General features: G+C 39.9%; 1 protein-coding gene and 2 pseudogenes across 3 annotated transcripts; all 3 read left to right on the plus strand.

Annotated features, from left to right (window-relative positions):
• The first annotated feature begins 25,696 nt into the window (after nt 1–25,696).
• On the plus strand, nt 25,697–26,645 carry LOC100428055 (mas-related G-protein coupled receptor member X3-like; annotated as a pseudogene).
• An 8,982-nt stretch (nt 26,646–35,627) lies between these two features.
• Nucleotides 35,628–40,010, plus strand: LOC100426236 (mas-related G-protein coupled receptor member X1-like; annotated as a pseudogene).
• Nucleotides 40,011–56,545: 16,535 nt separating this feature from the next.
• MRGPRX1 (MAS-related GPR, member X1) lies at nt 56,546–63,720 on the plus strand. Of its 3 annotated transcripts, XM_077960360.1 has the most exons (3): nt 56,546–56,999; nt 57,074–57,166; nt 61,389–63,720. In XM_077960360.1, the coding sequence occupies exon 3, from the start codon at nt 61,414–61,416 to the stop codon at nt 62,380–62,382; it is 969 nt and encodes a 322-aa protein (XP_077816486.1). In that variant the 5' UTR covers nt 56,546–56,999; nt 57,074–57,166; nt 61,389–61,413; the 3' UTR covers nt 62,383–63,720. The 3 variants fall into 3 exon arrangements, with proteins under 3 accessions (XP_077816486.1, XP_077816487.1, NP_001035707.1); XM_077960361.1 differs by lacking the exon at nt 57,074–57,166; NM_001040617.1 differs by lacking the exons at nt 56,546–56,999; nt 57,074–57,166 and having other exon boundaries at nt 61,414–62,382.
• The last annotated feature ends 8,369 nt before the right edge of the window (nt 63,721–72,089 follow it).

The following is a 72,089-nucleotide window of genomic DNA, read 5'->3' on the forward strand; positions in this document are numbered from 1 at the left end:
TGGTTTTTTAAAAAGTTAAACAAAATTCCAAAAACTTTAGCCAGACTAAGAAAAAAAAAGTGAGAAGATCCCAATAAATAAAATCAAACATGAAAAGAGACACTAAACTGATACTGCAGAAATTCAAATAATCACTAGTGGCTACTATGAACAACAATAGCCCAACAGAAAAAATCCTAGATACATACAACCTACCAAGATTGAACCAGGAAGAAATCCAAAACCTGAAAAGATCAACAAGAAATAAGATCTAAGGTGTAACAAAAAGTCTCCCAGAAAAAAAAAAAAAAAAAAAAAAAAAGACCAGGACTCTATGGCTTCACTGCTGAATTCTACCAAATATTTAAAGAATTAATCCTACTCACATTATTCAGAAAAATAGCAGAGACAGGAATACTTCCAAATTCATTCTACAAGGTTAGTATTACCTTGATACCAAAACCAGGCAAAGAAACATTAAAAATAGAATACTACAGGCCAATATCGCTGATAAATATTGATGCAAAAAGCCTCAACAAAATATCAGCTATCCCAATTTAACAATAAATTAGCAAGATCATTCATCAAGACCAAGTGGGATTTATCACTGGGATGCAAGAATGGTTCAATATATGCAAATCAATCAACGTGATACATCATATCAACAGAATGAAGGACAAAAAAAAAAAAAAAAAAAAGACCATTTCAACTGTCACTGAAAAAGAATTTGATAAATGTAAGTTTCCCTTCAGGATAAAAAGAAAAAATAATCTCCAAAAACTGGATATAGAGGAAACATACCTTAAAGTAAAAGTCATATAAGACAGACCCACAATTAGTATCATACTAAATGGGAGAAAACAAAGTCTTCCCTCAAGAACTGGAACACAACAAGGATGTCCACTGTCACCACTGTTATTCAGCATAGTACTGGAAGTCCTAGCTACAGCAAGAAGACAAGAGAAAGGTATAAGGGGCATCCAAATTTGAAAGGATAAAGTCAGATTATCCTTGTTTGCTAATAAAAATCTTATATTTGGAAAAACCTAAAGATTCCACAAGGAAACTATTAGAACTGATAAACAAATTCAGTGAAGTTATAGGATAAAAAAATCAACATACAAAAATTAGTAGCATTTTTATATGCCCACAGTTAAAAACCAGAAAAAGAAAAAGGTAATCCCATTTACAATAGCCACACATAAAATTAAATACCTAGAAATTAACTGAATCAACGAAGTGAAATATCTATAATGAAAACTATAAAACACTGATAAAGGAAATGAAAGAGGACAGAAAAAAATGTAAAGACATTTCAGTTTATGTACTGGAAAAATCAACATCATTGGTGAAAATTTCCAGGACATTGGTCTGGGCAAGGATTTCTTGAAAAATACTCCACAAGCACTGGCAACCAAAGCAAAAATAAACAAATGGGATTACATCAAGTTTAAAAGCTGCACAGCAAAGAAAGCAATCAACAAAATGAAGACACAGCCCACAGAACAGGTGAATATATTTGCAAACTACCCATCTGACAAGGGATTAATAACTAGAATATACAAGGAGCTAAAACAAGTCTACGGGGGGAAAAAATCCAATAATCTGATTAAAAATGGGTAAAAGATTTGAATAGACATTTCTCAAAAGAAGACATAAATGGCAAAGAGGTATATGAAAAGGTGCTCAACCTCACTGAACATCATAGAAATACAAATCGAAACTACAATGAGATGTCATCTCATCCCAGTTAAAATAGTTTATATCCAAAAGACAAGAAATAACAAATGCTGGTGAAGATGTGAAGAAAAGGGAACCCTTGTACACTGTTGGTAAGAATATGTTAATAAATTAGTAGGACCACTATGGAGAACAGTTTGAAGGTTCCTCAAAACACTAAAAATAGAGCTATTAGATGATCCAGCTAATCGTACTGCTGGGTATACACAAAAGAAAGGAAATTCATATGTCAAAGGGCTATCTGCACTCTTATGTTTGTTGCAACACTGTTTACAATAGCCAAGATTTAAAAGCAGCCTAAGTGTCCATCAACAGATGAATGGATAAAGAGAATGTGGTACATATACACAATGGAGTATTATTCAGCCATAAAGAAGAATGAGATCCAATCATTTATAACAGCATGGATAAAACTTGAGATCATTATCTTAAGTGAAATAAGCTAGGCACAGAAAGACAAACATCACACTTTCTCACTTGTTTGTGGAATGTAAAAATCAAAACAATTGAACTCATGGACATTCAGAGTAGAAGGATGGTTACCAGAGGCTGGGATGGGAACAGGCTCTGAAATTGAGGCAATAATAATAGCCTACGAACCAAAAAAGGTCCAGGACCAGATTCAGAGCCAAATTCTACCAGAGGTACAAAGAAGAGCTGGTACCATTCCTTCTCAAACTATTCCAATCAATAGAAAAAGAGGGAATCCTCCCTAATTCATTTTACGAGGCCAACATCATCCTGATACCAAAACCTGGCAGAGACACAACAAAAAAAAGAATTTTAGACCAATATCCCTGATGAACATCAATGTGAAAATCCTCAATAAAATACTGGCAAACAGAATCCAGCAGCACATCAAAAAGCTTATCCACCACGATCAGGTCGGCTTCATCTCTGGGATGCAAGGCTGGCTCAACATACGCAAATCAATAAACATAATCCATCACATAAACAGAACCAACCACAAAAAACATATAACTATCAATAGATGCAGAAAAGGCCTTCAACAAAATTCAACAGCTCTTCATGCTAAAAATTCTCAAACTAGGTATTGATGGAACGTATCTCAAAATAGTAAGAGCTATTTATGATAAACCCACAACCAATATCATACTGAATGGGCAAACACTGGAAGCATTCCTTTTGAAAACTGGCACAAGACAGGGATGCCCTCTCTCACCACTCCTATTCAACACAGTGTTGGAAGTTGTGGCTAGGGCAATCAGGCAAGAGAAAGAAATAAAGCTTATTCAAATAGGAAGAGAGGAAGCCAAATTGTCTCTATCTGCAGATGACATGATTGTATATTTAGAAAACCCCATGATCTCAGCCCAAAATCTCCTTAAGCTGATAAGCAACTTCAGCAAAGTCTCAGGATACAAAATCAATGTGCAAAAATCACAAACATTCCTATACACCATAAACAGACAAACAGAGAGCCAAGTCATGAGTGAATTCCTATTCACAATTGCTACGAAGAGAAGAAAATACCTATGAATCCAACTTACAAGGGATGTGAAGGATGTCTTCAAGAACTACAAACCACTGCTCAATGAAATAGAAGAGTACACAAACAAATGGAAGAACATTCCATGCTGAAGGATAGGAAGAATCAATATCATGAAAATAACCATACTGCCCAAGGTAATTTATAGATTCAATACCATACCCATCAAGCTACCAATGACTTTCTTCACAGATTTGGAAAAAGCTACTTTAAAGTTCATATGGAACCAAGAAAGAGTCCGCATTGCCAAGACAATCCTAAGCAAAAAGAGCAAAGCTGGAGGCATCATGCTACCTGACTTCAAACTATACTACAAGGCTCCAGTAACCAAAAGAGCATTGTACTGGTACCAAAACAGAGATATAGACCAATGGAACAGAACAGAGACCTCAGAAATAACACTACACATCTACAATCATCTGAACTTAGACAAACCTGACAAAAACAAGAAATGGGGAAAGAAATCCCTATTAAATAAATGGTGCCAGGAAAACTGGCTAGCCATATGTAGAAAGCTGAAACTGGATCCCTTCCTTACACCTTATACAAAAATTAATTCAAGATGGATTAAAGACTTAAATGTTAGACCTAAAACCACAAAAACCCTAGAAGAAAACCTTGGTAATACCATTCAGGACATAGATATGAGCAAGGACTTCATGACTAAAACACCAAAAGCAATGGCAACGAAAGCCAAAATAGACAAATGGGTTATAATTAAAGAGTTTCTGCATGACAAAAGAAACTACCATCAGAGTGAACAGGTAACCTACAGAATGGGAGAAAATTTTTGCATTCTACCCATCTGACAAAGGGCTAATATCCAGAATCTACAAAGAACTCAAGCAAATTTACAAGAAAAAAAAAAACAAACAATCCCATCAAAAAGTGGGCAAAGGATATGAACAGACATTTCTCAAAAGAAGACATTCATACAGCCAACAGACACATGAAAAAATGCTCATCATCACTGGTCATCAGACAAATGCAAATCAAAACCACAATGAGATACCATCTCACACCAGTTAGAATGGCAATCATTAAAAAGTCAGGAAACAACAGGTGCTGGAAAGGATGTAGAGAAATAGGAACACCTTTACACTATTGGTGGGAATGCAAATTAGTTCAACCATTGTGGAAGACAGTGTGGCAATCCCTCAAGGATCTAGAACTAGAAATACCATTTGACCTAGCCATCCCATTACTGGATATATACCCAAAGGATTATAAATCATGCTACTATAAAGACACATATGTTGGGAAAAAGTCCCCCAAAATCTGGCCATAAACAAAATCTCTGCTGGCCATAAACAAAATCTCTGCAGCACTGTGACATGTTCATGTTGGCCATAACGCCCATGGTGGAAAGTTATGGGTTTACGGAATAAGGGCAAGGAACACCTGGCCCACCCAGGGCTGAAAACAGCTTAACAGCATTCTTAAGCCACAAACAATAGCATAAGTGATCTGTGCCTTAAGGACATACTCCTGCTGCAGTTAACTAGCCCAACCTATTCCTTTAATTCAGCCCATCCCTTCATTTCCCATAAGGGATACTTTTAGTTATTTTAATATCTATGGAAACGATGCTAATAACTGGCTTGCTGTTAATAAATATGTGGGTAAATCTCTGTTCGAGGCTCTCAACTCTGAAGGCTGTGAGACCCCTGATTTCCCACTTCACACCTCTATATTTCTGTGTGTTTGTCTTTAATTCCTCTAGTGCCTCTGGGTTAGGGTCTCCCCGACCAAGCTGGTCTCGGTACACATGCACACATGTTTCTTGTGGCACTATTCACAATAGCAAGGACTTGGAATCAACCCAAATGTCCATCAATGATAGACTGGATTAAGAAAATGTGGCACATACGCACCAAGGAATACTATGCAGACATAAAAAATGATGAGTTTATATCCTTTGCAGAGACATGGATGAAGCTGGAAGCCATCATTCTCAGGAAACTATCACAAGGACAGAAAACCAAATATCACATGTTCTCACTTATATGTGGGAATTGAACAATGAGATCACTTAGACACAGGGCAGGGAACATCACACACTGGGACTTGTTTCAGGGTTGGGGGGCTGGGGGAGGGATAGCATTAGGAGAAATACCTAATGTAAATGACGAGTTGATGGGTGCAACAAACCAACATGGCATATGTATACCTATTTATCAAACCTGCATGTTGTACACATGTACCCTAGAACTTAAAAAAGCTAAAAAAAGAAAAGAAAAAATGAATAAGACCTACTATTGATAGCACAATAGTGCTGCTATAGTGAATAATAACTGAATCATATATTTTTAAGTAACAAAGAATGTAATTGGATTGTTTGTAACTCAAAGGATAAATTATTGAAGGATGGATACACCATTCTTCATGATATGATTATTTCACATGGCATGCCTACATCAAAACATCTCATGTATCCCGTAAATATATACAACTACTATGTACCCACAAACATTTATAAAAATAAAGAATTATAAATCAAATAAGAGAGATATGACTGTACTACATTTCCATATGCATTTGTGTTAGTTTTACAACTTTTTCATTGATTAGCTTTTCTATATATGAATGACTACTACAATATTGTGTTTACTCAGGCTTTACACTATGTTTTAATCATCCTCATTACCCTTCTTTTTCAGAAGATGTGGTTGGGTTCATTTTCTCTTGTTTCTTCCTACTGCTTGTTTTGTATATAGAAACACTGTTGGTTGTTATACAATAACATGGCATGCAGTCACCTACATGAACTGTCTTGCCGTGGTGTTTCAGTTCACATCAGGAGTGTCCAGGAAATCCATTACACCATTTGCCATTCTCTTGCACACCTGCTCTGCTTAGTTTTCAGGCCACTGTTTCTCTGTAACCACTTTGACAACATTGGCAATGACTCATAGCTCAGCCAAAGGTTAATCTTGCAACCATGTAGCCACTACTGACACGGTTTACTCATCAATGATTCCATGGCTTGGAATTCTGCACCATCATAATCTCCTTGTTTTCTTCTTCCCCTGCCCCGAGTTTCTCCTTTTCATGTTTTGCCGATGTCAGATATGAGTTCTGAATTTCTTTTCAAAGAATCAATGTCAGTATGTTCAATTCTTTGCCTTCAACTTTTAAACTTAACTTTCTTGTAAAGCAACCTTTCTCGCTTACCTGCTCCACCCTGACTCATTCCGATTACCTGCTCTGTCATAGCCATTTTTCCCACCAAACCACTCACCCCATCATTCTTTAAATTAACCAGTCAGAATTAGTTTAGCCTGTGCAGTCTAACTCTAGCCAATAGGGGAACAACACAGCAGCAGGGGCCACGTGTGTCAGGGATAAGAACCCGTTTCCCTCCCTTGTCCAACTGTGCGCTCACCATTGCTCCACCTGTAAGGGTGCACCTTTCTATAGAAGTAACTTGCCTTGCTGAGAATTAAAAAGAAAATTTTATATTCGAGTGCTATTTCTTTTGTGGCACTGAAACATTATTTATAACAGAGGGATGCCAGCAAAATTGGGGAAAGACCACAGGGAGAAGGAAACTTCCAGCTGAACTTTGTGATAATTTCAATTGAGCATGAATTCTCCAGGAGAGAATTTGGGGGTGGGAGGCAAACAGGAAGTGCCAATAAAAGCACCGAAGCTGCAGCAGGGAGGGGCAATACCTGAAAGCCCTGCTTGCTTTCTCAGCAGGTGGGCTTTTCTCTGGCAAGTTCTCAGCCCCTGGATATAAAGTCCGTTCTGTTGGGGGAGCACAGGAGGAATGAGACTGGCCTTTCTGGCTGCATGGGAGCTGGGTGAGGCCCATCACTGCCAGCTTTCCCCCCACTTCCCTGAAGGCCTGTATGATGCAGCAGAAGTAGCCATAATAGCCCTGGGAATGTAACTCCATTAGCCTGAGAAACACACCCCCTTCTCCCACAGCAGCCACAGCAAGCCCCGCCCAAGGATAGTCTGAGCTCAGACATACCTAACCCTACCCCCAACTGATGTTCTTTCTCTGCCTACCCTGGAAGCCAAAGACAAAAGACGTAATCTCTTGGAAGCTCTATGGCCCCACTCACCACCTGAGAAACCTGAATACTTATCCAGGTGACTTCAGGGAAAACTTGTACCCTCCCTAAACTACTGCAGCTGATGATCTGTTGAAAGCCTCACCTCCTGGCTGGAGGCCAACCACACAACCATTACGGCATCTCACAAAACAACAACCCTGCCTGAAGAAAGGAGAAAATAGCAGATAACTCCACAGCCTGTAACATCCTGGCTAACCAGAGGTCCTGAATCTGCCCATGTGACAACTTTACTGCCAGCACAACCAGCATTTGAAAAAACCAATACACTAAACAAAACTACAACCAAGGTCCCACACAGGGTCCACCTCACTCCCCTACTACCTCCACCAGAGCAGGTCCTGGTATTCACGACTGAGAGACCTGAACATGGATCACATCACAGGACCCTTTACAGACATTCCCCAGTATCAGCCCAGAGACTAATAGCTCTCCTAAATGGCTACACTCAAGTGAGAAATAACAGTCACCGAAGTCTGGCTTTCAGGAAGTCCCATCCCTAGGAGAAAAGGGAGAGGACCACTTCAAGGGATCACCCCATGATACAAAATCTGAACAGCAGCCCTTGAGCCCCAGATCTTCCTTCTGACATACTCTACCTAAGGGAGGAGACCACCTCTCTCATATAGACTTATGCCCAATTTCTGCCTCCAAAGAAGTAAAAACTAAAAGGCAGAAATGAAATCCACAGGCAGACGGCCTGGTGCCACACCCTGGGCCTGGTAGTTAAAGACTGACCCCTGACATAGTCATGTTATCTATAGATTACAGATATTGTATAGAAAAACACTGTGAAAATCCCTATCCCATTTTGTTCCGATCTAATTACTGGTGAATGCAGCCCCCAGTCATGAACCCCCTACTTGCTCAATCACAACCCCCTCACATGCACCCCCTTAGAGCTGTGAGCCCTTAAAATGGACAAAAATTGCTCACTTGGGGAGCTCAGCTCTTAAAACAGGAGTCTTGCCAATGCCCTGGCTGAATAAACCCCTTCCTTCTTTAACTTGGTGTCTGAGGAGTTTTGTCTGTGGCTCTTCCTGCTGCATTTCTTGGTTCCCTGACAAGGAAGTGAGGTGATTGGTGGACTGTCAAGGCAGCTCCTTAGGCGACTTAAGCCTGCCCTGTGGAACATCCCTGCGGGGGACTCCGACCAGCCCGAGTGACGCGGATCCTGAGAGTGCTCCTGGGTAGGCATTTGTTCCAGTGGGACGCCTCGCCAGAGCAGTGTGTGGCAAGTCCCCTCTGTGGAGGATCAAAGCAGTGGATGAACACCAGGAAGGAATGGGCACTTGGAGTCTGGACATCTAAAACTTGGTAAGACTAGTCTTTGAAACTTGCCCACTCCATTTGAGTGGAAGCGTGGCCTGATCACCCACGGCGTGCCTTTATCAGCACTTAGTTTTGGTTTTGACTTGGTTTGAATTGCTTGACAGGATTGGTCTTGGGAACTTGCCTACTCCATTTGAGTGGAAGCATGGCCTGATCACCCAGGGTGTGCCTGTACCAGCACTTTGGTTTTTGTTTTTGACTTGACTTGGCTTGCTTGATACTTTGGTTTTGGTTTTGACCTGGCTTGGATTTCTGGATACTCTGATTTTGGTTTTGATTTTGGTTTGGTGCAAACTGCAAAAGTGTGTGTGTGCCCTTTTTACCCATTCTTTGTTTTGTGGTGTGCATGTGATGTAAGTGTGTGTCTTACATCAGGCACAAATAAGACCACCCTACTAGGAACTATGTTGTAAAATTTCAAAAAATAATTTAAAGGAGACTATGGAGTACTATGACACTAGGAAAACTTAAAACTTCATGTAAGATAGACTGGCCAGCATTAGAGGTAGGTTGGCCATTAGAAGGAAGCCTGGGCCGGGTGCGGTGGCTCATGCCTGTAATCTCAGCACTCTGGGAGGCTGAGGCGGGTGGATCACAAGGTCAGGAGGTCGAGACCATCCTGGATAACACGGTGAAACCCCGTCTCTACTAAAAATTCAAAAACATTACCTGGGCGCAATGGCAGGCACCTGTGGTACAAGCTACTGGGGAGGCTGAAGCAGGAGAATGGCGTGAACCTGGGAGGTAGAGCTTGCAGTGAGCCAAGATGGCGCCACTGTACTCCAGCCTGGGCCACAGAGCAAGACTCCTCTCAAAAAAAAAAAAAAAAAAAAGAAGGAGGAAGCCTGGACAGGTCCCTTGTTTCAAAGGTATGGCACAAGGTAACATGTAAGCCAGGGAACCCAGACCAGTTCCTATACATAGACACTTGGTTACAGCTGGTTTTAGACCCCCCACCCCCAACACACAGTGGTTGAGAGAACCGGAGCATAAGCAGCAGCATAAGCAGCTGGCAGAGGCAAGAAAAGACCAGCAGAGAGAAAGGAAAGAGACAGAGAAGAAAAGAGGCAAAGAGAGAGAGGAAGAGACAAAGAGGGAGTCAAGGAGGGAGGGAGGGGGGGGCAGAGAGAGAGAGAGGAAGAGACAGAGGCAAAAGGAAAGTCAAAGAGAGACAAAGTCAAAGAGAGAAAGAGAGATATACAAGTAGTTAAGAAAAATAAAAAGGTGTACCCTATTCCTTTAAAAACCAAGGTAAATTTAAAACCTATAATTGATAATTGAAGGTATTCTCCATAACCCTATAACACTCCAATACCACTTTGTTGTCAGTGTAAACAAGGGCATATCCCCAAAGCACTGAGGCCTTCCTATCAAAAATCCTTAACCCAGTAACCCGCGGATAGCCCAAATGCATTCAATCTATAGTAGCAACTACTACTTTGCTAACAAATAAATAAATAAATAACTTTTAGAGGAAGCCTCAAAGTGAGCACACCTCACCAGTTCAGAAGTCCTAAGAAAAGAAAAAAAAGAAAAAAAGGGGGGCAGAATTTATATAAAAAGAGTATTATATGGTAAATTCGTGTCCTGAAATAAATTAACTGGCTGTTAAAAGAAAGAAATATTTGTAATAAGTCAGAAAGTTGAGGCATGTCAAAGAATTGCCTGCAAAAGTCATGAAAAAGAAAAATGTTATAAAAAAGAATTTATGCAAAAAATGTTGTATAATTTAAAAATTACTAGACCTCCTGAATGTAAAACTATTTAAAAAAAAAAAAAAACAGTTTATGTGCAAGGTGTATAAGAAAAGTAAAATATACATTTGGTAAAAGGATTATAAGGAGGCATAAGAATGTACATTTTTACCTACATTAAAAAGTTAAAAAAACATTATTGTTTTGAAAGTTTAAGCAAGTTTTAAAACGTTAATTGTAAAGAAAATTCTGTGTGTAAACATATTAGCTAAAGTTAAAGAAGTATCATCCAGTTTTTCTGTGTACTGAACATTAAAGTAAAAGCATGATAGGTTTTTCTTAAAGCACCAATCTGCTCTTTAGCAAAAATTATAGAAGGTTAAAAACAGTCTATAAAATCCTACCTTATGGTCAAACATTAAAAATTAAATAAATATGTCTACAAGGTTTTATTAAAATTAGGTTTAACATTAATAATACACTAATATAAAGATAAAATTTAGCTTATCTGGCATAAAAATCATATGAGAAGCATTGTGAAATGTAAAATGGTATTTGGCTTTCTTTGATTTAAAAACTAATAAAAATAGGTGCTAAAGGAAATTTCTCAGTAAAAAGGCACTAAGGACTATAAAGTCCACTGCCAAGGTCCCCACATTTAAAACAAAAGGTCAATTTCTTAAAAATTATATAGTTGATTTATCTTCCACTTTCCTTTCTTGCAAAAAAAAAAAAAAAAAAAAAAAAAAAAAAAAAAAACCTAAAAGTCTTTTAACACATGTACCACCCCTAGAATTTCCAGTAAACCAACACCAGCCTGAAGATCATGTTCTCATCAAAGGGTGGAAAGAAGAAAAACATGAGCCAGCCTGGGAAGGACCCTACCTTATGCTGCTAACCACGGAGACTGCCATTTGTATAGCACAAAAAAAAAAAAAAAGAAAAAGAAAAAGAAAAAAAAAGATGAACTCATCACACCTGAGTCAAGAAAGTGCCACCCTCTCCAGAGTCGTGGGCCATAGTCCCAGGGGAAAACCCTACCAAACCAAAGCTAAGAAAAATTTAACTCTTTTCATCCATTCTATTACTCTTTCTTGTTTCCTCATTCTATTGCAGACCATCTAGTTATTAACATAACCAAGTCAATTTCGCCTCAACCTATTGCATTTAATGCTTGCCTTGTTATACCCTGTGAGGACTTGCCCAGTCAAAGACAGCTTTCTACTTCAGAAAAGTACTTCTGTCCCTCTGGACTCTCCTCAGACTAGGCATTAGTAAACTAGGACCATTTAATCTGGGGAGATTTCAATAAAGACCCCAGTGCCAACCTTGATTCTTGCCCCCCAATATAGAGCTTTCATGCCATAGTTGGTCTAATGTTCTGTGCACCACTACAGAGCAAGGATGGACTGCCCCAACCAGTTTTTGTAATTTCCTAAAACTATACATTCATTTTACTAGAGGATCATAGAAGTTAAAGACTTAAAACAAACTTTAGCAATTAAGGCATGATACCAAGATGCAAATGCCTGGTTAAAATGGATCAAATATTCCATCTGCACGTTAAACAAAAGCAATTGTTATGCTTGTGCACCTGGCAGGCCAGAGGCCCAGATTGTCCCCTTTCCACTAAGGTGGTCCTACAATCGACCAGGTGTGGGATGCATGGTAGCCCTTTTCCAGGATTCTCCAGCCAGGGGTAATAAGCCATGCCAAGCTCTCTCTGCTATATCCCAAAGTCTGGCATCCTGCAGGTCAGCCCCCAAGGGTGTCATCCACCTTCCATCTCCCAACACTAAGTTCACTTTGTGTCTCTAACAGGGAGGAAACTTAGCATTCCTTGGAGACATGAAAGGATGCAGTGAGCTTAAGAATTTTCAAGAGCTTATCAATCAGTCAGCCCTTGTTCGTCCCCAAGTGGATGTGTGGTGGTATTGTGGTGGACTTTTACTGGGCACTCTGCCAAATAACTGGAGTGGCACTTGTACTTTAGTCCAATTGGCTATCCCTTTCACCGTGGCATTTCATCAACCAGAAGGAAAAAAATAAGACATCATAAAGCAAGAGAAGCCCCTTATGGGTCTTTCAACTCTCATGTCTATTTAGACACAATTGGAGTCCCATGAGGAATACCACGTTGATTTAAAGCTTGAAATCAAATAGCTGCAGGATTTAAGTCAATATTTTGGTGGGTGACAGTTAATAAAAATGTAGATTAAACTATATCTATTACAACCAACAGCAACGAGCTATTCATGAGTTAAAAGAAAAACTCATGTCAGCCCCAGCCCTAAGGCTACCTGACCTGACAAAACTCTTTACACTCTATGTGTCAGAAGAAGAAAAAATGGCAGTTGGAGTTTTAACCCAGACTGTGGGGCCCTGGCCAAGGCCAGTGGCCTATCTCTGAAAACAACTAGACAGGGTTTCCAAAGCCTGACCCCCAGGTCTAAGGGCCCTAGCAGCAAAGTCCCTGATAGCACAAGAAGCAGATAAACTAACCCTTAGGCAAAACCTGAATATAAAGGCCCCCCAAGCTGTGGTAACTTTAATGACTACCAAAGGACATCATTGGTTAACAAATATTAGTTTAACCAAGTACCAAAGCTTGCTATGTGAAAATCCCCACATAACCATTTAAGTTTGCAACACCCTAAAACCCCACCACCTTGCTCCCGGTATCAGAGAGCCCAGTTGAGCATAACTGTATAGAGGTGTTGGACTCAGTTTATTCTAGCAGGCCCAACCTCCGAGACCATCCTTAAACATCAGTAGACTGAGCAGTATATGGATGGGAGCAGCTTCACCAGCCCCTGCAAAGTGACTCTGAAGAAGACAACAAGCCCTGCTCTAGTCACACCCAGAAGCTGACTGGTCCACGCATGGCCAAAGCATGAGGAAACTCATCGTGGGACTCATTTTCCTTAAAATTTGGACTTTTACAGTAAGGACTTCAACTGACCTTCCTCAGACTGAGGGCTGTTCCCAGTGCATATATCAAGTCACTGAAGTAGGACAAAAGGTTGCTACAGTTCTATTATTTTATGGTTATTATTAGTGTACTGGAACTCTTAAAAGAACTTGTTTGTATGTTATTCTACACAAGGTATGTAGCCCAGGAAATGACCATCCTGATGTGTGTTATGACCCATCTGAGCCTCCCATGACCACAGTTTTTAAAATAAGATTAAGAACTTATTTTAAAATAAGATTAATGACTAGTGGGGGCTCATAAACAATATGAGTAAAGTGTTAGCCAAAACAGAAGAAAAAGGGTTACCCAAACAAGTCACCTTAAAATTTGATGCCTGTGCTGTCACTAATGATAATAAGTTAGGAATAAGGTGAGGTTCTCTTAATTAGAAAAGAGGCTATGAGGCAGAAAATAAGTATATCTGTCATACATTAATAAATGCAAATACTTGTCTTGTGTCATTTAGGGCACTTGGATTCAAAAAAAAAAAAAATGAAAAGGATCCAGTCCACCTTCAGAAAGGAAAAAATGGCCCTTCCCGTACTAAGGGACAATGTAACCCCTTAAAGCTAGTAATAACCAATCCCCTTGATCCTTGCTGGGAAAAAGAGGAACGTGTGACCTTAGGAATCAATGGGGCTGGACTGGATCCTCAAGTAAACATCTTGGTTAGAGGAGAAGTTTACAAATGCTTTCCTGAGCCAGTGTTTCAAAATTTCTATGATGAACTAAATGTGCCAGTACCAGAAATTCCAGGAAATTTATTTTTGCAATTAGCCAAGCATGTAGCCCAGTCTCTCAATGTCACTTCATGTTATGTATGTGGAGGAACTGTAATAGGAGATCAGTGGCCATGAGAAGCCCGAGAATTAGTACCTACAGACCCAGTTCCTGATGAATTCCCAGCTCAAAAGAATCACCCTGATAATTTCTATGTACTAAAACCCTCAATCATTAGACAATACTGTATAGCAAGAGTGGAGAAGGACTTCACCCTTCCTGTAGAAAGACTACATGGTGAAATTCAAACCACACAGAGAAAAATCCATTCAGTAAATTTGCAGACTGTTTTGGCCCATCCAGAGTCCCACCAGGACTAGACGGCCCCCACTGGGCTATACTGGATATGTGGACATAGAGCCTACACTAAGCTGCCTGATCAGTGGACAAGTAGTTGTGTTATTGGCACTATTAAACCATCTTTCTTCCTACTGCCCATAAAAACAGGTGAACTCCTGGGCTTCCCTGTCTATGCTTCCCACGAAAAGAGAAGCACAGCTATAGGAAATTGAAAAAATAATAAATGACCCCCTGAGAGAATCATACAATATTATGGGCCTGCTACTTAGGCACAAGATGGCTCATGGGGATACTGGACCCCCATTTACATGATCAATCGAATCATACGGTTACAAACTGTCTTAAAAATAATCACTAATAAAACCGGCAGAGCCTTGACTATTCTGGCCCAGCAAGAAACTCAGATGAGAAATGCTATCTATCAAAATAGATTGGCTCTTGACTACTTGCTAGCAGCTGAAGGAGGGGTCTGTGGAAAATTTAACCTTACTAATTGCTGTCTACACATAGATGATCAAGGGCAAGTAGTTGAAGACACAGAGATATGACAAAACTGGCACATGTACCCATGCAAGTGTGGCATGGATTTGATCCTGGGGCCATGTTTTGAAAATGGTTCCCAGTGCTGGGAGTATTTAAAATTCTTATAATAGGAGTTATAATAATAATAGGAACCTGCCTACTGCTCCCTTATTTGCTACCCGTACTTCTTCAAATGATAAAAAGCTTCATTGCTACCTTAGTTCACCAAAATGCTTCAGCACAAGTATACTATATGAATCACTATCGTTCTGTCTTGCAAGAACACATGGGTAGTGAAAATGAAAGTGAGAACTCCCACTAATAAAATGAGTGAGAGTCTCACAAGGGGGGAATAAGGAAGGAGACCACCCTCATATCGTCTTATGCCCAATTTCTGCTTCCAAAGAAAGAAGTAAAATCTAAAAGGCAGAAATGAAATCCACAGGCAGACAGCCCAGTGCCACACCCTGGGCCTGGTAGTTAAAGATCGACCCCTGATCTAATCGGTTATGTTTTCTATAGATTACAGACATTGTATAGAAATGCACTGTGAAAATTCCTATCCTGTTTTGTTCCAATCTAATTACCGGTGCATGCAGCCCCCAGTCACATACCCCCTGCTTGCTCAATCACAACCCCCTCACACGCACCCCCTTAGAGTTGTGAGCCCTTAAAAGAGACAGGAATTGCTCACTCAGGGAGCTCGGCTCTTGAGACAGGAATCTTGCCGATGCCCTGGCTGAATAAACCTCTTCTTTAACTTGGTGTCTGAGGAGTTTTGTCTGTGGCTCGTCCTGCTAAATACCCAAATGAGAAGGAAACAGAAAAACAATTCTGATACTACGACAAAACAAGGTTCTTTCACACCCTCCAAAAATCACACTAGCTCACCAGCAATAGATCCAAACCAAGAAAAGATCTCTGAATGGCCATAAAAAAAAAAAAAAAAAAAAGAAAAGAAATATTTTAAATGTTACAGGATATGGACAGAAAAAATTCCCCCCCCCCAGAGAAATAGACAGCATAAATTTATAAAGTTACAACTTCTGAAAATGAAGGACACAGAGAAATGCAAAATACACTGGAAAATCTGAAAAGAATCAAACAAGCAGAAGAAAGAACTTTAGAGATGGAAAACAAGGCTTTTGAATTAACCCAATATGACAAAGGCAAATAAAAAATAACTTTAAAAAATGAACAAATCCTCCAAGAAATTTGGGATTATGTTAAGTGACCAAATCTAACAATAATTGGAGTTCCCAATATGTTAAACGACCAAATGTAAGACTAATTGGTGTTCCTGAGGAAGAAGAAAAATCTAAAAGTTGGGAAAACGTATTTCAGGAAATTATCAAGGAAAATTTCCCTGGCCTTGCTAGAGATCTAGACACCCAAATACAAGCAGCCCAAAAAAATCCCATAAAATTCATCACAGAAAGATCATCACCTAGGCACACAGTCATCACGTTATAGAAAGTCAAGATGAAGGAAAGAACCTTGAGAGCTGTGAGGCAAAAGCATCAGGTAATCCATAAATGAAAATGTATCAAATTAACAGCAGATATCTCAGCAAAAACCCTACAAGCTAGAAGGGATTGGGGCCCTATCTTTAGCCTCCTTAAGCAAAACAATTACCAGGCAAGAATATTGTATCCAATGAAACAGCTTCATAAATGAAGGAAAGATACAGCCTTTTTTAGATAAGCAAATGCTGAGAGATTTTGCCACTACCAAGCCAGCACTACAAGAACTATTGAAAGGAGCTCTAAATCTTGAAATAAAACCCTGAAATACACCAAAATAGAACCTTCTCAGAGATTAAATCTCGCAGGACCTATAAAACAATAACACGATGAAAAAAAATAAGGTATTCAGGCAACAACTAGCATTATGAATAGAATTACACCTCACATCTCAATACTAACACTGTAAAGGGGTGGAAAAAGTCCACTCAAATGGACACTAAACGTGAGCAGGAGGAGCTATTCTTATATCTTATATTCTTATTCTTATATCAGACAAAACAGACTTTAAAGCAACAACAGTTAAAGACAAAGACAGATATTATATTGTGGCTGACTGCTACAACCACTACTTGAGATGGTCACTATGACAGTTACTACTGTTACTACTTGAGACCATCATTACAGCAGTTAATACTGTTACTGCTTGAGATCACCCTTATGACTGAACAAAGGGACGAATGTAGAAATGATAATAACAACAAGAAGAAACTTTTAAGGAAAGGCAACACAGAGAGAAGAAAATAGCTCCCTCCTCCTAGTTAGCAAAAGCCACCACCTGAGCATCTCAGCGCTTCATATTTATTGGGTAACAAGAGCAAGGAGGAGGTAACGGTTGGTCAGCTGCTTAATTGATCACAGGTTCATATTATTACTGACAGATTACTTCAATTGTGCCTGATCATAAGAAACACTTGCGCAGCCTCCAACATCTCCTTTTTGTTTTTAAATTAATTGAGCAAGGCAATTGCAGGCTGTGCAGTCCTTAATTGCCAGTTGGTGATCCAGCTTAATTTTTCTCAGCCCTTATTCAAAATGGAGTCACTCTGGTTTGAATGCTTCTTACATATTTCCCCCTTCCCTTTTACAAGAGGACCCTTAATCCTAAGGGTTGCAGAAGGATGAAGGTCCATCTTCCACAACTTCTTCATGCTGAATAAGGGTGATGATATACCTGCTTAACTGTTAGGGTCTCTTGTATCCAGGGTAGAGAGGAGCCCAGTCAGAAAGCATTTGTCCGTTAATCATCAGTTGTACCTCTGAGTTCCAGCAAAAGGTGAAACCTGGTGCTCCGCAGTTTCTCAGCTTCCTGTGTGGTTTTCTTGATCTGTCCCCATATTATGGGGGTTGATGTCAGCGTGACTCCGGTCAGTCCTCATTCCGTCTTCGCGTTCAAATTCAAATTCAACTGGCTTTTGGCTCATACTGGGGGAACCAGGTCTATAGTTGGAATTCATGGGTCCCTCCAGTCTCCCATTCCATGGTCACACACATCTTGAGGGCACCCGCATGGCTTGTTCATCTCCTGCAAAAACACAAGCATACCCTTATCCCCATCTACTAAAACAGAAGCAAAGGCTTTTGTGGCTGTAGCCGGGAGGCAGGCCGTTGCTGAAGCATTTGTTCTACAGTAAGTAACTCAGCTTCTGCCTCTTGGTTAATTACCATGGGATAAAACTTTCCATTGATAATGAAAGACAGGCTCTTTCTGATTAACAGAAGACACAGAAAAAGCAAATCTAGGCTTATCCTTCTTGTAAACAATCTTCAAGATCTATTACCATGAGAGACCATTCTCTTGCTCCCATATCCATAAGCCCACAAAACTTAACTGCACAAGTGGGTCTATGAGATGCTATGGGTTGTCATAGATAAATCTCTCTCCTAGTTGCACTTCCAAATCCCTGACCTTCTTGCTTCCTCTTACGTAGAGAAGGGTACAACTTAAAGGGAACAAGCAACAGTTGAGCAACATATTCTCCTGGTTCAAAAACCCAAAGATCTGTGACATTACCACTACCTGAATTTCTCCTTCACAATCCAAATCAATATCTTGGGCCTGTAAGTTAAGACAATTTTACCAAAATAAATCCCATGTATTTTGCTGGCAAAGATTCCCAAATATCAATGTGAATCTTAGTGAGTTTCTTTCAATTAACATAATTTGTTCTCTAGGAGATCTAATCTTGTGTTTCCAGGTGTTCCTGGGGGAAAGGGAATCAGTCTGCCTCCAGAAACCCACCCGAGACAGAGTTATGGCCTGGATGGGGAAATGCCCTCATAGTTTGAGGTGCCCAGGTCCAGGCCCCCTTCTCGCTTCCTGACAGGGGGGTGCCGTTTTGATGAAATTTTGAGTGACATTGATTAGCCCAGTGATTTCTTTTGTTGCAATGAGGGCAAAGTCCTGGCATTTTTTTTCTGTTGAGAGGGGAACTGTGTTACAAGATTCCATTTGCCCAGTGGTCTGGCAGTGTTCTTTTTTGAAATGTCTAATTTTTCTACACTTATAACACTTTCCCACTTTAGTGCTTGACCCTTGTTTTCCTTTGGATCTGTCAGCTACCAAATTAGACATTGCCTGAGTCAATACTGCAGAGCAATGAAGCTCAGTTCCCACATCTTGATAGGCTCCGAGAAAACCTCCCAAGTCCTCTGCACAACTCAAGGTGCCAGTGCATGTTACAATCCATGAAAGCCAAAGTTAAAGTTAGCCTTTCTGTAGCCACAAAAGACAATACAAGCCAATTTTCATTCTCCCTCTCCTTATCATCCTACAGCACTTTTGATAGATGTTGTAGGTATGGCAAAAAAATTCTCTCAAATCCTGAAATAACAAAAAGATGGTACATACCAAACTCCAAACAAAAAAGAGAAAAGAGATGGAAATAAACAAATTCTTCCTCATGTTACCCTGATTCAAAAACTTCCCATTCTTTGTGCCTCTAGGGCACTGACCAGCACCCTTTCAGAGCACTGACCTTATGTTGCTTCAGGCAGACTTGTAATGTCTAGTTGGTTTTAGATTTTTCTGGGCTTTAGTTTTTTCTGTTCCAGACCTTCCTCATTCAAGTCCCTATAGGACCCTATCTGTCCCTGCAAATCTCCACTAGTCTTTGCTAGTCTCTACTTTTGTACCTCTTTAGGTCACTGACCTTATATTGCTAGTCTTTATCTATCCCTATCTGTCCCTATAGTACCTGTTAATTCCTCCAAGTTCCTGCAAGTCCCTGTATCTCCCTACCTATCTCTATTCATCTCTATTTCTGTTTACCTCTATTTATCCCTGCAGGCCTCTTTGGGTCCCTTCAGGTCTCTTCAGTTTTGTTTGTCCCTGATAGTCCCTGTTAGTCCCTGTTCAGACACCACTTTTGGCTGACTGCCACAACTACTACTTGAGATTGTCACTACAGCAGTTACTACTGTTACTGCTTGAGACCATCATTATGACTGAATGAAAGGACAAACGTAGAAATGATAACAACAATAAAAAAAGAAACTGTTTTAAGGAAAGGCAACATGAGGAGAAGAGAGAAGACAAGAAGAAAAGAGCTCCTGCTTCTAGTGAGCTAAAGTCACCGCCCAAGCTTCTGAGCCCTTCATATTTATTGGGTAACAAGAGCAAGGAGGAGGAGGTAACGATTGGTCAGCTGCTTAATTGATCACAGGTTCATATTGTTACTGACAGGCTTCAATTGTGCCTGATCATAAGAAACACTTGTGCAGCCTCCAACATCATATGATGATAACACATCTAGTCCAACAGGAAAATATTAGAATCCTAAATATATACGCACCTAATACTGGAGCTCCCAAGTTTATAAAACAGTTACCACTAGAATTAAGAAACGAGATAGATGGTAACACAATAATAATGTGAGATCTCAATACTCCACTGACAGCACTAGACAGCTCATCAAGACAAAAAGCCAGAAAAGAAACAATAGATTTAAAGTATACCCTAGAACAAATGGACTTAACAGATATTTACAGAACATTCTGCCCAACAACTGCAGAATATACATTCTGTTCATCAGCACATGGAATATTCTCCAAGATAGACCATATGATAGGCCACAAAACAAGTCTCAATACATTTAAGAAAATCAAAATTATAGCGAGTACTCTTTCAGATTACAGTGGAATAAAATTGGAAATCAACTCCAAAAGGAACCTTCAAAACCATGCAAATACATGGAAATTAAATAACCTGCTCCTGAATGATCATTGGATCAACAATGAAATCAAGATGGAAATTTAAAAATTCTATGAACTGAACCATAATAGGGACACAACCTATTAAAACCTCTGGGATACCACAGCCGAATTCTACCAGAGGTACAAGGAAGAGCTGGTACCATTCCTTCTGAAACCATTCCAATCAATAGAAAAAGACGGAATCCTCCCTAACTCATTTTATGAGGCCAACATCATCCTGATACCAAAGCCTGGCAGGAACACAACAAAAAAAGAGAATTTTAGAACAATATCCCTGATGAACATCAATGCAAAAATCCTCAATAAAATACTGGCAAACCGAATCCAGCAGCACATCAAAAAGCTTATCCACCATGATTAAGTGGGCTTCATCCCTGGGATGCAAGGCTGGCTCAACATACACAAATCAGTAAACGTAATCCAGCAATATAAACAGAACCAAATACAAAAACCACAAGATTATCTCAATAGATGCAGAAAAGGCCTTTGACAAAATTCAACAGCCCTTCATGCTAAAAACCCTCAATAGATTCGGTATTGATGGAACATGTCTCAAAATAATAAGAGCAATTTATGAAAAACCCACAGCCAATATCATACTGAATGGGCAAAAACTGGAAGCATTGCCTTAGAAAACTGGCACAAGACAGGGATGCCCTTTCTCACCACTCCTAATCAACATAGTGGTGGAAGTTCTGGCTAGGGCAATCAGGCAAGAGAAAGAAATCAAGGGTATTCAATTAGGAAAAGAAGAAGTCAAATTGTCCCTCTTTGCAGATGACATGATTGTATATTTAGAAAACTCCATCATCTCAGCCCAAAATCTCCTTAAGCTGATAAGCAACTTCAGCAAAGTCTCAGGATACAAAATCAATGTGCAAAAATAACAAACATTCTTATACACCAATAACAGACAAACAGAGAGCCAAATCATGAGTGAACTCCCATCCACAACTGCTTCAAAGAGAATAAAATACCTAGGAATCCAACTTACAAGGGATGTGAAGGACCTCTTCAAGGAGAACTACAAACCACTGCTCAGTGAAATAAAAGAGGACACAAACAAATGGAAGAACATAACATGCTCATGGACAGGAAGAATCAATATCATGAAAATGGCCATACTGCCCAAGGTAATTTATAGATTCAATGCCATCCCCATTAAGCTACCAAAGACTTTCTTCACAGAATTGGAAAAAACTGCTTTAAAGTTCATATGGAACCAAAAAAGAGCCTGCATTGCCAAGACAATCCTAAGCCAAAAGAACAAAGCTGGAGGCATCACGCTACCTGACTTCAAACTATACTACAAGGCTACAGTAACCAAAACAGCATGGTACTGGTACCAAAACAGAGATGTAGACCAATGGAACAGAACAGGGTCCTCAGAAATAATACCACACATCTACAGCCATCTGATCTTTGACAAATCTGATCTTTGACAAACAAGTAATGGGGAAAGGATTCCCTATTTAATAAATGGTGCTGGGAAAATTGGCTAGCCATAAGTAAAAAATTGAAACTGAATCCTTTCCTTACTCCTTATATGAAAATTAATTCAAGATGGATTAGAGACTTAAATGTTAGACCTAAAACCATAAAAACCCTAGAAGAAAACCTAGGTAATACCATTCAGGACATAGGCATGGGCAAGGACTTCATGTCTAAAACACTAAAAGCAATGGCAAGAAAAGCCAAAATTGACAAATGGGATCTAATTAAACTAAAGAGCATCTGCACAACAAAAGAAACTACCATCAGAGTGAACAGGCAACCTACAAAATGGGAGAAAATTTTTGCAATCTACTCATCTGACAAAGGGCTAATATCCAGAATCTACAAAGAACTCAAACAAATTTACAAGAAAAAAACAAACAACTCCATCAAAAAGTGGGCAAAGGATATGAATAGACACTTCTCAAAAGAAGACATTCATACAGCCAACAGACACATGAAAAAATGCTCATCATCACTCGCCATCAGAGAAAGGCAAATCAAAACCACAATGAGATACCATCTCACACCAGTTAGAATGGCAATCATTAAAAAGTCAGGAAACAACAGGTGCTGGAGAGGATATGGAGAAATAGGAACACTTTTACACTGTTGGTGGGATTGTAAACTAGTTCAACCACTATGGAAAACAGTGTAGTGATCCCTCAAGGGTCTAGAACTAGAAATACCATTTGACCCAGCCATCCCATTACTGGGTATATACCCAAAGGATTATAAATCATGCTGCTATAAAGACACATGCACACGTATGTTTATTGTGGCACTATTCACAATAGCAAAGACTTGGAATCAACCCAAATGTCCATCAGTGACAGACTGGATTAAGAAAATGTGGCACATATACACCATGGAATACTATGCAGCCATAAAAAAGGATGAGTTTGTGTCCTTTGTAGGGACATGGATGCAGCTGGAAACCATCATTCTCAGCAAACTATCACAAGAACAGAAAACCAAACACCACATGTTCTCACTCGTATGTGGGAATTGAACAATTGCATCACTTGGACACAGGAAGGGGAACATCACACATTGGGGCCTATTGTGGTGGGGGGATAGCATTAGGAGATATACCTAATATAAATGACAAGTTAACGGGTGCAGCACACCAACATGGCACATGTATACATATGTAACAAACCTGCACGTTGTGCACATGTACCCTAGAACTTAAAGTATAATAATAATAATAAGAAGAAGAAGAATAAAACCTCTGGGATACAGCAAAAGTGGTGCTAATGGGAAAGTTTATAGCATTAAATGCACATATCAAAATGTCTGAAAGAGCACAAATAGACAATCTAAGGTACACCTCAAGGAACTAGAGAAGCAAGACCAAACTAAACCCAAACCTAGCAGAAGAAAAGAAATAACAAAGATCAGAGCAGAATTAAATGATACTGAAACAAACAAACAAACAAAGATAAGTGAAACAGAAATCTGGTTCTTTGAAAATATAGACAAAATTGATAGACCATTGATGAGGTTAACCAATAAAATAACAGAGAAGGTCCAAATAAGCTCAATTAGAAATGAAACAGGAGATATTACAACCAACACCACAGAAATACAAAAGATCATTCAAGGCTACTGTGAACACCTTTACATACACAAACCAGAAAACCTAGAGGATATGCATAAATTCCTGGAAATATACAAATCTCGTAAATTAAACCAAAAAGAAAGAGAAACTCTGAATAGACCAATAAAAAACAGTGAGATTGAAATAAAAATTTTAAAAATTGCCAACAAAAAAAGTAGAGGACTAGATGGATTCACAGCTGAATTCTACCAGACATTCAAAGAATTGGTACCAATCCTACTGAAACGATTCTCTGTATTCCCAGCAGAGGGTGCATCTTCTTCCCACATGGAAGCCTCCTGTCCGTGTGCATTCTTGGATTCCAGAGCAAAGGTGGCCTCAGATAGGCAAAAAGGAACTCCTGAATTTGTTCCTAAATGACTTTCACTCTCCTCTATATTGTTCCCTATTTGATTAGCTTCTCATTCTCTATCTGGAGTTTGGTATTTTTCTCAACCCACAATTTTGACTGCCAACTTGGATTCTACTTGAGAATCACTCTGTTGCTTTACTCCTTCTAACATGTATAATCGACACAGAATTGTGCTGGTTCGAAAGGGCTGGTCAAAGACTGGATCAGGAGTCAGCCCCACTGGGCTCAAATTCATACTATATAAGTCCCAGGACAAATAATTCATTCCTTTTGTGCTCCAATGCATTATTGGCCTGGGAATCATACGCATTCTTACCTCGTAGGCTCTTCAGATAACTAAAAGAGGCAATACCTAATAAACTCTCAATCAGCTGCTGTTATTCTCCCAAATTAGACCCAGCCCTCATTCTCCAGTTGAAGTCTGCCTGAATCTCTCTTTATACTCCAAGCCCTATACTAGCCCTATTTCCCTGATGGACTCTGCTAATACAAATATTTTCATCAACAGAGAAATGAACCACAGATCTCCTGAAAGAGAGAAAGAAATGGGATTACATTGTGTATACGGAGCAGAACACTTACTAGTCCCCCATAGATATTCCTTCAGTTGCACTCAGACCTCACTCACACTTACTCTTTCCTCTATTCTATTGCTGAACAGTTCAGCTCAGAACCACACCCTACCCAAACATTGTGTACAAAAATGCTTCTAGGTGTTCAGCAAAGCTACACTGAGACCTCATTTCAAAGGTACATCAGTGGTCATTTTCTGGTTTTGGGCACACATCAATCATTCTTCTCAACACAGATAGAGCTGTCCACAAATACATTTCTGATTAATGAAATTCTCTTCATATAATTACAAATGTGTGTTCTAATGCCTTACATTGTGCTTTCATTTTTATTTTCCATTTCACCAAAATCTACCATTACCATTAGGCTCCTCATGCATGCATTCATTCATTGAATGAATATTTATGAAGAGCACAGTGTGCTGCTCATGGAAATAGGCACCAGGAGTATAAAACATAAAATGTGGTCCTGTCTGCAATGACTGACACACTGAGTTATTTCTCACCCACCAGGCCCAGCCATTTTCACGCTTATCCTAGCGAAGGTCACATTTTCCTCCAGTTCATAATTCATGGTCTTCTTTCCTGTCCATGGATGACCAGTCCTAGTCATGAGGGTGTCACAACCACCTCTTTCTGTATCTGAATTCCTCCACCTGAGAGAAAATGTCAGGCCCAGGATAGAGTAATGATCGGGTCCACAGCCCTGGCCACTTGAGTGGGGGTGTTTTGATCCTAATGTTATTCCCACGTCAGTACGGAACTTGTGTGGCAATAAGGAGAAGTCAGGCTTCAGAGTCAGCAAGAACTGGATTTCAAACTGGATTTTAGGACTCCCACCTTTTGATAGGTGACTTCTTCTCTGTGAGCCTCTGTTTCTCTCCTCTTTAAAATGAGAACAGTAAATCCCACATGGCAGGGTGGTGGGGAGAATCAGAGATCATACAGCTGGTGATCACATCTGGTTTGTGTTCCCAGGGACACCAGATTAGGGTTTCTGAGCATGGATCCAACCATCCCAGCCTTGGATACAGAACTGACACCAATCAACGGAACTGAGGAGACTCCTTGCTATAAGCGGACCCTGAGCCTCACAGTACTGACGTGCATCATTTCCCTTGTCGGGCTGACAGGAAACGCGGTTGTGCTCTGGCTCCTGGGCTTCCGCATGAGCAGGAACGCCTTCTCCATCTACATCCTCAACCTGTCCATGGCCGTCTTCCTCTTCCTCAGCGGCAACGTTATATGTTCCGCCTCACTCATCAATATCTGTCATCCCATCTCCAAAATCCTCATTCCTGTGACGACCTTTCTCTACTTTACAGGCCTGAGCATGCTGAGCACCATGAGCACCAAGCGCTGCCTGTCAGTCCTGTGGCCCATCTGGTACCGCTGCCGCCACCCCACACACCTGTCAGTGGTCGTGTGTTTCCTGCTATGGGTCCTGTCCCTGCTGTGGAGCATCCTGCAGTGGAGGTTCTGTGACTTCCTGCTTAGTGATCCTGGTTCTCTTTGGTGCCAAACATCAGATTTCATCACAGTCCTGTGGCTGATTTTTTTATGTGTGGTTCTCTGTAAGTCCAGCCTGGTCCTGCTGGTCAGGATTCTCTGTGGATCCCGGAAGATACATGACCATCCTGCTCAAAGTGCTGGTCTTCCTACTCTATGGCCTGCCCTTCAGCATTCAGTGGGCCCTGTCTACTGGGATTCACCTGGATTTGGAAGGCATTTTCTGTCATGTCCATCTAGTTTCCATTTTCCTGTCCTCTCTAAACAGTAGTGCCAACCCCATCATTTACGTCTTCGTGGGCTCCTTTAGGCAGCGTCAAAATAGGCAGAACCTGAAGCTGTTTCACCAGAGGGCTCTGCAGGACACGCCCGAGGTAGATGAAGGTGGACGGCGGCTTCCTCAGGAAACCCTGGAGCTGTCGGGAAGCCGATTGGAGCAGTGAGGAAGAGTCTCTGCCCTGTCAGTCAGGCAGGACTTTGAGAGCAACACTGCCCTGCCACCCTTGACAATTACATGTGTTTTCTTAGTGTTGTGCCTCAGCAACGTCTCAGTGGTAACTGAAGATCGTCGAATAGATGTTTATCTAATCTGACAGTTCCAGTTTTCACCCACGGAAAGCATTAGTCTGACAGTACAATGTTTAGATTCTCCTTGATATTACCAACACATTTTTCCTCTTATCTTACACTGAAAACTTTTTCTGCAATTTTCTTTTTTTTTTTTTTTTTAATACTTTAAGTTCTAGGGTACATGTGCATAACGTGCAGGTTTTTTACATATGTATACTTGTGCCATGTCGGTGTGCTGCACCCATCAACTCGTCAGCACCCATCAACTCATCATTTACATCAGGTATAACTCCCACTGCAATCCTTCCCCCCTCCCCCCTCCCCGGGATAGGCCCCGGTGTGTGATGTTCCCCTTCCCGAGTCCAAGTGATCTCATTGTTCAGTTCCCACCTATGAGTGAGAACATGCGGTGTTTGGTTTTCTGTTCTTGTGATAGTTTGCTGAGAATGGTGGTTTCCAGCTGCATCCATGTCCCTACAAAGGACACAAACTCATCCTTTTTTATGGCTGCATAGTATTCCATGGTGTATATGTGCCACATTTTCTTAATCCAGTCTGTCACTGATGGACATTTGGGTTGATTCCAAGTCTTTGCTATTGTGAATAGTGCTGCAGTAAACATACGTGTGCATGTGTCTTTATAGCAGCATGATTTATAATCCTTTGGGTATATACCCAGTAATGGGATGGCTGGGTCACATGGTATTTCTAGTTCTAGATCCTTGAGGAATCGCCATACTGTTTTCCATAATGGTTGAACTAGTTTACAATCCCACCAACAGTGTAAAAGTGTTCCTATTTCTCCATATCCTCTCCAGCACCTGTTGTTTCCTGACTTTTTAATGATTGCCATTCTAACTGGTGTGAGATGGTATCTCATTGTGGTTTTGATTTGCATTTCTCTGATGGCCAGTGATGACGAGCATTTTTTCATGTGTCTGTTGGCTGTATGAATGTCCTCTTTTGAGAAATGTCTATTCATATCCTTTGCCCACTTTTTGATGGGGTTATTTGTTTTTTTCTTGTAAATTTGTTTGAGTTCTTTGTAGGTTCTGGATATTAGCCCTTTGTCAGATGAGTAGATTGCAAAAATTTTCTCCCATTTTGTAGGTTGCCTGTTCACTCTGATGGTAGTTTCTTTTGCTGTGCAGAAGCTCTTTAGTTTAATTAGATCCCATTTGTCAATTTTGGCTTTTGTTGCCATTGCTTTTGGTGTTTTAGACATGAAGTCCTTGCCCATGCCTATGTCCGAAACTTCAGCAAAGTCTCAGGATACAAAATTAATGTGCAAACATCACAAGCATTCTTATACACCAGTAACAGACAAACAGAGAGCCAAATCATGAATGAACTTCCATTCACAATTGCTTCAAAGAGAATAAAATACCTAGGAATCCAACTTACAAGGGATGTAAAGGACCTCTTCAAGAAGAACTACAAACCACTGCTCAGTGAAATAAAAGAGGACACAAACAAATGGAAGAACATACCATGCTCATGGATAGGAAGAATCAATATCGTGAAAATGGCCATACTGCCCAAGGTAATTTATAGATTCAATGCCATCCCCATCAAGCTACCAATGAGTTTCTTCACAGAATTGGAAAAAACTACTTTAAAGTTCATATGGAACCAAAAAAGAGCCCACATCTCCAAGACAATCCTAAGTCAAAAGAACAAAGCTGGAGGCATCACACTACCTGACTTCAAACTATACTACAAGGCTACAGTAACCAAAACAGCATGGTACTTGTACCAAAACAGAGATATAGACCAATGGAACAGAACAGGGTCCTCAGAAATAATACCACACATCTACAGCCATCTGATCTTTGATAAACCTGAGAAAGCAAGAAATGGGGAAAGGATTCCCTATTTAATAAATGGTGCTGGGATAATTGGCTAGCCATAAGTAGAAAGCTGAAACTGGATCCTTTCCTTACTCCTTATATGAAAATTAATTCAAGATGGATTAGAGACTTAAATGTTAGACCTAATACCATAAAAACCCTAGAAGAAAACCTAGGTAATACTATTCAGGACATAGGCATGGACAAGGATTTCATTTCTGCAATTTTCATTGTGATAAAAGGAATTCCTGTCCACAACCCTAAACTCATATTTATACATGTTTCCTACCTGATGGTATCAAAAAGGAAGTTTCCTTATTAATAGCTCAGACTATGTTCCCCTGAAACCATATTCCCTTCTATGACTGGAGGCATTACTGAAGTTAGGAGCTCGATTCTGAATAAGTGAGTTCTGTTATCTCTACATTCCATTGAATTATCAGATATGAAGCAAAATAATGTCATTAGAGACAGACTCTCTCTTCATAAAAACACTCTCACAAATTGGTTTTATGAAAAGGCTAAATCTTACAATAGCACTCAGTCTATAGTCTAACATCACACCAATGCACAATTCCTGAAAGCATTTTCTAGAGATCCTGCAGGTGCTTAGGTCACAGGCATTGCAGAACTACCTACTACCACTACCTTGCATTCCTGCAGAAGAAGCCCTTGCCTCCAGGCAAACCCAGTTCAGCTTCTAGAAATCCCAGCATACAGAGGGAAGAATGTGCAAGTGCTAGAATGGGAAGAACACTGGACCTGGTTTCAGGGATTTGGGATTCTCAAGCTGACTGCATGGCCAACATGGGTCGCATGCTTATTCCAGGCAAACCAAGCAGAAGTGAGGTTATGGGATTGCCCCAGTCTGAAACTGTGCCATTTGTGCATTTGTGCTCAGGTATCTCTTTTCAGAACATGTGGGTAAAGTGTGACTTTACCATAACCGTGGACTGAAGATAACTAGTGTTGAGATCCAGGTTGCCTGAGAAATTTATGTCACTACACAGAGACTATAATCTCAGTAAGCGTGTGTTCTTCCCACCTATGTGGAAGAGACCTAGAATCCAAAGAGACTGCTCTGATGCTTGTTCTGTATGAAAGTGTGGTATCAGTTGGGCACAATTAGTGTCAATGTTATCATTGCTGGCTATAGACATAGATGACATTTGTTTGCTGTTATCTAGCAGTTACAGCAGAGCATAGAAGAAGAAATCTCAATGCTCATGCCCATCATATTGGTTCAATTATTCTGGAGCTTTGCAGGATGCAAACACAGGGAAGGAGAGCAGAGACAGAGTAGATCTCATTCCTGAGTGTGTGTGTAGAAGTGAGTGGATCATGGAAGGCTTCATGTAATAGGTAGAATTTTAACTGATGACTACAATTGATCTAGCATTATTATTATAATTATACCCTCTGTAAATTTTGCCAGTCACTTAAATTTTTATATTGGGCAAGGAGAGGTAAATAGGATCTGGACAGATGGAAATGGGAGAAGAGATAATTTACAGTGGCACTGTTAATAAAAGCATAGAGTTTTTTAGGGAATGGTGAATAATTCACACCAGAGTTTTATTCCTTGTGTCACCCCACATATTTGGTCATGATGGCAAGATCCCTCTTAAATAGAATCACAAGACTGGAGTGCTCTGAATAATGAGCATTATCTTTTGTGGTCTTGAAGTGATAGAGCTTGATGTTAGTTTTATGATATTTGTAGGAATGAACTCTATAATAACGTAAAGTCCAGAGAGGGCCAGGCAAGTCAGACCAACAGGACATGCCACAAAGTCAATGCCTTGCTCTCCTTACCCTCCTCACTGGGATATGTCCAGTCCTCCAGGGCCAGAAGGCACAGATAAAACAATTTAAAAATTAAAATAATAATAATAAAACAGGTGGGGGTTAGGGGAGAAGAGAGAAGCAATGGAATGCAGTCCCTTCTCTGGAGCAGCATTTTTACCTACAAAACGCCCATACTGGGAGTAGGGGAGATAGTTAATCTTTGAATTAAATTCAACATTTTATTTGTCACATAAAAATTCAAATCTAAACTCTGCATAGCCTTGATATGGATGTCCAAAAATTCCTATTCAAATTCTGTGTCACCATGCAACTCTTTTGTAACGTAATATTTATAGTGACTTGAAATTTAGTTTAATATTCCTGTTTTAATGCTGCTACACATGTGACAGAATAATACATACCAAACTCAGACATTCTGAAGTTGAAGACAGTTGTCGTTCCCATTCCAGGTGTGCAGGCACCCTTGCCTTCTTATCAAAGATATGTGTAATTATTGGTGAGAGTAAAGATGTAAGATTCAGCCTTAAATTATATCTGTAAAATGTATGTATTTATTTTTAAGAGTTATTAGAAACAAATATGATAAAAATTTAATATGTGCTTAATTTTGTGTTGGGTGTATGAATGCTAATTATATTACCTTCTAGCCTATGTGCCTGGTTTACAAACTTCCTTCCAGCATACCCCAGGTCCTCATTCTTGGTAACTTCAACATCCATAAAGGTAGTCCATACAAGGAGGAGGCATTTCAGTTGTTTTTAAGTTTTCATTCTGAATTAACTGTAGACTATGAAGAAGTTACTAAAATGGTACAGAGAGTTCCTGGATGCCCATCACCCAACCTATAGCAATACTGACATGTTAAGTAAATGTAGCACCAAAACCAGGAAATTGACATTGGTACTATCTAATTATCTACATTACAAATCTTATGAGATTTCACCAAATATCTAAGTACATTGTTACCAAATTTTACCAGTGTTTGCATGCACTCATTTTTGGAGTGATGTATTCCTCTATGTTTCATTGCATAATATTTTGTCACATGTGTAGATTCATAAACACAATCACATTGAATATAGAAGTGTTTCTTCACCACAGAAGAATTTCCTTGGGCTCCTGCTACTGTCACACCCACAGTTTGTTTCTTCCCAAACCCCTCTAATCATTGTCATTTCAAAAGTGTTACTAAATGGAATCATACTGCATCTAATCTTTTGACTTTGGCTTTTAAAATTCAGCATAATGTCCTCAAGATCCACCCAACTTTTTGCAGGTATCAATAGCTTATATCTGATTTATTTTTTAACTGCTGAATAGTGTTCCATTGTATGGATGTACTATGCTTCGTTTCACCAATCATAAGCGAAAGGACTTTGCTGTTTTTTCTATTGTGGCACTTATAAATAAAACAAATATAAACATATGTGTATAGATATTTAAGTGAACAAAGTTTTCCAGTTTCTTGGATAAATTTAATGGCTGAATTGCTGGATTGTATGAAAATGCAAAAGGATTTTCCAGAGTAGCTCTACTATTTTGCTTTCTCACTGGCAGTGTATGAGACCTCCAATTCCTTCAAATCTCAGCCAATATTTAAAACTATCAGCATTTTATATTTTAGCTATATTAAGAGGGTAGACTGGTATCTCATTGTAGTTTTTATTTATTGCCCTAAACATTAGTGACGTTGAGCATCTTTTTATGTGTTTATTCATCATGCATATATGTCCTTGCTGAAGCATATGTTCATCTTTTGCCCTGGTTGAATCGAGCTCTCCACTAACTTCATGCCTGTTCCCATAGCACAGAGTGTGGCTGGAGCTCAACACACAACCATGCCTAGCAGTTTCACTGTACGTTTATGACCTTGAGCCTGAAGTATTCACTTATATCTCCTGAACAGTCATGTGACATTTCCATAATTGCTTCTCACTCTCCAAAGGAAAATCTTCACGCCATCTTCTCTCTCCTGAAACTGCCTACTTTTTTTTTTTTTTAAATCTCTGTCAGATGATGCTCTTCTGAGAATTACTCACTCTCCCCAGAGCGAACCTACCTGCCCATCTGCTTCTGAGCACATCTCTCTGTATTTTCTCTCATGCCAGGAAATGGGCTCTGCAAATTCCTGTTTGAAACCACCCTTTCCATTTGTGCAGTTTCCCCGTTCCCTCCCTAGAAACATTTCATAGCATTATTACTTCTCCCTTCTGCATCTTCAATGTTTCCTTCTCTAATGGATCCTTCCACTGTAATTGAAACACCGCATCCTATTCTTGGCTTAAAACACCATCTAAGCAACCATTCATCTCTATCCACAGCCTGACCTGTCTTCTTTCCTTTGGAAAAAAAAATATTCTCCAAAAAGTTTTCTGTACTCATTGTCTTCATTTTTTCATCCTACCTCAATCTTCTCATATCTCTATCTCCCTCTCTTAGCTAGATCATTAAATTTATGTTTTTCGTTTGAAAATTTATTTGTGACATGATAATAAAGTCAAAACTTTAAAAAATAATCTTTAAATGCATGCGCTGAAAACTGTCATTCTCATTTTAGACCCTCAGGCATCCTTGCCTTGTTAACAAAGACATATCCTATTATACTCAGTAATAAGTTTATATTAATTCACAAATATTTAATAAAAACAACTATATATTTTTTGTCATACAATATATACATTGGCATGCGTTCTTTTTAAAAAATCTAACAAATTCTGGAGGGCCTTTTATATTAGGTTTGTTGTTCTTTCTGTGCAGCTACAGAGTATTCTATTGCATAGATAGACCATAATTTTTACAGTGTTGGTGGCCATTTTGGCTGTCACCAGTCTTGTACTGTAAATAACACTGCATTCATTAACTTAGTATGTAGATCCTTTGAACATGCACAAATATATCTCTAAGATAAATTCCTAGATGAGGAATTACAGAGAGAAAAGGACGCTACTTTATATATGCTTACATATGTTGAAAATTGCCTTCACTGGAAGTTATATCCATCTGCATCCTCAGCAGAAATGAGTGAGGGTACCTGATGCCACTCCATCCCCACACTATAAGCTATCAAACTTTATGGCCTTTTATATTTTGGTAAGTAAAATATAACTCTGTAATTTTAAGTGGCATGTTTTTTATTATGAGTTGCATTTCTCCTCTTTCCATAGTTTAGGAGCCATTTTTATTTTCTAGAAATTGTGAATCATGACAAAGTTATTTTCCTATTAGCTTTTTGGATTTTGAATTATTAATATCATTTTAGAAAACTTTTTATCAGTAGAGAAAATTTATACTTTGGCTATAACATATATTACCAACAAATCTCCCTGTTTATTTATTTAATTTGATTAATTTATTAATTTATCTTTTGGGATGGAATCTCGCTCTGTCACCCAGGCTGGAGTGCAGAGGCGGGATCTTGGCTCACTGCAACTTTCGCCTGTCGGGTTCAATCCATTCTCTTGCTCAGCCTTTTGAGCAGCTGGGATTACAGGCATGCGTCACCACACTCGGCTAATTTTTGTATTTTTAGTAGAGACTAGGTTTCACCAAGTTGGCCAGGCTGGTTTCATACTCCTGACCACAGGTGATCTGACCGCCTTGGCCTTCCAAAGTGCTGGGATTACAGGGGTGAGCCACCATGCCTGGCCACAGTTTATTTGCATTTTGATTATGATGGTTCATGTCATGCTAAACATAGCTTTTGGTTTTGAGGGTTTTGTTGTGTTGTTGTTGTTATTTTGTTTGTCACGTGAAAAGGTCTGACTCTATCAGCCAGGCTGGAGTGCAGTGATGTGATGTCAGCTCACTGTGACCTCCGCAGCCTGGGCTCAAGCCGTCCTCCCACCCCAACGTCCCGAGTAGCTGGGACGACAGACATGCACCACCACACCTGGCTAGTTTTGTAGAGACAGGTTTTCACCATGTTGCCCAGGATGGTCTACAACTTGTGAGCGCAAGCGATCCACTCACCTCAGCCTCCCAAAGTACTGGGATTATAGGAGTGGGCCATCAGCCGGCATTCTTTTTGTCTTTTCTAATATTTTATTTTATGTCTTCTGAATTGTATCCTATAACTGAAAGTCTTTTTCCACTTTGATTTAAAAACTATTTGGCTATGGCTCCTCTAGGTAATTCCATTTTCGTTATAAAATTTTAAGTGTATTTGGATTTATTCTCAAATCATATATAAAGTATGTTTCAACTTTATTTTTTTTCTCACGGTAACTCAGTTGTCCTAATCCCATTCATTGAATAGTGCCTGGTTTACACACTACTTTGATATACAACCTTTATCATAATAGGCATACATTGACAATATTGCAAGTCTTCATCCATCACTGTAATACAGCAAATATTACAATAAAGTGAATCACATGAATTTTTGGTGTCCTGGTACATGTAAAAATTATACTTACACTGTATTGTAGTCTATTGAGTGCGCAATGGCATTATGTCTAAAGCAATCTACATGCATTACTTAAAAAATACTTTTTTACTAGGAAATCGTAACCATTATCAGAACCTTTGTTAGCCAAATGCTTTGCTGCTGGAGGGTCTTGCTTGATATTGATGACTGCTGAGGTGGCTGCTGAAGGTAAGACTGGCTGTACCAATATCTTAAAATAAGGCAACAGTGAAGTTTGCCACATCGATTGACTCATCCTTTTATGAAAGATTTTAATGTAGCATGCAATGCTATTTGATAGCATTTTATACACAGTAGAACTTCCCTTAAAACGGAAGTCAGTTCTCTCAAACCTTGCCACTGTTTTTATCAAGGAAGTTGAACAAGATGGAATGTGATGGGAGAGGCTTATATATATTGGATATGGGACAGAGGCCAAGAATCATCTCAGGTAGGGTTTGTGTCTCCAATACCTCTGGCCGCTGATTTGTCCATAGTCCTCAAACAGGAAATAACAAGTCTGTCCAGCATCTTCATAAGCCTGGATTGACCACCAGTTTTGAGTCCAGCTCTTGTAGGCATCTCCTGAATTAAGCAACACAGAGGGGTCTTCTGAAGTCACTGAATCCCAGAAAGGCTCTCCACCTTTAGCACAAGGGAAGTCTTCACCGCTGGACAAAAGAGAAAAAGATAAGGGTAAGTACCAGAAACACTCTTCTTCCATAGCCAGTTATGGTTTTTCCTATAAGATCGTTTCTGTGTTTCCACCTAGGTGCTACAGGCAGGGGATCATGAGCTTGTTTCAAGAAAAGACAGGAGACATGAAGTTTCCTTCTGGAAACAGTGCTGCCAACTCAGACTGTGTTGAGCTTCAACTGGGATCCCCGCTTCTGATTTATCTCCCCATATCACCTCCTTTATATCAATCACTGAATCTGTCCTCATGGAGAGAATGCTGCCTCTCACATTCATTTAAGGAGCAAGGGGACATGCAGGCATTGCTTCATAGAGTTGAACTGCTGTAGAAGCAGGTTTTGTTGTTTTGCTTACTTTTCTAAATTTTTCTTCCTTGCCTGTCTGGAAAGGTTCAAGGAAGAAACAGACAGTCCCAACTGAAATGATTGAGGAGTGTTTCATGAGGGAAGTATTTACAAAGATGTGCAAGGTTAAGGGAAAGAGACAATGCATGGGTCAGAACCCTAAGCAGCAATGCATAGGGGAGCACTAAGTCCTCCCCTAGGCTGAAAGGGACAGGGAAGGAGCAGTTACCATTGTCGCCATAGCCATAACTGTAGCCATAGGGGTGGGAGAGCACCAGCAGGCAGGTGGAGAAGCCTTGCACGGCCAACACAAAGCCACACAGCCTGATAAGATTTGGATCTGTGTCCCCTTCTAAATCTCATGTTGATTGTAACTCCCAGTACTGGAGGGAGGGCCTGGTGGGAGGTGATTAGATTGTGGGGACGGTTTCACATGAATGGTATAAACACCATCCCCCTTTGGTATTGCTGTAGTGATAGTGAGTGAATTCTCATGAAATCTAGTTGTTTAAAAGTGTGTATCGCCTCCCTCTCTCTGTATTGCTCTTGCTCTCACCGTGTGAGATGCCTCTCTCTTCCTTGGACTTTCACCATGATTGGAAGCTTCCTGAGGCCTCCCCAGAAGCAGAAGCTGCTATGCTTCCTGTATAGCCTATAGAGCAATGAGCCAATTAAACCTGTTTTCTTCATAAACTTGCCAGTCTCGGTATTTCATTATAGCAATGTGAGAATGAACTCATACACAGGCAGAGAGCCAGGAGGTGGAAATCCGAAGTTGCTCTCCTGCCATCCTCCAGTCTCCTGCTGGTGTGTCCCAGTGTCACAATTCCACCAGAAGCTAGAATTAAAATGAGTCCCAGTGACGTGGGACATAAAAGCCACTCTGTTGGGATGTCAAATGGGACAGAAAAGAATGGAAAGCAAAACCTCATAGCAAAAGAGACGATCCCTCTCACCATCTTATATCATCCTAATTACTGGGCATTCTCTGTCTAAAGGTGATTGATTTCTTTCTCATTTTAGTTCTATAGGACTACTTTAATGTTTGGCATGTCTTTCTCTACTGTCACTTCTATGCAGAAATGGTTGCATTCATCAAAAATGCATAGAAAATAAAATGTAATTTAAAAAAGAGAGAACTTTTTTGGGGTTTGGAATATAAGTTTGGTGGCTCTAATAAAGAATGAAGTAGAAATATCTTAAACAAGAAGGTACAATCGTGCCTCTGGGTCTCTAGGTTCTGAATCTGCAGATTCAGCAAACCACAGGTGGAAATTATTTTTAAAATAAGTTTATGGCAGAGGTATGCATGTACTAAACAGGTACAACTTGTTTTTCCTTGTCATTACTTCCAAAAAAAGTATAGTAAAACAAGAATTTACATAGCAATTGTATTTTTTCAGTTATTCTAAGTAACTTAAAATGATTTAATGTATCTGGGAGAAAGAGCATAAGGTGTGTACAAATATTGCATCTTTTTATATAAGGAAATTGAGTATCTGCATATTTCGGTGTGTTCTGGGGTTCCAGAAGCAAGCATCAGTGAATACCCAGAGATGACTATCTGTGAGATCTGAGCTGGAAACTCCAAGGCATCATACATCAGAATTCCAAAACTGCAGCTCCCCAGTCCCCAGGGAGGTGCCCTCATCCTTGTGATCCTACATGGTTCACAGCCACATTAGCATTCCAGCGTGATAGAAAAGGGTGGAGGAAAGGAGGAACTTTGCTCTTTTGATTGATTCTATGAGCCAGGACTTGCTTACCTCACTTTTGTGCACCTTTCATTGAACAGCACCTGGTTATACAATGGCACCCAGCATCAAGGAAAACCGGAATCTGGGTCCTTGTGCTGCCTTTAGACTCGTAGAATTATTATGTGACCAAAGAGGAAAATCAATATTTTGCTAGCAACCTAGCAGTCTCTTCAGCCCCTCACTGTCTCTGATTCTGTGCTCACATCAAGATTTTTCAGGAACTCCTCAGAAAGAATAAATGATGGGGCAGAGAACAGTACAGAAGTCTCATGCAGGGCTCCAGGGACCAGGGGTGGGTACTGGACCTGCTCTTCATGTTGTGATCACAGGAAAACACTTTAATACGCTAGGCCATGGCTTCATCTTATGTTATACGAGGATAATACCATAGATGGTCTTTAAGGAACACATGCTAAATGTTGGTGATACCACAGTGAAAAAGATAGGCATGACTTACGCCTTATGGAGCTTCGAGTTTCATAAGGAAGACAAACATATCATACCATAAATACAGATGGACAAAGTGTTTAGTGCCCTGAGTGTGGATAACAAGAGTGTGGATAACAGAGGTTCTCCTTTTCCTCCCATTTCCTTTTCGCGTCAATCAGGGTGGTGGCAGCTTGTCTCTCTAAGAGAGTTCATGATGGATGCACTCACTCCTGCTGCTCCTCTGTACCTCCCAGAGGAGGGTGCATCTTCTTTCTACCTGAAGAGTTCCTGCCCATGTGCATTCTTGGGATTCCAGAGAAAAGGTGGCCTCTGATAGGCAAAAAGGAACTCCTGAATTTGTTCCTAAATGCCTTTCACTCTCCTCTATATTGTTCCCTATTTGATTTGCTTCTCCTTCTCTATCTGAAATTTGTTTAGGTTAGTTTTTTTTTTTAACCCATAATTTTGACTGCCAACTTGGATTTAACTTGAGAATCCCTCCTCTCCTTTACCCCCTCTAACATGTATAATCGACACAGAGTGGTGCTGTAAAGGGCTGGTCAAAGACTGGACCAGCCCTAGTCAGCCCTGTTGGGCTCAAATTCATACTATATAAGTCCCAGAACGAATAATTCACTCTTTTTGTGTTCCAATGCATTCTTAGCCATATGGGAATAACACTCATTCTTACCTCCTAAGCTCTTCAGATAATGAAAAGAGACAATATCTTAAAAATTCTCAATCAGCTGCTACTATTCAGATTAGACCCAATCTTCACTCTCCAGCTGAAATCTGCATGAATAGCTCTCTTACACTCCAAGACCTACACCCTCCTGTTTCACCTCATGGACATACAGATGTTTGCATCCTAAATAAGTAGTATATTTGGATTTATCTTCAAATCATATATAAAGTATGTTTCACCTTTATTTTATTTCTCACGGCAACTCAGTTGTCCTAATCCCATTCATTGAATAGTGCCTGTTTTACACACTACTTTGATATACAACCTTTATCACAATAGGCATACATTGATGATGTTGCAAGTCTTCTTCTATCACTGTAATACAGCAAATATTACAATAAAGTGAATCACATGAATTTTTGGTGTCCCAGTACATGTAAAAGTAACGAACCAGAGATCTCCTGAAAGAGAGAATGAAACAGGTTTACATTGTGTATACCCAGCAGAACACTTAGTAGTCCCCCATACATATTCCCACACTTCAGTTATGTCCTTCAGTTGCATTCAGACCTCACCCTCACTTACTCTTTCCTCTGCTCTATTGCTGAGCAGTTCAGCTCAGACCTATACCCTACACAAATATTCTGTACAGTTGCCTGTCCGTTCTGTGGCCTATCTGGTACCGCTGCCGCCGCACCACACACCTGTCAGTGGTCGTGTGTGTCCTGCTCTGGGCCCTGTTCCTGCCGTGGAGCATCCTGGAGAGGATGTTCTGTGGCTTCCTGCTTAGTGATGCTGATTCTGTTTGGTGTCAAACATCGGATTTCATCACAGTCACGTGGCTGATTTTTTATGTGTGGTCCTCTACGGGTCCAGCCTGGTCCTGCTGGTCAGGATCCTCTGTGGATCCCGGAAGATGCCACTGACCAGGCTGTACATGACCATCCTGCTCACAGTGCTGGTCTTCCTCCTCTGCGGCCTGCCCTTCGGTATTCAGTTTTTCCTATTTTTATAGAACCACATGGATTTGGGAGTCTTATATATTGTCACGTTCATCTAGTTTCCATTTTGCTTTCTTCTCTTAACAGCAGTGCCAACCCCATCATTTACTTCTTCATGGGCTGCTTTAGGCAGCGTCACAATAGGCAGAACCTGAAGCTGGTTCTCCAGAGGGCTCTGCAGGACATGCCTGAGGTGGATGAAGGTGGAGGGCGGCTGCCTGAGGAAACCCTGGAGCTGTCGGGAAGCAGATCGGAGCAGTGAGGAAGAGCCTCTGCCCTGTCAGTCAGACGGGACTTTGAGACCAACACTGCTCTGCCACCCTTGACAATTATATGTGTTTTTCTTAGCGTTGCACCTCAGGAATGTCTCAGTGGTTCCTCAAGGTCTTCAAATTGATTTTTATCTAATCTGACAGTTGCAGTTTTCAACCATAGGAAGCATTAGTCTGATAATACAATGTTTAGATTCTCCTTGATATTGCCAATATATTTTTCCTGTTATCTTGCATTGCATCTTTCTTGCTGAACACTTTTTCTGCAATTACCTGGTATTGAAAGTAGTTCCTGTCCAAAACCTTAAAACTCTACCTTATACTTGTTTCCTACCTGATTATATCGAAAGGGAAGATTCCTTATTAATGTCTCAGACTATATTCCCCTGAAAATCATGTTCCCTTCTATGACTGGAGGCATTACGACAGTTGGAAGCTCAATTCTAAAAAAATGAGTTCTGCTATCTCTACGTCCATTGTATTTTCAGATATAGCGCAAAATAATGTACTTAGAGACAAACTCTCTCTTCATAAAAAACAGTCTAGAAAACTGGTTTTATGAAAAGTCCTCTGCTGTAATTGTCCACAGCATGGTGACACATTGACCTTGGTTTCTAGTGAAGACAACCATGGCCCCTTCCCTTTGAGACTTTGAGAACTGGTAAGTTCTAATTTAGCTCTTCCTGGACTAAGAGACCAGTGAGGAGCTAATAAATATGCTCCACCAGTTCCATTTAGGCCACTGAAAACTTCAATATTGGTTTCAAAGTGGAAATTATCTGGAAAACCATTTATTCTTCAGATACTTTCACCTGTAGAATTCTTCATTCTTCCAGGTTTTGTACAAATTGTTCTGGGTATAACTTTCAGTCAGTTTTATGGCTGTTAACATAAGAAGCAACACTGAAAACATATGACCTTTCCATGCTAATGTCAATTATAGTATCTGGATAATAACTTACAGTTGGTATAGAATTCTAATACATGAATTCTGGAATTCATGGATGAACCTGGAAACATTGTGCTAAGGGAAATAAGCCAGACCAAAGAACAATATTGTACGTTCAAATTTTATGAGGTATCAAAACTAGGAAATTCTTGAACACAGAAAACAAATTAGGAGGATCCTGGTGCTGGATGATGGAAAGAATGTGTAGCCATTATTGAACGAGCACAGACGTTCGGTGTGGAATAATGCAAAGTTGTTAAAACGGACAGTGGTAACAGTTACAACTTATTTTGAATGTACTTAATGACACTGAATTGTACACTTTAAATCATTATAGTTAGAAAGTGTATGTTATGTAAATTTTAACACAATTAAAAACAGTTAATTATGGAAATGGGATCAGTACAAAATTCAGGACTATGCTCCACCAGTGGTTATCCCTTCCACAGATAACTCAAGCAGACAGAAGAGACCACCAAGAGAAGATGTGACATCACAGTGGACTGTGTGCTGCTCACAGACAGTGAGGCTGCCCCTCAGATTGGCCCTCACTGAGGGGAGCTGACAAGTGCAATTTGAGTATGCAGGAGGCAGTACAAAGTAGCTATGAAAGTAATAAATAGGTATATAGTTTTCAATTTGTCCAACAAAATTTATTGGTGGCTCTTCTCACATTATTCACAATGTTGAATTCAAGTCCCCTCAGTCCAGATCCATTGCTCTTCCAGCCCCAGCATTCTGCTGATGCTGAATCCCATCTGTTCACCCTCAATTTCCAAATGCTGTAGGAGGACTTGGCTGTAGGTGAGGGTTTCCTACAGGTCGAGGAAGCAGGAAGCCAGTGTTTGCAGCCAATGCTCCATGCCAAGAGCTTTGATGTGATGTCTTTAGTTCAGATCGAGGTTATTGGGAGAGTCCACTCAGGGAGTCTGTGATATCAATTGTACAGTTTTGGCTAAAGATGTTGTCTATCATGGGGAATTCTGTAGAGAATTTTCACCTAGCAGTTGAATCAAATAATTTTGTTTCTAACTTGGAAACCTGCTTATTTTGATATTAGTGAAATTCTTTTTCTTTTGACAGAAGAAAACTTCAGCTTTATGAAAGCTTAGATTCTGTCCCTGAAGCCCAATCTGAACTCACTTGACCTCAGCATTACTCAACTACAGCACTTACAACAGTGTACTTGAATTATCTGTCCTCACTTCTTTCTCTTCAACCGTACTTTGAGGTCTTTTAAAGCAAGGACTGTGTCTTTGAATTTCTAGTGCAACAGAGTAGGTGTGGAATTTAGAAGATGCTTGGTAAATATTTCTCTCCAGTAGCTCCCGCCTGAAAATCACAGGTTCATCCAACATCTTGCAAAGGCTGGCTCAGTCACCAGGTCTCACTGGAACTCGTATAGGCACCTCCCACTTAATAGAGTGTCCTCTGCAGTTGGTCATTCTGAGAACAGCTGTTCCTTTTCGTTGAAGGTCTGCTCACTGCCTCTGGGAAGAAGAATGGAGGGGATGTGGGAGTCTACTCATGATCTGCCTTCTTTCCAAGGTCAATGATATCATTTCCTCTTGGTTTCATATCAAGGAGGAGCATGCAGGGCATCCAGGAGTGTTCTCCAGAAAGTGAGAAAATACATGAAAGTCTCTCTTGGCACTTTTTGGGAAGCTTCCACTCATAACTATATTTTAGGCATGAATTCAACAAACATTGAATTCTAATTCATCAGGCACTGTGCTAATTCTACATAAAAGCAACAGCTTTTAAATAAGTCTCTGACTAATACATTCTATGTCTATAACCAATTCTTTCCATTTCTTGAAGAAAATATATTGATTGATGCCGAGAAAATGCTGAGCCTTTGTGGCCATTCACTGATGCTCTAGTACACGTGGGCTCAAGGACACTGAGTCATCACAATCACAAGAACCAATTGGATCTGTTTCTTGTCCTGCTTTGCCAATTAAACTTCTCTGTATAATTACCTAATTTATCAAAATACAGCACAGATCAATGAAAAAATAGTGTGAAAGAAGAACTGCAGTTTCCATAAAAACTAATGTGAACACTCAAATGGAAAATAAAAGCAGGCTCCAAATTATTGTTAGTTTAGTAGATGTAAGTCTTCCAACTCTACAAAATTAAGCAAAAATGAGAAATATAGAACGATTTGCTAGGACAGAATGCTATGTATCTGATGCTAAGATCTACAAATAAACTAATCTAAACCGCAAATCATAGACAATGATTGACAGATATACTTTCAGCCAGAAAGAGTAGAATTCTATTTGCTGAATCCTACACAATACTTTCAGCCAGACAGAGTAGAATTCTATTTGCTGAATCCTACACAAACAAATGTTCCACAGTCTAGCTCTATTATAGTGAATGAATTCTGATAAAATTGAAATGTTCATATTACAAATGTATCATTTTTGTAAATACTGATTAACAGTCATTTTCAATTAATCTAGGCACTTGCATTCCTGAATATATCATTAAGTGGGCTTTTCATAGCAATATCTCTCACTTTTTCTACTGTTTATTGTATAAATACACACTGAGCATCATCTATTCTCTAGCTTGCATGCTAGACACTTGGGAGTCAAAGTAAACATACCCACATTCACAGAGTGCACAGCCTGTGAAGGAAGGACACTAGTGCAGGAAAGACTGCCTCCCAGTGTGACACATGCTATCCAAGTATTGTGTTTGTGGCTCAAAGGTGCTCAGAGGAGAGGGTATCTAAAAATTCCAAGTTATCTGGCTGCCATCCTGAAGAGGAATGCCACACCAAAGCACCCAGCTGAAGCAGAACAACATGATTTTAATAAATTAGAGAATGTTCACCAGGTGGATACTCATGGAAGGCAACAATCTTAGCAACAATTTTATAATTGATGACATCACAAAACTAATAGGCTGAATCTTACAACAACCCTCAGATGATAGTCCAACATCACACCAATGCACAATTCCTGAAAAGATTTTCAGGAGACCCTGCAGTTGCTTAGGCCACAGACATTGCAGAACTACCTACTACCATTACCCTGTGTTCTAGCAAAAGAAGCCCTTGCCTTCAGGCAAACCCAACTAATATCTAGAAATCCTAAGATGTGTAGGGAAGCAGGATATGCAAGTGCCAGAATGGGAAGAACCCTGGACCTGGTTTCAGGAATTTGGGATTCTCAAGCTGACTGCATGGCCAGCATGGATCACATGCTCATTCCAGGCAAATCAAGCAGAAGTGAGGTTATGGGATTGCCCCAGGCTGAAACTGTTTCATTTGTGCATTTGTGCTTATATATCTCTTTTCAGAATATGTGGGTAAGGTGTGATTTTACCATAACCATGGACTGAAGATAACTACTATTATGATCCTGACAGCCTGAGGACAGAAGATAACTACTGTTATGATCCTGACAGCCTGAGAAATTTACGTCTCTACACAGTGACTGTAATCACAGTAAGCGTATGTTCTTCTCACCTATGCGGCAGTGACCTAGAGTCTGAAAAGTCTGCCGAGATGCTTGTTCTGTAAGACGGTATGGTATCAATCAGGCCCCATTATTGTCAATGCATCAATGCTGGCTACAGATATAGATGACATTTGTTTGCTGTTATCTAGCAGTGACAGCAGAGTATAGAAGACGAAATCTCAATGCTCATGCCCATCATATTGGTCCAATTATTCTGGAGCTTTGCAGGATGCAAACACAAGGAAGGAGAGCAGAGACAGCAGATCTCATTCCTGAGTGTGTATGTAGAAGTGAGTGGATCATGGAAGGCTTCGTGTCATAGGTAGAATTTTAACTGATGACTACAACTGACCCAGCATTATTATTATAATTATACCCTCTGCAAATTTTGCCAGTCATGTAGATTTTTGTATTGGGCAAAGAGAGATAAATAGGATCCAACAGATGGAAATGGGAGAAGAGATAATTCACAGTGGCACTGTTAATAAAAGCCTAGAGTTTTTTAGGGAATGGTGAATAATTCATATATGAGTTTTATTCCTTGTGCCACCTCATGTATTTGGAATGGCAAGATCCCTCTTAAATAGAATCACAAGGCTGGAGTGCTCTGAATAATGAGCATTATCTTTTCTGGCCTTGAAGTGATAGGGCTTGCTGTTAGTTTTGTGATATTCATAGGAGTGAGCTCTATAATAATATAAGCCCAGAAAGGGCCAGGCAGGTCAGGCCAACAGGACAAATCAAAATCAATGCCCGGCTCTCCTTACTCTCCTCACAGTGATATATCCTGACCTTCAGGGTCAGAAGACATGGATAAAAAAACACACGCACAAAAAAAACGTGTGGGGGTTGGGGAGAAGAGAGAAGCAATGAATGCAGCCCCTTCTCTGGAGCAGCATTTTTACCTACAGAAGGCCCACATTGGGAGTAAGGGAGATAGTTAATCTGTGAATTAAGTCAACATTGTAACTGTCACATAAAAATTCAAACCTAAATTCGGCATAGCTTGATATGGATATCCAAAAATTCCTATTCAAATTCTCTGTCACCTAGCACCTCTTTGTAACATAATATCTATAGTGTCTTGACATTTAGTTTAATTCTCCTGTTTTAACATCTTAGTACACATGTGAAAGAATAATACATATCAACCTCAGACATTCTGAAGTTGAAGAAAATTGTCATTTCCATTCTAGATGTGCAGGCACCCTTGCCTTCTTATCAAAGACATGTACAATTATTGCTGAGAGTAGAGATGCATGATTCAGCCTTAAGTTGTGTCTGTGAAAGTGTATGTATTCATTTTAAGAGTTATTGGAAACAAATATGATAAAAATTTAACATGCACTTAATTTTGTGGAAGGTGTCTGTTAATGCTTACTACATTATCTTCTAGCCTATGTGCCTGGTTTACAAACTTCCTTCCAGCATACCCCATGTCCTCATTCTTGGTGACTTCAATATCCATGGAGATAAGTCCATACAATGAACAGGACTTTCAGTTGGTTTTTAAGTTTTTACTATGAATTAATTGTAGACTACGAAGAAGTTACGAAAGCAGTACAGTGAGTTCCTGTATGCCCATCACCCAACCTACAGCAATACTTACATATTAAATAAATGTATTGTCAAAACCAGGAAACTGACATTGATACCGTCTAATTATCTACACCGCAAATCTTATCAGATTTCACCAAATAGCTACAGCACAATCTTACCAAATTTTACCAGTGTTTGCATGCACTCATTTTTGGAGTGAGATATTCCTCTATGTTTCATTCCAAAATATTTTGTCACAGGTATAGATTTATAAACACAATCACATTGAACATAGAAGTGTTTCTTCATGACAGAAGAATTCCGTTGGGCTCCTCCTACTGTCACACACACAGTGTGCTTCTTCCCAAATCCCTCTAATCACTGATCTATTCTTCATGTCTGTAATTTCATCATTTCAAAAGTGTTACATAAATGGAATCACATGGTATCTAATCTTTTGACTTTGGGTTTTCTTATTCAGCATAATGTCCTCGAGATTCACCTGATATTTTCCAGCTACCAATAGTTTATTGCTGACTTTTTTATACTACTGAGTAGTGTTCCATTGTATGGATGTACTATGCTTTGTTTCACTATTCACAAGTGGAAAGACATTGCTGTTTTTTTTTAACATGGCATTTATAAATAAAGTAGCTATACACATATATGTACAGACTTTTTAATTTTACTTTAAGTTCTGGGATACATGTGCATAATCTGCAGGTTTCTAACATAGGTATGCATCTGCCATGGTGGTTTGCTACACCTATCAACCCATCATCTAGGTTTTAAGCCCTGCATGCATTAGGTATATGTCATAATGATTTCCCTCCCCTTGATTCCCATAACCCAATAGGAAGCGGTCTGTAATGTTCCCCTCCCTGTGTTCAACGGTTCTCATTTTTCAACTCCCAATTTTGAGTGAGAACGTGCGTTGTTTGGTTTTCTGTTCCTGTGTTAATTTGTTAAGAATAATGGCTCCAGCTTCATCCATGTCGCTGTTAAGGACATGAACTTATTCTTTTTTATGACTGCATAGTATTCCATAGTGTATATGTGCTACATTTTCTTCATCCAGTCTATCGTTGATGAGCATTTGGGTTGTTTCCAAGTCTTTGCTGTTGTAAATAGTGCTGCAATAAACATACATGTGCGTGTGTCTCTATACTAGAATGATTTATAATCCTTTGGATATATACCCAGTAATGGGATTGCTGGGCTAAATGGTATTTCTGGTTTCACATCCTTGAGAAATCTTCTCACAGTCTTCCACAATGGTTGAACTAATTTACACTCCTACCAACAGTATAAAGGCTTTCCTATTTCTCCACAGCTTCATCAGCATCTGTTTTTTCCTAAATTTTTTTTGACTAATTTTTTGTATTTTTAGTAGAGACCGGGTTTCACCATGTTAGCCAGGATAGTCTCAATCTCCTGACCTTGTGATCCTTCCCCCTCGGCCTCCCAAAGTGCTAGGATTACAGGCGTGAGCCACCACGCCCGGCCTCCTAACTTTTTAATAATTACCATTCTGACTGTCGTGAGATGGTATCTCATTGTGGTTTTTATTTGCATTTCTCTAATGACCAGTGATGATGAGCTTTTTTTCATATGTTTTTTGGCTGCATAAATGTCTTCTTTTGAGAGGTGTCTGTTCATATCCTTCACCCACTTATTGATGGGGTGGAGGTGTTTTCCTTTTTTAAATTTGTTTAACTCCCTTCAAGATTCTGGATATTAGATCTTTGTGAAATGGTGAGATTGCAAAAATTTCCTACCGTTCTGTAAGTTGCCTGTTCCCTCTGATGATAGTTTCTTTTGCTGTGCAGAAGCTGTTTAGGTTAATTAGATCACATTTGTCAATTTTGGCTTTTGCTGCAATTGCTCTTGGTGTTTTCATCATGAAGTCATTGCCTATGCCTATGTCCTGAATGCTATTGCCTGGATTTTCTTCTGGGTTTTTTTTTATGGTTTTGGGTTTTACATTTAAGTGTTTAATCCATCTAGAGTTTATTTTTGTACACGATGTAAGGAAGGGGTCCAATTTTTGTTTTCTGCATATGGCTAGCCAGTTATCCCAGCACCACTTATTAAATAGGGAATCCTTTCACCATTGCTTATTTTTGTCAGGTTTGTCAAAGATCAGATGGTTGTAGATGTGTGGTGTTATTTCTGAGGTCTCTGTTCTGTTTCACTCGTCTATGTATCTGTTTTGGTAGCAGTACCATGCTGTTTTGGTTACTCTACCATTGTAGTATAGTTTGAAGTCAGGTAGCGTGATGCCTCCAGCTTTGTTCCTTTTCCTTAGGATTGTCTTGGTGATATGGGCTCTTTTTGGTTTTGAATGAAATTTAAACTAGTTTTTTTCTAATTCTGTGTAGAAAGTCAATGGTAGCTTGATGGGAATAGCACTGAAACTATAAATTACTTTGGGTAGTATGGCCATTTTCATGATACTGGTTCTTCATATCCATGAGAATGGAATTTTTTTCCATTTGTTTGTATCCTCTCTTATTTCCTTGAGTACTGGTTTGTAATTTTCCTTGAAGAGGTCTTTCACATCCCTTGTATGTTGTATTCCTAAGTCTTTTATTCTCTTTGCAACAATTGTGAGAGGGAGTTCACTCATGATTTGGTGCTCTGCTTTTCTATTATTCGTGTATAGGAATGCTTGTAATTTTTGCACACTGATTTTGTATCCTGAGACTTTGCTGAAGTTGATTATCAGTTTAAGGAGCTTTGGGGCTGAGACAATGGGGTTTTCTAAATATACAATCCTGTCATCTGCAAATAGAGACAATTTGACTTCCTGTCTTCCTATTTGAATACCCTTCATTTATCTCTCTTACCTGATTTCCCTGGCCAGAACTTTCAATACTGTGTTGAATAGGAGTGGTAAGAAGGCATTTCTGTCTTGTTTCCAGTTTTTAAAGGAAGTGTTTCCAGTTTTTGCCCATTCAGTGTCATATTGGCTATGGGTTTATCATAAATAGCTCTTATTATTTTGAGATATGTTCCATCAATACCTAGTTGATTGAGAGTTTTTAACATGAAGGGATGTTGAATTTTATCAAAGGCCTTTTCTGCATCTATTGAGATAATCACGTGGTGTTTGTTATTGGTTCTGTTTATGTGATGGATTACACTTATTGATTTGTATATGTTGAACCAGTCTTGCAGCCCAGGGATGAAGCTGACTTGATGATGGTGGATAACCTTTTTGATGTGCTGCTGGATTCGGTTTGCCATTATTTTATTGAGGATTTTTGCATCAATGTTCATCAGGGTTATTGGTCTGCAATTTTCTTTTTTTGTTGTGTCTCTGCCAGGTTTTGGTATCAGGATGAAGCTGGCCTCATAAAATGAGTTAGGGAGGAGTCCTTCTTTTTCTATTGTTTGGAATAGTTTCAGAAGGAATGGTAACAGCTCCTCTTTGTACCTCTGGTAGAATTTGGCTGTCAATCCATCTGGTCTTGAACTTTTTTTCATTGATAGGCTACTAATTACTGCCTCAATTTCAGAACTTGTTATTAGTCTTTTCAGGGATTTGTCTTCTTCCTGGTTTCATCAGAGGAGGGTGTATATGTCCAGGGATTTATACATTTCTTCTAGATTTTCTAGTTGATTTGCTTAGAGGTGTTTGTAGTATTCTTTGATGGTAGCTGTATTTCTGTGGGATCAGTGGTGATATCCCCTCTATCGTTTTTTATTGTGTCTATTTGATTTTTCTCTCTTCTTATTTGCTAGTCTAGCTGGTGGTCTATCTATCTTGTTAACGTTTTGAATAAGTCAGCTTCTGGATTCATTGATTTTTTTTAAGGGTTTTTCGTGTTTCTAGCTCCTTCAGTTCTTCTCTTAGTTATTTCTTGTCTTCTGCTAGCTTTTGAAGTTGCTTGTTCTTGCTTCTCTAGTTTTTTAAATTGTGATGTAGGGTATTGATTCAAGCCTTTTCAGCTTTCTGATGTGGGCATTTGGTACTATAAATTTCCCTCTTAACACTGCTTTAGCTGTGTCCCAGAGATTCTGGTATGTTGTCTCTTTGTTCTCATTGATTTCAAAGAACTTCTTTATTTCTGCCTTAATTTTGTTATTTACCCAGTAGTCATTCAGGAGCAGCTTGTTCAATTTCCATGGAGTTGTGTGGTTTTGAGTGAGTTTCTTAATCCTGAGTTCTAATTTGATTGCACTGCAGTCAGAGAGATTTTTTGTTATTGTTTCCAATCTTTTGCATTTGCTGAGGAGTATTTTATTTCCAATTATGTGGTTGATTTTAGAATAAGTGCTATGTGGTACTAAGAAGAATGTATATACTGTTGATTTGGAGTGGAGAGTTCTGTCAATGTCTATTAGGTTTACTTGGTTCAGAGCTGAATTCAAGTCCTGAATATCCTTGTTAATTTTCTGTCTCATTGATCCAATATTGACAGTGGGATGTAAAAGTCTCCTGCTATTATTGTGTGAGAGTCTAAGTCTCTTTGTAGGTCTGTAAGAACTTGTTTTATGAATGTGTGTGCTCCTGTATTGGGTACATATATATTTAGGATAGTTAGCTCTTCTTGTTGCATTGATCCCTTTACCATAATGTAATGCCCTCCTATGTCTTTTTTGACCTTTGTTAGTTTAAAGACTGTTTCATCAAAGACTAGAATTGCAACCACTGCTTTTTTTGCTTTCCATTTGCTTGGCAAATATTTTTCCATCCCCTTATTTTGAGCCTATGTGTGTCTTTGCACATGAGATGGGTCTCCTAAATACAGTACACCTATGGGTCTTGACTGTTTATCCAATTTGCCTGTCTGTGTCTTTTAATTGGGGCATTTGGCCCATTTATATTTAAGGTTAATATTGTTATGTGTGAATTTGATCCTGTCATCATGATGCTAGCTGGGTATTTTGCACATTAGTTAATGCAGTTTCTTCATAGTGTCATTGGTCTTTATATTTTAGTGTGTTTTTGCAGTGGCTGGTACCAGTTTTTCCTTTCTATATTTAGTGCTTCCTTCAGGAGCTCCTGTAAGGCAGGCCTGGTGATGACAAAATCCCTCATAATTTGCCTGTCGGGAAAGGATTTTTTTTCTTCTTTGCATATGGAGCTTAGTTTGACTAGATATGAAACTCTGGGTTGAAAATTCTTTTCTTTAAGAATGTTGAATATTGCCCCCTACTCTCTTCTGCCTTGTGGGGTTTCTGCAGAGAGATCTGCTGTTATTCTGATGGGCTTGCATTTTAGGTAGCCTGACCTTTCTCTCTGGCTGCCTTTAACATTTTTTCCTTCATTTCAACTTTGGAGAATCTGACAATTATGTGTCTTGGGGTTGCTCTTCTCGAGGAATATCTTAGTGTTGTTCTCTGTTTCCTAAATTTATCTGTTCTCTCTGTTTCCTAAATTTGAATGTTGGCCTGTCTTGCTAGGATGGTGAAGTTCTCCTGGATAATATCCTGAAGTGTATTTTTGAACTTGGTTCCATTCTTCCCATCACCTTCAGTTGCACCAATCAATTGTAGGTTTGTCTATTCACATAGCCCCAGATTTCTTGAAGGTTTTGTTCGTTCCTTTTCATTCTTTTTTTCTCTAATCTAGTCTTCACACCTTATTTCAGTAAGCTGATCTTCGCTCTCTGATATTCTTTCTTCCGCTTGATCAATTTGGCTATTGATACTTGTGTATGCTTCACAAAGTCCTTGTGCTGTGTTTTTCAGCTCCATCAGGTCACTTATGTTCCTCTCTGTACTGGTTATTCTAGTTAGCAGTTCCTGTAACCTTTTATCAAGGTTCTTAACTTTCTTGCATTGGGTTAGAATATGCTCCTTTCGCTCAAAGGAGTTTGTTATTACCAACCTTCTGAAACCTACTCTGTCAATTCGTCAATCTCATTCTCCATGCAGTTTTGTGCTGTTGCTTGAGAGGAGTTGTGATACTTTGGCGGAGAGGAGGCTTTCTGGTTTTTGGAATTTTCAGTATTTTTGCACTGCTTTCCTCATATTTCTGGATTTATCTACCTTTGATCTTTGAGGTTGATGACCTTTGGGTGGGGTTTTTGTGTGGGGGTGTTTTAGTTGATGTTGATGTTATTGCTTTCTGTTTGCTAGTTTGTCTTCTAACAGTCAGGCCCCTCTTCTGCAGGTCTGCTGCAGTTTGCTGAAGGTCCAATCCAGACCCTGTTCACCTGGGTACCGCCATTGGAGGCTGCAGAACAGCAAAGATGGCTGCCTGATCCTTTCTCTGGAAGCTTCATTCCAGAGGGCCACTGGCCTGATGGCAATCAGACCTCTCCTGTATGAGGTGTCTGTCGACCCCTGTTAGGAGGTCTCTCCCAGTTGGGAGGCACGGGGGTCAGGGACCCACTTGAGGAGGCAGTCTGTCCCTTAGCAGAGCTGGTGCACTGTGCTGGGAGAACCCCCCTTGTCAGGATCAGCTGCTCTCTTCAGAGGCAGCAGGCAGGAAAGATTAAATCTGTGGCAGTTGCACCCACAGCCTCCCCTTCCCCCACATGTTCCATCCCAAGGAGATAGGAATTTTATCTGTAAACCCCTGCTGGACCTGCTGCCTTTCCTTCAGAGATGTCCTGCCCAGTGAGGAGGAATCTAGAGAAGTAGTCTGGCCACAGCTGCTTAGCTGCTGTGGTGAATTCCATGCAGTCCAAACCTCCCAGCCTTCTTAGCATTGTCAGGGGAAAACTGCCTAGTAAAGCCTCAGGAATGGCGGATACCCCTCCCTCTACGAAACTGGATCGTTCCAGGTCGACCTCAGACTGCTGTGCTGGCAGTGAGAATTTCAAGCCAGTGGTGCTTAGCTTGCTGGGCTCTGTGGGAGTGGGACCCATTGAGGGAGACCACTTGTCTCCCTGGCTTCAGCCCCCATTCCAGGGGAGTGAATGGTTCTGTCTCACTGGGGTTCTAGGCACCACTCGAGTATGAAAAAGATTCCTGCAGCTAGGTCGGTCTCTGCCCAAACAGCTGCCCAATATTGTGCTTGAAACCCAGAGCCCTGGTGGTGTAGGCACACGAGGGAATCTCCTGATCTGCAGATTACAAAAACCACTTGAAAACCGTAGTACTGGGCTGGTAGCACAGTTCCTCACAGCTTCCCTTGATTGGGGGAAGGGTGTCCCCTGGCTCCTTGCACTTCACAGATGAAGCGACGCCCCACCCTGCTTCTCATTGCTCTCCGTGGCTTGTACACACTGCCTAACCAGTCTCAGTGAGATGAACTGGGTACCTCAGTTGGAAATGCAGAAATCACCAGTCTTCTGCGTTGGTCCCACTGGGAGCTGCAGACCAGAACTGTTTTTATTTGGCCATCTTGGCTCCTCTCCTATACAGATTTTTAAGTGAACATAGTTTCCCAGTTTCTAGGATAAATTTTCCAGGTTCTAGGATACACTGGATTGCTGGATTGTATGAAAATGCAAGATTTCCCAGAGTAGCTCTAATATTTTACTTTCTCATTGGCAGTGTATGAGACCTCCAATTCCTTCAAATCTCAGCTAATATTTGAAACTATCAGTATTTTATATTTTAGCCATATTGAGAGGGTAGAGTGGTATTTTGTGACTTTTATTTATTGTCCTAAACATTAGTGATGTTGAGCATCTTTTTATGTGTTTATTTGTCATGCATATATGTCCCTGTTTATCTTTTGCCCTGATTGAATCTAGAACCATCTGTTTATCTTTTGCCCTGATTGAATCTAGCTCTCCACTAACTCCATGCCTATTCCCATAGAACTGAGCGTGGCTGGAGCTCAACACACAACCATGCCTAGCAGTTTCACTGTACATTTACGACCTTGAACCTGAAATGTTCACTTATATCTCCTGAACAGTCATGTAACATTTCCATAATTGCTTCTCATCTCCAAAGGAAAACCTTCAGCCATCGTCTCTCTCCTAAAACCACTTACTCTTCATTTATTTTTTTAATCACTGTCAGATGATGCTCTTCTGAGAATTACTCAATCTCCACAGAGCGAACCTACCTGCCCATCTGTCTCTGAGTGCATCTCTCTGCATTTTCTCTCATGCCAGGAACTGGGTTCTGCAAATTCCGGTTTGAAACCACCCTTTCCATTTGTACAGTTTCCTCTGTTCCCTCCCCCAGAAACATTTTATAGCATTATTGCTTCTCCCTTCTACATCTTCAATGTTTCCTTCTCTAATGGATCCTTCCATTGCAATTGAAACACCCCATCCTATTTGTGGCATAAAACACCATCTAAGCAGTCATTCATCTCTATCCACAGCCTGATTTATCTTTCTTCCTTTAGAAAAAAAAAATCTTCCAAAGAGTTTTCTGTACTCATTATCTTCATTTCCTCACCCTTCCTCGTAACTTCTCATATCTCTATTTCCCTCTCTTAGCTAGATCATTAAATTTATGTTTTTTGTTTGAAAATTTATTTGTGACATTGTAATATAGTCAAAGCTTTAAAAAATAATCTTGAAATACACTCACTGAAAACTGTCATTCCCATGTTAGGTCCTCAGGCATCCTTACGTTGTTAACAAAGACATATCCTATTATACTTACTAATAAAAATGTATATTGATTCACAAATATTTAATAATAAAACAACTATATATTTTTTGTCATACAATATATACATTGGCATGCGTTCTTTTTTAAAAATCTAACTAATTCTGGAGGGCCTTTTATATTAGGTTTGTTGTTCTTTTTGGGTAGCTACAGAGTATTCCATTGCACAGATAGACCATAATTTATACAGTATTGATGGCCATTTTGGCTGTTACAAGTTTTTGACTGTAAATAACACTGCATTTATTAACTTAGTACATAGATCTTTTGAACATGCACAAATATATCTCTAAGATAAATTCCTAGATGAGGAATTACAGAGAGAAAAGGATGATACTTTATACATGCTTTCACATGTTGAAAATTCCTTCACTGGAAGTTGTATCCATCTGCATCCTCAGCAGAAATGAGTGAGGGTACCTGATGCCACTCCATCCCCACACTGTATGCTATAAAACTTAATGGTTTTTAATATTTTGGTAAGTAAAATATAACTCTGTAATTTCAATTGGCATGTCTTTCATTATGAGTTGAATTTCTCCTCTTTCCGTACGTTTAGGAGCCGTTTTTATTTTTTAGAAATTGTGAATCATGACTTAAAGTTATTTTCTTATTAGCTTTTTCAATTTTGAATTACTAACATCATTTAGAAAAATTTGTATCAATAGAGAAAATTTATACTTTGCCTATAATATACATTACCAACTATCTCCCTGTTTATTTATTTATTTTATTTTATTAATTTACTAATTTATTTTTTGAGATGGAGTCTCGTTCTGTCACCCAAGCTGGAGTGCAGAGGCACAATCTTGGCTCACTGCAACTTTCAACTACTAGGTTGAATCCATTCTCTTGCTCAGCCTCTTGAGCAGCTGGGATTACAAGCGTGTGCCACCACAACCAACTAATTTTTGTATTTTTAGTAGAGACCAGGTTTCACCATGTTGGCCAGGCTGGTCTCATACTCCTGACCTCAGGTGATCTGCCCGCCTCAGCCCTCCAAAGTGCTGGGATTACAGGGGTGAGCCACCACGCCTGGCCACAGTTTATTTATATCTTGATTATGATGGTTAATGTTATGCTAAAAAAAAAACAAACTTTTTTTTTTTTTTGAGACAAAATCTGACTCTATCAGTCAGGCTGGAGCACAGGGGTGTGATGTCGGCTCACTGTAACCTCCGCGGCCTGGGCTCAAACTGTCCTCCCACCACAATGTCCCAAATAGCTGGGACTATAGACATGCACCACCACACCTGGATAGTTTTTGTATTTTTTTGTAGAGATGGGTTTTCACTATGTTGCCCAGGATGGTCTCAAACTTGTGAGCTTAAGCAATCCACCCCACATGGCCTCCCAAAGTGCTGGGACTACAGGAGTGGTCCATCACAGCTGGCCTTCTTTTTGTCTTTATAAATATTTTCTTTAATATCTTCTGAATTGTATCCCATAATTGAAAGTCTTTTTCCACTTTGATTTAAAAACTATTTGGCTATGGCTCCCCCAGGTAATTGAATTTTCATTATAAAATTTTAAGTACTGTATTCGGATTTATCCTCAAATCATGTGTAAAGTATGTTTCCACCTTTATTCATTTCACACAGAAACTCAGTTGTCCCAATCCCATTCATTCAATAGTGCCCATTTTAAAATCTACTTTGATATACAACCTTTATCATAATAGGCATACATTGAAGACATTGGAAGTCTGCTTCCACTACTGCAATAAAGCAAATATTACAATAAAGTAAATCACATGAATTTTTGGTGTCCTTGTACATGTAAAAGTTATGCTTACACTATACTGTGGTCTATTGAGTTGCAATGGCATTATGTCTAAAGCAATGTGCATGCATTACTTAAAAAATACTTTTTCACTGGGAAATCATAATCATCATCAGAACCTTTATCAGCCAAACGCTTTGCTGCTGGAGGCTCTTGCCTGATGTTGATGGCTGCTGAGGTGGCTGCTGAAGATAAGACAGGCTATGCCAATATCTTAGAACAAGACAGCAGTGAAGTCTGCCACATCAACTGACTCATCCTTTTATGAAAGATTTTAATGTAGCATGCAATGCTATTTGATAGCATTTTACACACAGTAGAACTTCTTTTGAAATGGGAGTCCATTTTCTCAAACCTTGCCACTGTTTTTATCAAGGAAGTTGAACAAGATGGAATGTGATGGGAGAGGCTTATCTGTACTGGATATGGGACAGAGGCCAAGAATCATCTCAGGTAGGGTTTGTGTCTCCAATACCTCTGGCCGCTGATTTGTCCATAGTCCTCATACAGGAAATAACAAGTCTGTCCAGCATCTTCATAAGCCTGGATTGCTCACCAGCTTTGACTCCAGCTCCTGTGGGCATCTCCTGAATTAAGAAACACAGAAGGCTCCTCTGAAGTCACCGAATCCCAGAAAGGCTCTCCACCTTTAGAACAAGGGAAGTCTTCACCACTGGACAAAAGAGAAAAATATAAGGGTAAGTACCAGAAACACTCTTCTTCCATAGTCAGTTATGGTTTTTGCTATAAGATCGTTTCTGTTTCCACCTAGGTGCTACAGGCAGGGGATCATGAGCTTGTTTCAGGAAAAGACAGGGGACATGAAGTTTCCTTCTGGAAACTGAGTGCCGCCAACCCAGACTGTGTGAGTTTCAACTGGGGTCCCCCCTTTGATTTATCTCTCCATATCACCTCCCTTATTCCAATCACTGAATCTGTCCTCATGGAGAGAATTCTGCCTCTCACATTCATTTAAGGAGCTAGAGGACATACAGGCATTGCTTCACAGAGTTGAACTGCCGTAGAAGCAGGTTTTGTTGTTTTACTTACTTTTCTAAATTGTTAATCCTTGCCTGTCTGGAAAGGTTCAAGGAAGAAATAGATAGTCAGAACTGAAATGACTGAACACTAAGTCCTCCCCTAGGCTGAAAGGGACAGGGAAGGAGAAATTACCATTGTCGCCATAGCCATAGCTGTAGCCATAGGGGTAGGAGAACACCAGCAGGCAGGTGGAGAAGCCCTGCATGGCCAACACACAGCCACACAGGCTGATATGCTTTGGATCTGTGTACCCCACACCCAAATCTCATGTTGATTGTAATTCCCAGTGTTGGAGGGAGGGCCTGGTGAGAGGTGATTAGATCGTGGGGATGGTTTCTCATGAATGGCTTAACGCCATCCCCCTTTGGTACTGCTATAGTGATAGTGAGTGAGTGAATTCTCATGAAATCTAGTTATTTAAAAGTGTGTAACGCCTCTTCCCTGTCTCTCTTGTTCCTGCTCTCACCATGTGAGATGACTTGCTCCCTTTTGCCTTTCACTATGATTGGAAACTTCCTGAGGCCTCCCCAGAAGCAGAAGCTGCTATGCTTCTTGTATAGCCTGCAGAGCCATGAGGCAATTAAACCTGTTTTCTTCATAAATTTCCCAGTCTCAGGTATTTCTTTGTAGCAATTCGAGAATGAACTAATACACAGGCAGAGAACCAGGAGGTGGAAATCCCAAGTGGCTCTCCTGCTGTCCTCCAGTATCCTGCTGCTGTGTCCCAGTGTCACAATTCCACCAGATACTGGGACTAAAAAGAATCCCACTGATGTGGTACATAGAAGCCACTCTCTTGGGATGTCAAAACAGGATAGAGAAGAATGGAAAGCAAATCCTCAGAGCAAATGAGACGATCCTCTCACCATCTTATATCCTCCTAATTCCTGGGACAGTCTCTGTCGACAGGTGATGATTCCTGTCTCATTTCAGCTCTATCAGACTACTTTAATGTTTGGCATGTCTTTCTCTACTATCACTTCTATGCAGAAATGTTTGCATTCATCAAAAATGCATAGAAAAGGAAATACAATTTTAAAAAGAGAACGTATTTCTTTTTTTAGAATATAAGTTTGACCCCTCTCATAAAGACACGAAGTAGAAATGTCTTAAATAAGAAAGTACAGTTGTGTCTCTGGGTCACCAGGTCCAGAATCTGCAGATTCAACAAACCACAGGTGGAAACTATTCCAAAAATAAGGGTATGGTGGAGGTGTGTATTTACTGAACAGGTACAAAATTGTTTTTCCTTGTCATTACTTCCAAAATAACACAGTAAAACAAGAATTTACATGACATTTGCATTTTGTCAGTTATTCTAAGTAACTTAGAAATGATTTAATGTATCTGGGAGAAAGTGCATAGGTTTTGTACAACTACCACATCATTTTATATAAGGAAACTGAGCATCTGCAGATTTTGTTGTGTGCTGGGATTGCAGCACACACATCTGCCATATAGGAAAGCCCCTGTGAATACCCAGAAAAGACTATCTTTGAGATCAGTGTTGGAAGCTCCAAGGCATCGTACATCAGAATTCCAAAAACTGCTGCTCCCCAGTCCCTAGAGAGTTGCCCTCATCCTTGTGATCCTACATGGTTCCAGCCACCTCAGCATTCCAGCATGATGGAAAAAAAATAAGGAAAGGAAACGTGTTACTCCTGCTATTGGTCCTGTGAGCCAGGACTTGCTTATATCACTTTTGTGCATCTTTTGTTGAACAGAACCTGGTCATACAATGGCACCCGACATCAAGGAAAACTGGAATGTGGGTCCTTGTGCTGCTTTTAAACTCCCAGAATTTTTATGTGACCAAACAGGAAAATGAGCACTGGGGCAACCTAGCAGTCTCTTCTGCCTCTGACAGTCTCTGATTCTGTGCTCACATCAAGATTTTTCAGGAACTCCTCTGAAATAATGAATGATGGGGCAGAGAACAGTACAGAAGTCTCATGCAGGGCTCCAGGGACCAGGGGCTGGTATTGAGCCTGCTCTTCGTGTTGTGAACTCACGAAAACACTTTAATTCTCTAGGCCTCGGCTTCATCTTATGTTATATTAAGATAATACCATGGATGATCTTTAAGGAACACATGCTAAATATTGGTAATACCACAGTGAAAAAGACAGACATGACTTACTCCTTATGGAGCTTTGAGTTTCATAAGGAAGACAAACATATCATACCATAAATACAGATGGACAAAGTGTTTAGTGCCCTGAGTGTGGATAACAGAGGTTCTCCTTTTCCTCCCATTTCCTCTTCAAGTCAAGCAAGGCTGTGGCAGCTTGTCTTTCTAAGAGAGCTCATGATGGACGCACTTACTCCTGATGCTCCTCTGTACTCCCAGAGGAGGGTGAGTCTTCTTTTCTCCTGGAGGCCTCCTGCCCCTGTGCATTCTCAGGATTCCAGAGCAAAGGTGGCCTCTGATAGGCAAAAAGGAACTCCTGAATTTGTTACTAAATGACTTTCACTCTTCTCTATTTTGTTCCCTATTTGACTTGCTTCTCTTTCTCTATCTGAAGTTATTTTAGGTTAGTTTTTTTTTTCTTTTCAATCCACAATTTTGCCTGCCAACTTGGATTTAATCTTGAGAATCCCTCCTCTCCTTTACCCCCTCTAACATGTATAATTGACACAGAGCGGTGCTGGGTGTAAAGGGCTGCTCAAAGACTGGATCATGAGTAAGCCCTGGTGGTCTCAAATTCGTACTATATAAGTCCCAGAACAAATAATTCACTCTTTTTGTGCTCCAATGCATGATCTTCCATATGGGAATAATGCTCATTCTTACCTCCTAGGCTCTTCAGATAATTAAAACAGACAATACCTAATAAACTCTCCATCAGCTGCTCTTATTCTCCCAGATTAGACCTAGTCCTCATTCTCCACTTGAAATCTGCATGAATATCTCTCTTTATACTCCAAGCCCTATATATCTCCTATTTCTCCTCATGGACTCCTCACATACAAATGTTTGCATCAACAAAGAAATGAACCAAAGATCTTCTGAAGGAGAGAATTAAATAGGTTTACATTGTGTATACTCAGCAGAACACTTAGTAGTCTCCCATACATATTCCCACACTTCAATTACCTGCTTCAGTGGCACTCAGACTTCACCCTCACTTAGTCTTTCCTCTGCTCCATTGCTGAGCAATTCAGCTCAGACCCACACCCTGCCCAAACATTGTGTACAAAAATGCTTCTAGGTGTTCAGTAAAGCCACATTGAGTCCTCATTTCAAAGGCACATCAGTGGTCAATTTCAGGTTTGGGGCACACATCAATAATTCTTTTTAACACAGATAGAACTGTCCACAAATAGAATTCTGATGAATGAAATTTTCTATATCTAATTAAATATGTGTGTTCTAATAACTTACATTGTGCTTTCATTTTTATTTTCCATTTCACCCAAATCTACCATTACCATTAGGCTTCTCATGCATGCATTCATTCATTGAATGAATATTTATGAAGAGCATAGTGTGCTGCTCAGGGAAATAGGCACTAGGACTATAAAACGTAAAATGTGGTACTGTCTGCAATGACTGACACACTGAGTTATTTCTCACCCACCAGGCCCAGCCATTTTCACACTTATCATAGCGAAGGTCACATTTTCCTCTGATTCATAATGCATGGTCTTCTTTCCTGTCCATAGATGATCAGTCCTAGTCATGAGGGTGTCACAACCACCTCTTTGCATATCTGAATTCCTCCACCTGAGAGAAAATGTCAGGCCCAGGATAGAGTAATTATCAGGTCCACAGCCCTGGCCACTTGAGTGGGAGTGTTTTGATCCTAATGTTATTCCCACATCAGTACAGAACTTGTGTGGCAGTAGAGAGAAGTCAGGCTTCAGAGTCAACAAGAACTGTATTTGGAACTGGATTTGAGGACCCCCACCTTTTGATAGGTGACTTACTCTCTGCAAGTCTCTGATCTCTCCTCTTTAAATAAGGAAGTAAATCCCACATGGCAGGGTGGTGGGGAGAATCAGAGATCATACAGCTGATGATCACATCTGGTTTCTGTTTTCAGGGTCACCAAACTAGGGTTTCTGAGCATGGATCCAACCATCCCAGCCTTGGACACAAAACTGACACCAATCAACCGAACTGAGGCGACTCCTTGCTACAAGCAGACCTTGAGCTTCATGGGGCTGACGTGCATCATTTCCCTTGTCGGACTGACAGGAAACGCGGTTGTGCTCTGGCTCCTGGGCTTCCGCATGCACAAGAACGCCTTCTCCATCTACATCCTCAACCTGTCCATGGCCGACTTCCTCTTCCTCAGTGGCCGCTTTATATATTCCCTGTTAAGCTTCATCAGTGTGCCCCAAACCATCTCTAAAATCCTCTATCCTGTGACGATGTTTTCCTACTTTGCAGGCCTGAGCTTTCTGAGCGCCATGAGCACCGAGCGCTGCCTGTCCGTTCTGTGGCCCATGTGGTACCGCTGCCGCCGCCCCACACACCTGTCAGTGGTCCTGTGTGTCCTGCTCTGGGTCCTGTCCCTGCTGCGGAGCATCCTGGAGTGGATGTTCTGTGGCTTCCTGTTTAGTGGTGCGGATCCTGTTTGGTGTCAAACATCGGATTTCATCACAGTCGCATGGCTGATTTTTTTATGTGTGGTTCTCTGTGTGTCCAGCCTGGTCCTAGTGATCAGGATTCTCTGTGGATCCCGGAAGATGCCGCTGACCAGGCTGTACGTGACCATCCTGCTCACAGTGCTGGTCTTCCTCCTCTGCGGCCTGCCCTTCGGCGTTCAGTTTTTCCTATTTTTCTGGATCCACGTGGATTGGAAAGTCTTATATTGTCATGTTCATCTAGTTTCTATGTTCCTGGCCGCTCTTAACAGCAGTGCCAACCCCATCATTTACTTCTTCGTGGGCTCCTTTAGGCAGCGTCAAAATAGGCAGAACCTGAGGCTGGTTCTCCAGAGGGCTCTGCAGGACACGCCTGAGGTGGATGAAGGTGGAGGGCGGCTGCCTGAGGAAACCCTGGAGCTGTCGGGAAGCAGATTGGAGCAGTGAGGAAGAGCCTCTGCCCTGTCAGTCAGACGGGACTTTGAGACCAACACTGCCCTGCCACCCTGACAGTTATATGCATTTTTCTTAACCTTCTGCCTCAGAAATGTCTCAGTGGTTCCTCACGGTCTTCGAATAGATGTTTATCTAACCTGACAGTTTCAGCTTTCACCCATGGAAAGCATTAGTCTGACAATACAATGTTTAGATTCTCCTTGATACTACCAACATATTTTCCCTGTTATCTTACACTGAGTCTTTCCTTCTGAACACTTTTTCTGCACTTTTCATTGTAATAAAAGGAGTCCCTTTCCAAAACCCTAAAACACTCTTTATGCTTGTTTCCTACCTGATTGTATCAAAAAGGAAGATTCCTTCTTAATCTCTCAGACTGTGTTCCCCTGAAAACCATGTTCCCTTCTATGACTGGAGGCATTACTGCAGTTGAAAGCTTGATTCTGAATAAGTGAGTTCTGCTATGCTACATTCCATTGAATTCTTAGATACAGAGCAAAATGTCCTTAGAGATATTCTCTCTTCATAAAAACACTCTCACCAATTGGTTTTACGAAAAGTCCTCTCCTGTCATTTGTCCACAGCATGGTGACACGTTGGCCTTGGTTTCTAGTAAACACAACCATGGCCACTTCCCCCTGAGAACTGGTAAGTGCTTATTTAGCTCTTCCTGGACTAATGGACCAGTGAGGAGCCCATAAAAATGCCCCAGCTCCATTTTGGCCATTGGAAACCTCAACATTGGTTTCAAAGTGGAAATTGTCTTGAAAACCATTTATTATTTGCTTACAGACTCTTTCAGTTGTAGAAGAATTCTTCATACTTCCAGGTTTTGTACAAATTGTTCTGGCCGTAACTTTCAGTTAGTTAAATGGCCATTAACATGAGCGGCAAGACTGATAACATCTGACCTTTCCATGCTAATGTCAATTGTGGTATCTTGATAATAACTTACAGTTGGTACAGAATTCTGATACATGCTTGACATAGATGAACCTGGAAACATTGTGCTAAGGAAAATAAGCCAGATACCAAAGAACAATATTGTAAGTTCAAATTCTACCAGGTATCCAAACTAGGAAATTCGTGAACCCAGAAATTAAATTAGGAGGATCCTGGTGCTGGATGACGGAGAGAATATGTAGCCATTATTAAATGAACACAGGATTTCTGTGTGGAATAATGAAAAGTTCTTAAAAGGGACAGTGGTAACAGTTACAACTTATTGTGAGTATACTTACTGACACTGATTGTACACTTAAAATGGTTAAAGTTATAAAATGTATGTTATGTAAATTTTACCACAATTAAAAACAGTTAATTATAGAAATGGGATCAGTACAAAATTCAGGACTGTTCTCCACCGGTGGTTATCCCTTCCACAGATAAGCAGACAGAAGAGATTATCAAGAGAAAATGTGACATCACAGCAATTAACCCTCACTGAGGGGAGCTGACAAGTGCAATTTGAGTATGCAGGAGACTGTAAAAAGTAGCTAGGAAAGCAATAAAGAGGTATATAGTTTTCAATTGGTCCAACAAAATTTATTGGTGGATCTTATCACACTGTTCACAATGTTGAATTCAGGTCCCCTGAGTCCAGATCCATTGCTCTTCCAGGCCCAGCACTATGCTGATGCTGAATCCTATCTGTCCACCCTCAATTTCCAAATGCTGTAGTAGGACATGGCTGTAGGCAAGGGTTTTCTACAGGTCGGAGGAAGCAGGAAGCCAGTGTTTGCAGCCAATGCTCCATGCCAAGAGCTTTGATTTTATGTCTTTAGTTCAGACCGAGGGTTATTGGGAGAGTCCAATCAGGGAGTCTGTGATATCAATTCTACAGTGTTGGCTAAAGATGTTGTCTATCATGAGGAATTCTGTAGAGAATTTTCACCTGGCAATTGAATCAAACAGTGTTCGTCCTCACCTGGGAAACTGCTTATCTTGCTGTCAATGACATTTCTTTTCTTTCGACGGAAGAAAACTTCACCTTCGGGAAGGCTTAAATTTTATCACTGAAGCCTATTCTGAAGTCACCTGACCTCACACATTGCTCTACTACAGCACTTATAACAGTGTATTGAATTATTTGTCCTCATCTCTTTCTCTTCTACTGCACCCTCAGTTCTTTAAGAGCAGAGAGCATGTCTTTGAATTTCTAGTGCAACAGATTAGGTGTGGAATTTAGAAGATGCTTGGTAAATATTTTTCTCAAGCAGCTCCCACCTGAAAATCACAGGGTTGTCCAGCATCTTGCAGAGGCTGGCTCAGTCACCAGGTCTCACTGGAACTCCTATAGGCACCTTCCACTTAACAGAGTGTCCTCTGCAGTTGGTCGTTCTGAGAACAGCTGTTCCCTTTTATTGCAGGTCTGCTCACTGCCTCTGGGAAGAGGAATGGAGGGGATGTGGGAGTCTGCTCATGAGCTGCCTTCTTTCCAAAGTCAATGATATCATTCCCTCTCAGGTACATATCAAGGAAGAGCATGCAGGACATCCAGGAGTGTTCTCCAGAAAGTAAGAAATGATATGAAAATCTCTCATGGCACCTTTTGGGAGCTGCCGTTCATGACTATATTTTAGGCATGAATTCAACAAACATTGAATCGTAATTCATCAGGCACTGTGCTAATTCTACATGAAAGCAAACACCTTTCAAATAAGCCTCTCACTCATACATTCTATGTCTATAACCAATCCTTTCACCTTCATGAAGAAAATGCATTGATTGATTCCGAGCAAATGCTGAGTCTTCAGGGCAATTCACTGATGCTCTAGTACACCTGGGCTCAAGGACACTGAGTCATCAGCTTCACAAGAATCCGTTGGATCTGTTTCTTGTCCTGCTTTTGCCAATTAGGTTTGTCAATATAATTTCCTAATTTATCAAAATACAGCACAAGTTAATGAAACAAGAGTATGAAAGAAGAATTGTGGTTTCCATAAAACTAATGTGAATGCTTAAATGGACAATAAAAGCAGGTTCCAAAATTATTGTTTAGTAGCTGTGAGTCTTCCAACTCTATAAGATTAAACAAAAATGAAAAATATTGAACAACATTTTTAGACAGAATGCTATGCATCTGATGCTAAAGTCTACACTTAAACTAATCCAAACTGCAAATCACAGAGAATGATTGATAGATATGCTTTCAGCAAGACAGAGTAGAATTCTATTTGCTGAAACCTACACAAAGGAATGTTCTTTAGTCTATTTCTATTATACTGAACAAATTATAGGTAAAAATGAAATATTCATGTTACAAATGTATCATTTTTTATAAATACTGATTAACAGACATTTCTAAGTAACCTATCCACTTCTATTCCTGAATATATTATGACTGGGCTTTTCATAGCAATATCTCCCACTTATTCTACTATTTATTGTTTAAATACATACTGAGCATCTTCTACTCTCTGGCTTGCATGCCAGATGCTTGGGAGTCAAAGTAAACACACCCACATTCATAGAGCACACAACATGTAAAGGAAGGACACTAGTGCAGGAAAGACAGCCTCCCAATGTGACACATGCTATCCAAACATTGTATTTGTGGCTCAAGGGTTCTCACAGGAGAGGATATCTAAAAATTCCAACCTATCTTGCTGCCATCCTGAAGATGAGTGTCACACCCAAGCACCCAGCTGAAGCAGGACAACATGATTTTAATAAATTAGAGAATATTCACCAGGTGGCTGCCCATGCAAGACAACAATCTCCGCAACAGTTTTGTAATTAATGACATCACAGAATGAATAGGCTGAATCTTACAACAGCCCTCAGTCAATAGTCCAACATCACACCAACGTACAATTCCTGAAAAGATTTTCAAGAGACCCTGCAGTTGCTTAGGCCACAGGCATTGCAGAACTACCTACTACCATTACCCTGTGTTCCAGCAGAAGAAGCCCTTGCCTCCAGGCAAACCCAATTCAGCATCTGGAAATCCCGGGATAGGTAGGGAAGCAGGATGCACAAGTGCTAGAATGGGAAGAACACTCACCTGATTTCAGGGATTTGGGATTCTCAAGCTGACTGCATGGCCAACATGGGTCACATGCTCATTCCAGGCAAGCCAAGCAGATAGTGAGGTTATGGGATTGCCCTAGTCTGAAACTGTGCCATTTGTGCATTTGTGTTCAGGTATCTCTTTTAAGAACATGTGGGTAAAGTGTGACTTTACCATAACCACAGACTGAAGATAACTAGTGTTGTGATCCAGACCACCTGAGCAATTTACCTCTCTACACAGTGACTATAATCACAGTAAGCGTGTGTTCTTCTCACCTATGCGGCAGTGACCTAGAATCCAAAGAGACTGCTCTGATGCCTGTTCTGTATGATGGTGTGGAATCAGTTGGGCACCATTATTGTCAATGTACTAATGCTCACTATGGATATAGATGACATTTGTTTGCTCTTATCTAGCTGTGACAGCAGAGTATGGAAAAAGAAATCTCAATACTCATGCCCATCATATTGGTCCAATTGTTCTGAAACCTTGCAGGATGCAAACACAAGGAAGGAGAGCAGAGACAGAGCAGATTTTATTCCTAAGTGTGTATGTAGAAGTGAGCAGATCATGGAAGGCTTCGTGTAATAGGTAGAATTTTAACTGATGACTACAATTGACCCAGCACTCTTATTATAATTATACCCTAGTAAATTTTGCCAGTCACCTAAATTTTTGTACTGGGCAAGGAGAGGTAAATAGAATCTGGACAGATGGAAATGGGACAAGAGATAATTTACAGTGACACTGTTAATAAAAGCATAGAGTTTTTTGGGGAATGGTGAATAATTCATACATGAGTTTTATTCCTCGTGTCACCCCGTGTATTTGGTCATGGTGGCAAGATCCCTCTTAAATAGAATCACAAGACTGGAGTGCTCTGAATAATGAGCATTAACTTTTGTGGCCTTGAAGTGATAGGGGTTGGTGTTAGTTTTATGATATTCATAGGGGTGAGCTCTATAATAATGTAAAGTCCAGAGAGGGCCAGGCAGGTCAGCCCAACAGGACAAATCACGAAGTCAATGCCCTGCTCTCCTTACCCTCCTCACAGTGATATGTCTAGCCCTCCAAGGTCAGAAGGCATTGATTAAAAAACAAAAAACAAACAAAACAAACAAACAACAACAACAAAAAAAAAACAAAACAAGAAAAAGTGGGGGGTTTAAGGGAGAAGAGAGAAGCAATGGAACGCAGCCCCTTCTCTGGAAATTCAACATTGTAATTGTCACATAAAAATTCAAACCTAAGCTCTGCATAGCCTTGATATGGAGGCCCAGAAAGTTCTATTCAAATTGTGTGTCACCTAGCATCTCTTTGTAATGTAATATCTATAGTGACTTGATATTTAGCTTAATAATCCTGTTTTAACATCCTGGTACACAAGTGACAGAATAATACATATGAATCTCAGATGTTCTGAAGTTGAAGAAAGTTGTTATTCCCATTCTAGGTGTGCAGGTACCCTTGCCTTCTTATCAAAGACATGTACAATTATTGCTGAGAGTAGAGATGCATGATTCAGCCTTAAGTTGTGTCTGTAAAAGTATATGTATTCATTTTAAGAGTTATTGGAAACAAATATGATTAAAAATTTAGTATGTGCTTAATTTTGTGGAAGGTGTCTGTTAATGCTTACTACATTATCTTCTAGCCTATGTGCCTGGTTTACAAACTTCCTTCCAGCATACCCCATGTCCTCATTCTTGGTGACTTCAATATGCATGGAGATAAGTCCATACAATGAACAGGACTTTGTTTTTAAGTTTTCATTCAGAATTAATTGTGGACTATGAAGAAGTTACGAAAACAGTACAAAGAGTTCCTGTATGCCCACCACCCAATCTACAGCAATACTTACATGTTAAATAAATGTACTGTCAAAACCAGGAAATTGACATTGATACCATCTAATTATCTACACTTAGCAAATTTCACTAAATATCTATAGCACCAGCTTACTAAATTTTAGCAGTATTTGCATGCACTCGTTTTTGGAGTGAGATATTCCTCTATGTTTCATTCCATAACATTTTGTCACAGGTGTAGATTCATAACCACAATCACATTGAATATAAAAGAGTTTCTTCACCACAAAGATTTCCCTTGGGCTCCTCCTGCTGTCACACCCACAGTATGCTTCTTCCCAAATTCCTCTAATGACTGATCTATTCTTCATCTCTATAATTTCATCATTTCAAAAATGTTACATAAATGGAATCATATAGTATCTAATCTTTTGACTTTTGCTTTTTTCATGTAGTATAATGTCCTCAGGATCCACCCAACTTTTTGCAGGTATCAATAGCTTATTGCTGACTTTTTTATACTACTGAGTAGTGTTCCATTGTATGGATTTACTATGCTTTGTTTCACTATTCACAAGTGGAAAGACATTGCTGTTTTTTCTAACGTGGCATTTATAAATAAAGCAGCTACACACATATGTGTACAGACTTTTTTATTTTACTTTAAGTTCTGGGATACATGTGCATAATCCACAGGTTTCTAACATAGGTATACATCTGCCATGGTGGTTTGCTGCACCTATCAACCCATCATCTAGGTTTTAAGCCCCACGTGCATTAGGTATTTGTCGTAATACTCTCCCTCCCCTTCCTGCCCGCCGCCTGACAGGCCGCTGTGTATAATGTTCCCCTCCCTGTGTTCAACAGTTCTCATTTTTCAACTCCCAATTATGATTGAGAACATGCGTTGTTTGGTTTTCTATTCCTGTGTTAGTTTGCTGAGAATGATGGCCTCCAGCTTCGTCCATGTCCCTGCTAAGGACATGAACTCATTCTTTCTTATGACTTCATAGTATTCCATAGTGTATATGTGTGTATGTGCCACATTTTCTTTATCCAGTGTATCATTGATGGGCATTTGGGTTGATTTCAAGTCTTTGCTATTGTAAAAATAGTGCTGCAGTAAACATACATGTGCATGTGTCTTTATACTAGAATGATTTATAATCCTTTGGCTATATATCCAGTAATGGGATTGCTGGGTCAAATGGTATTTCTGGTTCTACATCCTTGAGAAATCTCCTCACTGTCTTCCACAATGGTTGAACTAATTTACACACCTACCAACAGTGTGAAAGCATTCCTATTTCTCTCCACAGCCTCTCCAGCATCTGTTGTTTCCTAACTTAAATTACCACTCTGACTGACATGAGATGGTGTCTCATTGTGGTTTTGATTTGCATTTCTCTAATGATCAGTGATTATGAGCTTGTTTTCATACATTTGTTGCCTGCATAAATGTCTTCTTCTGAGATGTGTCTATTCACATCCTTCACCCACTTTTTGATGGGGTTGTTTTCCTCTTTTAAATTTGTCTAACTTCCTTGTAAATTCTGGATATTAGACCTTTGTCAGATGGTGAGATTGCAAAAATTTTCTACCATTCTGTAGGTTGCCTGTTCACTCCAATGATAGTTTCTTTTGCTGTGCAGAAGCTCTTTAGGTTAATTAGATCCCATTTGTCGATTTTGGCTTTTGTTGCAATTGCTCTTGGTGTTTTCATCATGAAGTCGTTGCCCATGCCTATGTCCTGAATAGTATTGCCTAGATTTTCTTCTAGGGTTTTTATGGTTTTGGCCTTTACATTTAAGTGTTTAATCCATCTTCAGTTATATATATGGTGTAAGGAAGGGGTACAGTTTCTGTTTTCTGCATATAGCTAGCAAGTTATCCCAGCACCACTTATTAAATATGGAATCCTTTCACCATTGCTTATTTTTGTCAGGTTTGTCGAAAATCAGATAGTTGTAGATGTGTGGTGTTATTTCTGAGGTCTCTGTTCTGTTCCACTGGTCTCTATATCTGTTTTGGTAACAGTACCATGCTGTTTTGGTTACTGTGGACTTGTGATATAGTTTGAAGTCAGGTAGTGTGATGCCTCCAGCTTTGTTCCTTTTGCTTAGAATTGTCTTGACTATACAGGCTCTTTTTTGGTTTTACATGAAATTTAAAGTAGTTTTTTTCTAATTCTGCATAGAAAATCAATGGTAGCTTGATGGGAATAGTACTGAAACTATAAATTACTTTGGGTAGTATGACCATTTCCACAATACTGATTCTTCATATTCATGAGAATGGAATTTTTTTCCATTTGTTTGTGTTCTCATTTCCTTTAGCAGTAGTTTTTGGTTCTCCTTGAAGAGATCTTTCACATCCCTTGTACATTGTATTCCTAGGCCTTTTATTCTCTTTGTAGCAATTGTGAGTGGGAGTTTACCCATGACTTGGCTCTCTGCTTGTCTATTATTGGTGTATAGAAATGCTTGTAATTATTACACATTGACTTTGTATCCTGAGACTTTGCTGAAGTTGCTTATCAGCTTAAGGTTTTGTGGCTGAGACTATGGGGTTTTCTAAATATATAATCATGTCATCTGCAAACAGAGACAATTTGACTTCCTCTCTTCCTATTTGAATATCCTTCATTTGTTTCTCTTGCCTGATTTCCCTGGCCAGAACTTCCAATGCTATGTTGAATATGAGTGGTGAGACAGGGCATTTTTGTCGTTTCTGGTTTTTAAAGGAAGTGTTTCCAGTTTTTGCCTATTCAGTATCACATTGGCTATGTGTTTGTCGTAAATACTTCTTATTATTTTGAGATATGTTCTGTCAATACCTAGTTGATTGAGAGTTTTTAACATGAAGGGATGTTGAATTTTATCAAAGGCCTTTTCTGCATCTATTGAGATAATCACGTGGTGTTTGTTATTGGTTCTGTTTATGTGATGGATTACACTTGTTGATTTGTGTATGTTGAACCAGTCTTACATCACAGGGATGAAGCCAACTTGGCCATGATGGATAAGCTTTTTGATGTGCTGCTGGATTCAGTTTGCCATTATTTTATTGAGGATTTTTGCACTGATGTTCCTCAAGGACATTGGCCTGAAATTTTCTTTTTTTATTGTGTCTCTGCCAGGTTTTGGTATCAGGATGAGGCTGACCTTATAAAACGAGTTAGGGAGGAGTCCCTCTTTTTCTATTGTTTGGAATAGTTTCAGAAGAAACAGTACCAGCTCCTTTTGTACCTCTGGTAGAATTTGTCTGTCCATCTCTCTGGTCTTGGGCTTTTTTTCATTGGTGTGCTATTAATTAGTGCCTCCATTTCAGAACTTGTTATTGGTCTATTCAGGGATTCAACTTCTTCCTGGTTTAGTCTTGGGAGGGTGTATGTGTCCAAGAATTTATCCATTTCTTCTAGATTTTCTAGTTTATTTGCTTTGAGTTGTTTATAGTATTCTGTGATGGTGGTTTGTATTTCTGTGGGATCAGTGGTGATATCCCCTCTATCATTTTATTGTGTCTATTTGATTCTTCTCTCTTTTCTTCTTTCCTAGTCTAGCTAGTGGTCTATCTATCTTGTTAATGTTTTCAAAAAAACATTATGGCTATGGCTAGCTCATAGATTCACTGATTTTTTTGAAGGGTTTTTGGTGTCTCTATCTCCTTCAGTTTTGCTCTGATGTTAGTTATTTCTTGTCTTCTGCTAGCTTTTGAATTTGCTTGCTCTTGTTTCTCTAGTTTTTTAAATTGTGATGTTAGGGTGTTGATTTCAAGCTTTTTTAGTTTCTGATGTGGACATTTGGTGCTATAAATTTCCCTCTTAACACCGCTTTAGCTGTGTCCCAGAGATTCTGGTACATTGTCTCTTTGTT

Source organism: Macaca mulatta, chromosome 14, assembly GCF_049350105.2.
Source record: "Macaca mulatta isolate MMU2019108-1 chromosome 14, T2T-MMU8v2.0, whole genome shotgun sequence".
In the NCBI taxonomy this organism is placed as follows: domain Eukaryota; kingdom Metazoa; phylum Chordata; class Mammalia; order Primates; family Cercopithecidae; genus Macaca; species Macaca mulatta.

Coding starts and splice junctions, on each gene's coding strand:
- MRGPRX1 (XM_077960360.1), top strand. CDS start 61,414: ATGGATCCAACCATCCCAGCCTTGGACACAAAACTGACACCAATCAAC.